The sequence below is a fragment of the Macaca mulatta genome, chromosome 9 (assembly GCF_049350105.2).
Source record: "Macaca mulatta isolate MMU2019108-1 chromosome 9, T2T-MMU8v2.0, whole genome shotgun sequence".
Lineage (NCBI taxonomy): Eukaryota > Metazoa > Chordata > Mammalia > Primates > Cercopithecidae > Macaca > Macaca mulatta.
This window is the reverse complement of record NC_133414.1, coordinates 57925637-57997725: the sequence shown is the minus strand read 5'-3', so window position 1 is coordinate 57997725 and position 72089 is coordinate 57925637. Positions and strand designations below refer to the sequence as shown.

At 43.4% G+C, this 72089-nt stretch overlaps 2 long non-coding RNA genes across 2 annotated transcripts in view; both read right to left on the bottom strand.

The window, feature by feature from the left end:
• Positions 1–5072, bottom strand: part of LOC114669942 (uncharacterized) — a 23089-nt gene extending 18017 nt beyond the window's left edge. Inside the window, exon 1 of the long non-coding RNA XR_013397808.1 lies at positions 4929–5072. This is a non-coding gene — a long non-coding RNA (uncharacterized LOC114669942). The remainder of the gene's footprint in view (positions 1–4928) is intronic.
• Positions 5073–18236: 13164 nt separating this feature from the next.
• LOC106995785 (uncharacterized) lies at positions 18237–48252 on the bottom strand. The gene is made up of 7 exons (XR_003719292.2): positions 46773–48252; positions 39602–39810; positions 36751–36968; positions 35778–35893; positions 30804–30869; positions 21296–21374; positions 18237–18445 (listed from the first exon to the last, which is right to left on the bottom strand). It is a non-coding gene; the product is annotated as an uncharacterized LOC106995785 (long non-coding RNA).
• Between the last annotated feature and the right edge of the window lie 23837 nt (positions 48253–72089).

Sequence of the window (72089 nt, the reverse complement as noted above, 5' to 3'; positions counted from 1 at the left end):
GAATAGACAATTCTCAAAAGAAGATATACAAATGGCCAACAAACATATGAAAAAAATGCTTAACATCACTAATGATCAAGGAAAATGAAAATCAAAATCACAATGCAATACCACCTACTCCTGCAAGAATGACCATAATCAAAAAATCAAGATTGGCATTGATGTGATGAAGAAAAGAGCAGTTTTACACTGCTGGTGAGGATGTAAACTATTAAAACCACTATGGAAAACAGTGTGGAGATTCCTTAAAGAACTAAAAGTAGAACTACCATTTGACCCAGCAATCTCACTACTGGGTATCTACCCAGAGGAAAGTAAATTATCATTTAAAAAAAAAAAAGATACTTGCACACGTATATTTATAGCAGCACAATTCGCAATTGCAAAAACCTGGAACCAGCCCAAATGCCCCTCAATCAACAAGTAAAGAAACTGTAATTATATACATATATATACACACACACATACATACATACATATATATATATCTCTCTCTCACATATATATGATGGAATGCTACTGAGCCATAAAAAGGAATGAAATAATGGCATTTTCAGCAACCTGGATGAAACTGAAGACTATTATTCTAAGTGAAGTAACAAGTGAATTAACTCAGGAACGGAAAAATCAAACACTGTGTGTTCACACTCATAAGTAGACACTAAGCTATGAAGATGCAGAGGCATAAGAATAACCCGGTGGACTCTGGGAACTCTGGGGAAAGGGTGGGAGGGGGTGAAGAATAAAAGACTATACACTGGGTACAATGTACACTGCTTGGTTGATGGGTGCTAGAAAATCTTAGAAATCAACACTAAATAACTGATTGATGGAATCAAACACTACATGTTTCCCAAAAATCTACTAAAATAAAAATAAATGAACAAATAATTTTTAAAAAAATTAAAAATAAAATGAAAATAAAACCAAAATATCTAGGTTAAAAAACGTGTATTTCAGTTAAACAACAAATACTTTCAGGGGAACACAACTCTACTGCAAATTTATTTGTTGTTTATTATAATTAAAGCAACAGATAAAATAATTTTTTAATGAAACAATAGAAAGTAAAAAAAAAAGATATAACAAATGTTGGTGAAGGCCAGGCATGGCGGCTGTTTTCCAAAGCAGTTACACCAATCAGGCATGGTTGGCCCACACCTGTAATCCCAGACCTTTGAAAGGCCAAAGCAGGTCACTTGAGTTCAGGAGTTTGACACCATCCTGGCCTACATGGCGAAACCTCATCTCTACCAAAAAAAAAAAAAAAAAAAAAAGCAAATATTAGCCAGGCGTGATGGCATGCTCCTGTAACTCCCAGCTACTCAGGAGGCTGAGGTGAGAGGGTCACTTGTGCCTGGGAGGTCAGGGCTGTACTGAGCCATGTTCATGCTGATGCACTTCAGCCTGGATGACAGCAAGATTCTGTCTCAAAAAAAAAAGTTGGTGAAATGTGCAAGAATTGGAACCCACATAAATTACTGGTGGGAACATAAAATTGTGTAATCATTTTGGGTGTTTCTTTTCTTGTCATTTGATTTATTAAAAAATCATGATAGTCTCTCTCTATGTTGCCCAGGCTGGTCCTGAACTCCTGGGCTAAAATGATCCTCCCACCTCAGAATCCTGAATAACTGAGATTACAGGCATGAGCCACCACACCTGACTGGTGTAACCAGTTTGGAAAAACAAATGTACAGTAATCACATAATGCAACAATTTCACTCCTGGATATAAATCTAAGAGAAATAAAAATATATATTCACACAAAAACTTGTGCATGAATCTTGATAGCAGCATTATTCATGATGACCAATAAGTAGAAACAATTCAAATGTCTCTGAACTGATGAATGGATAAACATGGACTATTACTCAGCTATAAAAGGAAACACATACTGATACAGGCTGACAAGAAACTTTGAAAATATTGCCCTAGGAGGGAAAAAAAAAAAAAAAAAAAACCCAGTCACAAAGCATCACATTTTTAAAAGATCCAGATTAGGCAAATCTATAGTGACAGAAAATAAATCAGTGATTGCCTATGAAGACACAGGGACGTGGGGGAAGTAGAAGGCAGTGGCTAAGAGCTGAGGATTTCTCTACAGCATAATGAAACGTTGTAAATGTGATTGTAGTGATGGATGCATAGCTCTGTGAGTATTCCAAAAACCACTGGATTTCTCTCTCTCTCTCTCTCTCTCTCTCTTTCTCTCTCTCTCTCTCTCTCTCTTTTGAGACAAGGTCTTCTTCTGTTACCTAGGTTGAAGTGCAGTGGCGCCATCTCAGCTCACTGTAATCTATGCATCCTAGGATCTGGCAATCCTCTGGCTTCAGGCCCCCAAATAGCTGGGACTACAGACATAAGCCCCCATACCTGGCTAATTTTTGTATGTTTCTAAAGATGGGGTTTTGCCATTTTGCCCAGACTAGTCTCCAACTCCTGAGCTCAAGCAATCAGCCTCCCAAAGTGCTAGCATTAAGGCATTAGCCACTGTGTCCTGCCTGAATTGCCTATTTTGATAGATAAATTGTATGGTATGTGAATTATACTGCAATAAAATTGTTACTAAAAAATGAAAATGGGGACTGGGCACAGGTTGCTCATGGCTGCCTATAATCCCAGCACATTGGGAAACTGAGGCAGAAAGAGCACTTGAGGCCAGGAGTTTGACACCATCCTAGGAAATATGGCAACATAACATAAACATCTCCACAACAACAACAAAAAATAGCTGGGCATGGTGGCAAACGTCTGTGGTCTCAGCTACTTGAGAAGCTTAAGTGGGAGGGTTACTTGAGCCTGGGAGGTCAAGGCTGCAGTGGGTCATAATCGTGCCACGATACTCCAGCCCAAGTGACAGGGTGAGACCCTGTCTCAAAAAACAAAACAAAAACCATGAACAGACAAAAAATAGAGCTAATAAGCTAACATAAGGAAAGTTGCTGAAATGTGACAGATAAATAAAGTAATGTGAGGTCTTTTATCTACTAAAAATAAACAAAAAATAGCTGGTTAAATTATAATACCCTGTGTTGGAAAAGGTGCAATAAAATGGGCACTTTATTATACTATTACTGGCATTTGAATTTTATATAAGCCTTCCAGGGTAAAGCTTGGCATTTTTTTTTTTTTTTTTTTTAAATAACAGACAAGTGTCTCACCATACTGCCTTCTCTAACTCCCGGCCTCAAGCAGTCCTCCCATCTTGGCCTCCCAAAGTGCTGGGATTGTAACTGTGAGATGCCCAAAAGCTTGGCAATTTACATCAAAGTAGTAAGAATGTCCATGCCCTACTGACTCACAGTCATCTCATTTCTGGAGATACCTTTGGAGAAAATTCAACCTAAACAAAAGGTCATATGCACAAGCACAGTGAAATCTGGGAGCAATTTAAGATAGAGTGGTTACATGAAATAAGGAAGAGTTATGGGGAACTAAACAATCCTTAGTATTTACAGGCTCCTGGTAAGAAGTAAGCTAAATTTTTTTTTTTTTTTTTTTTGAGACAAGGTCTCACTCTGTTGCCCAGGCTGGAGTGCAGTGGCCTGATTATGAGTCACTGCAGTCTTTGCCTTCCTGGACTCAGGTGATCCTCTCCCCTCAACCTCCCAAGTAGCTGAAACTACAGGCAGACACAACTACTCCAGGCGAGTTCTTGTTTTTTTTGTTTTTTTTTTTTTGTAGAGACAGGGTCTCACTGTGTTGCCCAGGCTGCTCTCCAACACTTGTCCTCAAGCAATCCTCCTGCCTTGGCCTCTCAAAGTTCTGGGATTATGTTGTGAGCCACTGCACCCAGCCAGCTGCTACTTTATTATTATTACTGTTACTATAATCATTTCACTCAATTTAAAATTATTTGTCATTAATATCAGTCAAGTCTATAGAACAGTATGTGTCCTACCATATAACTATATTAGTATAAACATATACGGTTGCCCCTCAGTATACAAAGAAGATTGTTTCCAGCCCCACTCCCTACCATCTCTGTGTATACACAAATCCTCTGGAACCCACATGTAGGAAAGTAAAAAAAAAAATTAGTTGGGCATAGTGGCAAGCACCTGTACTTCCAGCTGCCTGGGGGACTGAGGCGAAGGGATTGCTTGAGCCTGGAAGTTCGTGGCTGCAGTGAGCTGTGACAGCAGCACTGCACTCCAGCCTGGAAAACACAGTGAGACCTTGTCTCAGAAACAAAAATGTTTTGGCCGGGCACAGTGGCTCATGCCTGTAATCCCAGCACTTTGGGAGGCCAAGGCTGGCGGATAATCTGAGGTCAGGAGTTTGAGACCAGCTGCGCCAATATGGAGAAACCCCTGTCTCTACTAAAAATACAAAATTAGCCAAGCGTGGTGGCGCATGCCTATAATCTCAGCTACTCAGGAAGCTGAGGCAGGAGAATCGCTTGAACCTGGGAGGCAGAGGTTGCAGTGAGCCGAGACTGCGCCATTGCACTCCAGCCTGGGCAACAAGAGTGAAACTCTGTCTCAAAAAAAAAAAAGAAAAAAAAGATTAGAAACTGTAATCGTAATGAGGTGTGTTGGGCAAAATTCCATAGAAGCAAAGTACAGATTAATGAAGCAAATGGTGATAAAATAGAACAATTACCTTTCTGCGATTTATGACAATGATGGCAAAAAAATGCAAGACACAGAGAAAGAGAGTAAAGAAGAAATTAGGGAAGCATTCTACGTGTTTGAAAGGATGACACTGGCCATGTTCATGCAGTTCCTGTACAATATTGTTCAGTTGCCTTTGTTTGTAAGGAATGTATCCACTGAAAGTTCTTCTTGGTATAAAAGAATGAGTAGGCATGCATAGTCATACTAGAACTCACTCCTGTTTTTCTACCTTTATCTTCCTACTATCATCCCACAGTCTTATTTCAGAAAATTGAGCAAGTGTTAGGCATGGTGGTTCATACGTACCTGTAATCCTTGAGTTTTGGGAGGCAGAGGTGGAAGGATCGCTTGAAGTCTGAAGTTTGAGACCAGGCTAGGCACCAAAGTGAGACCTCATTCATGTCTACCAAAAAAAAAAAAAAAAAAAAAATTAACCAGGCACAGTGGTGTATAGCTGCAGGCCCAGCTACTCAGGAGGCTGATGGGGGAGGATCCTGAGCACAGGAGTTCAAGGCTGCAGTGAGCTGTGATAGCACTACTGCACTCCAGCCTGGGTGACAGAATGAGACCCCATCTCCTGAAATAACAACAACAAAAAAAAAGAAAGAAAAAAGAAAATTGAATGAGTAGCAAATTGTAGGCGGTTGACTCTGAATATTTCTAAACTACTGGTTCTCAAACTTTTGTGGTGGACCCTCCCCTTTACATTTTTTAACTTTATTGAAGGTCTCTAAGACTTTTTGTTCATATCAATTATTCTATTAAAATTAGAAATTAAAACAAAAATTTTAAAATACGTATTTTTAATTACATAATTATAATAAAACCATTACATATTGCTATAAATAATACGTTTTAAATAACTGTATTTTCAAAATTCAAAAAAGTGAGAAAAGTGGACTTGTTTTACATTGTTGCATTTCTCTTGAATGTCTGGCATAATAAAAAACAAGTGGGTTCTCATATCAGGATTTAATCTGTGGTTTCCACACCTCATGTAGGAAAATTCCACCAAACACTTGTAAAAGAACAAGGGTGAAAGAGGCAGATAATGTCTTAGTATTTTTATCAAAATCATTTTTACCTCGTGGGTCTCCTTTGATCACGTTTTGAAGACCGCTGACCTAAAACCCTTAGACACATATGAACTGAGATGGAATTGGTCATGTGAAAGAACTTCTCTAGGTTATGCCTTTTTAAAAATAGTCTTCAGCTGGGCACAGTGGCTAACACCTGTAATCCCAGCACAATTTTTGTAGAGACACGATCCTGCCTAGATCAAGCAAAGAGTGCAAAACCAGACTAGGCAACATGGAAAAATCCCTCCTATACAAATAATTTTAAAAATTAGCCAGGCATTATGAAGCACCATCTGCAGCCCCAGCTACTTAGGACACTGAAGTGGGAGGATTACTTAAGCCTGAGAGGTTGAGGCTGCAGTGAACTGTGATTGCAGCCACTGCACTCCAGCCTGGGAGACAGAGTAATACCTTGGCCCACCCCAACCCCACCAAAAAATGGTTTTCTTTAAGAACAGTCAGTTTGTTGTTGAACTGTGAAGTTTTAATTCTGCCTGGATTATGAAGAGTCAACAATATATACTTAAAGGTGTGCTACTGCCCAGTAAATGGGCTGATCATCCAGGTACTCACAGTATTCCTTGTGCTACAGGTCCTACCCCCAGGAACTTTGTCTTCTATTATCACTTGCTTTTTGAGCTTTATTTCACTCTTTTAAAAAATCTGCTTATGGCACTATACACCTCAAACAAGTTATATATTTATTTTCCAATTTAAAATTTAGAACCAAGGCCGGGCACCGTGGCCCATGCCTGTAATCTCAGCATTTTGGGAGGCCAAGCAGAAGGATCACTTGAGCCCAGGAGTGGAAGGCCAGCCTAGGCAACATGAGACAATCACGCCTCCACAAAATTAAAAACAGTATTAGCCAGGCATGGTGGTGCATGCCTGTAGTCCCAGCTATTTGTGGGACTGAGGTGGGAGGATTTCTTGAGCCTGGGAGGTTGAGACGGCAGTGAGCTATGATCGTGCAACTGCACTCCAGCCTGGGCGACAAAGCAAGATCACACCTAAAAAAAATTGCAACTAGTTTTGTAAGAAAAATGCCATATCATCTTTCAAAGTGACTCTACCTTTTTGCATTCCTATGAGCAAAGAATGAGAGTTCCTGTGGTTTCACATCATCGCTAGCATTTAGTGTTGTGTTTTGAAGTTGAGTCATTTGAATAGGAATGTAGTGGTATCTCCCTGTTGTTTTAATTTGCAGTTCCCTAGTGACACATGTTGTGGAGTATATTTTCGTATGCTATTCGCCATCTGTGTATCTTCCTTGGTGAGGTGTCTGTTCAGATTTTTTGCCCATTTTAAAATCAGTTTGTTTGTTTTCTTTTGCCTTTTTTTTGTTTGTTTTTGTTTTTAGACAGGGCTTGGTTCTGTTGCCCAGGGTGGAAAGCAGTGGTATAATCATAGCTCACAGCAGCCTCGAACTTGTGGGTTCAAGTGATCCTCCCCCCTCAGCCTCTGGATTAGCTGGGACTACAGGTGCCACCATACTGGGCTAATTTCTAAATATTTTGTAGAGATGAAATCTCACTTTGTTGCCCAGGCTAGTAGTGTCAAACTCTTGGCTCAAGCCATCCTCTTGCCTCGGCCTTTCTAAATTCTGGGATTATAGGCACCTTGCCCCATTTTGATAGTTAGTTTTCTTTGTTTGTTTGTTTGTTGTTGTTGTTGTTGTTTCTGAGACAGGGTCTCTTTCTGTCACTCAGGCTGAAGTGCAGCAGTGCAATATCAGCTCACTGCAACCTCTGCCTCCCAGGCTCAGGTGATCCTCTTACCTCAGTCTCCTGAGTACCTGGAACTATAGGCATGAGTCACAACTCTAGGCTACTTATTATAATTTAAAAAAAAATTTTAGTAGACATGGCCTTATTATATTACCCAGAATGGTCTTGAACTTCTGGTTCAAGTGATCCCCCCACCTCAGCCTCTCTTAGTGCAGGATTTAAAGGTGTGAGCTACCTTGCCTAGCCTAGAAGTTTTTAATTTTAATGAAGTCCCATCTACTAATTTTTCTTTCTTGAGTCATGCTTTTGCTGTTGTATGTAAAAAGTCAACACCAAACCCAAGATTCTTCTCCTATGTTATCTTCTAGGAGTTTTCTGGTTTTTCCAGAGGTTCAGGGAGAAGAAGGAAAAGGTGAATAGACAGAGCACAGGGATGTTTTAGGAAAATGAAACTATTCCCTGTGATACAGTAATGATGGACACATGTTATTTTACATTAGTCAAAACACATGGAATATACATCACAAAGAGTGATGCACTGTTAGTAATAATGTATCAGTATAGGTTTATCAGCTGTAACAAATGAACCACACCAATACAAGGTATAAACATAGGAGAAACAGTTGGGGGAAGTGGTCTGTGGAAACTCTGTATGTTTTTATTAATATTTCTGTGAACCTGAAACTGCTCTACAAAATAAATCTATTACTTTTTTTAAAAATTGAGCTTTATTTTAGATTCAGAGGGCATATATGGGCTTGTTGCACGGGTAAATTGCATAATGGTGGTGAGTAAGCTTCTAGTATACCCATTACCCAAATAGTGAACACTGTAGCCAAGAGGTAGTTTTTCAACCCTTGCTCCTCTCACACCTTCCCCCTGTTGGAGTCCCCAGAATCTCATTTTGATCTTCTGCAGCCTTTAGGAGCTGCAAAAGGAAAGAAAACAGATTATCTCCTAGAGCCTCCAGAAGGAGACCCAGCTTCACAAACACCTTGATTTAAGCCCAGCGAGATCCATGTTGGATTTCTGATCTCCAGCATTGTAACATAATAAATTGGGTGTGATCTGATATCCCTAAATTTCATGGTCATTTGTTACAGCCACCATCAAAAATTAACGCAGTCACATATTCATTCAATAAATACATAATGAGTCCTACTCTGTGTCAGGTACTCTGTAGGCATTGTGGATACAGCAGTGAACAAAACTGGCTCCCATGTTACCAAACATTGTAGAGTTCACTGAACTGATTAAAGGCTGGGTGCAGTGATTCATACCTGTAATTCCAGCACTATAAGACACTGAGGTGGGAGGATCACATAACATCAGACGTTTGAGACCAGCCTGGGCAGCACTGCAAGACCCTAACTCTACAAAGAAAAAAAAAAGAACTGAAGAAGAAACCAGGCAGGTTCTACCAGTACAGACAGAATGATCATTCTTGGGTAGAATAGAATAGTACCATCTTCTTTTCTTTTCTTCTCTTTTCCTTTCATTTCTTTGACCAGCAGCAAAAACTTAACTAGGATACTTCCTGCTCTATAAAATAAAACACAGGAGCACCCACAAAGATTAAATGAAGTAGGAACTGGAGAGTGACTCCTCATTTCCGAGTTGTTTAATTTCAATGACTTTTGTTCAATTTTGACTTAACTATTATCTTAAGTAAAACAAGTCAGCCACAGAAAACAAATACTGCCTGTTCTCATTTATAAGTGACTCAGTAGTATTTCATCCTATATATGTAATAAACATATATATATATATGTGTGTGTGTGTGTATCTATATAATCACAGTTTCTTTACTTGTTGATTGATAGGCATTTGGGCTGGTTCCATGTTTTTGCAATTGAGAATTGTGCTGTTATAAATATACGTGTGCAAGTATCTTTTTTTTTTTTTATAATAACTTACTTTCCTCTGGGTAGATACCCAGTAGTGAGACTGCTGGATCAAATGGTAGTTCTACTTTTAGTTCTTTAAGGAATCTCCACACTGTTTTCCATAGTGGTTTTAATAGTTTACATCCTCACCAGCAGTGTGAAACTGTTTTTCTTTTCATCACATCAATGACAATCTTGATTTTTTGATAATGGTCATTCTTGCAGGAGTAGGTGGTATTGTATTACGGTTTTGATTTTCATTTTCCTTGATCATTAGTGATGTTAAGCATTTTTTTCATATGTTTATTGGCCATTTGTAGATCTTCTTTTGAGAATTGTCTATTCATCTCCTTAATCCACTTTTTGATGGAATTGTTTGTTTGTTTGTTTTCTTGATGATTTGTTTGACTTCCTCGTAGATTCTGGATATTAGTCCTGTGTCAGATACACAGATTGTGAAGGCTTTCTCCCAGTCTGGGTTGTCTGTTTACTCTGCTGATTGTTTATTTTGCTGTGTAGAAGCTTTTTAGTGTAATTATTTCAATTTTTTGTCTACATTATGATATAATCACGATTATTTTGCTTACTCAGTTGGTGATAAATATTTGGGTGGTTTACATTTCTTGGCAATCATAAAGAAAGCTGCTATGAATATTTGGGTGCAAGTCTTTATCAGGACATATGTTTTCTTTTCTTCTGGGTAATACCTCAAATTGGTAGGGCTGGATCCTCTAGCAGGTTTAGGTTTAACTTTTTGAGAAACCAACAAACCAGTTTTCAAAGCAATCCTTCCATGTTACATTACTGCCAGCAGGGAGTGAAAGTTCTAGTTGTTGTACATCTTCATCAACATTTGGTAGAGAGGATGGTCAGTATTTCAGTGTTCTGAAATACTGTTTCTTCCTTCCTTCCTTTCCTCCTTCCTTCCTTCCTTCCTTTCTTTCTCTTTCATTCTTTCTTTTTCTTTCTTCTTTCTTTTTTCTTTCTTTTTTTGCAGTTTTAAAATTGGGGTAGAATTCGCATAACATAAACTTTACCATTTTAAAGTGTACAGGTCAATAGTGTTTAGTATATTTGCAAGCTGTGCAACTATCACCACTAATTCCAGAATGTATTTCTCACCACATACCTTGTGTCTGTTAGCAGTCACTCCTTTCAGTTTTTCTAAGCCAGACGAATTATTCGTAACACTCCAGGGTTGGGCACAATGGCTCATGGCTGTAATTCCAGCATTTTGGGAGGCCAAAGTGGGAGTCTTCCATGAAGCTAAGAGTTCAAGAGCAGCCTGGGCAACATGGAAAGATCCCATCTCTACAAAAAATAGAAAAGAAATTAGCTGAGTGTGGTGACGTGCACCTGTAGTCCCAGCCAGCTGGGAAGCTGAGGTGGGAGGATAGCTGGATCTTGGGAGAGGCTGAGGCTGCAGTGAGCCATGATCATGTCCCAGCACATTAGTCTTGGCAACAGAGTGAGAGATCCTGTCTCAAAACAAAAATCTATATATATATAATGTCATGTATACATCAGCAGAGTCTTATCTGTGTATTCTATCTTAACTAGAGAAATGGTATGCTTCTATGTTTCTCTCATTGACAAAAATAAGAACTTTTTCATTAAAGGAAGGAAGGTGTAGGTGGAAGAAAGGATGAAAAGCTGTGAGATTATTATCATTCGTATTTCTCTTCTTTACAGGACAAAACAAAGTACAGTCTTTGATGACCAACACAGTGCTTATTCTTGTATGACTCAGAGCTGCAAAACCTTGTTCAATCCCCAGTTATCCTATATGTAAAGCCTTTGGAAATATTAGTTGTATTTGAAATGTTGAAAAAGTTAAATCTAATCCTTTTTTTGTACATAGGTGGTCGCATAACGGTAACAGATGCTGACATGTCAATAATATCTTTAGGTGGAAGGTAAAATCTAATTTCGTTACTGCTGTTTAACTACCTTCCTTCAAAATGTTTTGGTTTTTAAAGTATTGAGATTTATGTAGAACATAAAGTACAATAATAAAAAAAAAGGCCTTATGTCACATATTTCAAAGTTTAATAGGCAAGAAAATCATTTGGAGATGTTACGAACATGCCCTCTTTGACTTGGTATTTCTGAATAAGAGTGTTCTTAGGTAAACCCTGGGGGATTGGCGACACTGTGAATTGGAAAGCCTTAGAGCGGGGTTTGTAAGTTAACACACACTTCTAGTATTTTGTTGTACTTTTGTCCACAAAAGATAGATTGGAATTAAAGTACCAAATCCAGCTGACACGTGTTATTCATGTAAGAAATAAACATTTCAGTTTTCAGTTGAGTCAGTTTTGCAATCACCTTGGTCAAGTGAGTGATGTTACACTTTGAGGTCCAGAGTATTCGAATGCTGTGGGAGTGGCTGTCACCAGCTCATGGCTTGATCAGGGTTTACTTCTACTTGTAACTGTGTCCCCAGCAGAGTAAAATCTGAACCCACAAAAGATCCTGGTACGTACTAGTGCTTTTAGAACTGATTGTGAATTTAAGGAAAACTTTTTCTTAGTTTAGAGCGTTATATTTTGACTCAATTATTGTTTTAATGAAAAACATGCAGTTGCTATAAATGTATTGCAACTGTGACACTGTTTTCAGAATTTTCTTGGAATCTGTCCCGAAAAAAATGATTTGTTTCATACTGAATAGGAGCTGGGAAAAGCAGCTCCAATGAGAGGTTTGGTAATGGATTTTAGCTGGTGAGGAAATGAAATGTTTGGTTTTGGAAAGAATGAAGTGGGTGCTGTCTATGAGTGCCCGCTGTGGGGTAGTGGAATTGACAGAAAGAAAGGGAAGACAGGTAGGATTGTCAAAACAGTCTCTTCAGGGAAAGCCTTCTATTTTGGTGGGTGGGGGACGTCACTGGCATAAAGGAGTACGGGAGGAAGGAGATGTAATTGTAACGGTAATGGATGGGGTACCAGAGAATCGGATAGGCTTGGTCAGATATTGGATGAGACAATTTCTTGATTAATTTGAATGTTTTCATAGCCTTGAGAAAGCTGAAGATTGAGGACGTATTAGCAGTGGGGTTTTGAGAGGGCCCTGAGAAAGGTGCTTTAAGAAGGGTTTCTAAAAGAGCAGTTGAGGCAAGCAAGAGTGGCCAAATTGGTTTGAGTAGACATAGGATCCCAAATAGGGAGCCTGACAGATTTTGCTTGGTCCTGGAGTAGTTGGTGTCCGGAAGCTATAAGTCTGAGCTAAGCTATGATCCTTTGTAGGACAGTATGGCCAGATTTAATGGATTGAGGAGGAAAGGATCCTTGGAAGTGGATCTGTGGAGTAGGTAAGGTGTAAATTCATACTGGAACTGGTCCAAGTGGTTAGAAGGGTTGGAACAGCAGTGGAACCTTGGGTTTGGGCCAACATACAAATCCAGCAATTGGAGCACAAGGATAATTTTGTTTGCCTTAATAGTTGGTGAGTGACACTGACATGAGGCACCCACCTATCGGGTTGAAGAGGTTCCTGCAAAAAGAATAAACAAAAGGAGAAGAAAGATTTGGGTTGGGGTGAAATCCTGAAATGTGCCTTGGAGCCAAAGTTCTTGTATTAGGTTGAGAAATAAGCTGGGGTGTTCATAGGGGCTGGAAGTGGGTACCAGTTGAGGCCCTGGACAAGATGGGAAGGAAAAGATAGGAAGTTAAAAAATGACAATGTCATGTGCAGGCAGTTTTCAGAGATTCTGGGACTGTGGTTAGGCAGAGTGATGTTGTGCCTGTGAGGGATGAAAGATACTTAGGTAGAAATGTGGGGGGTGTGGAGGGATGGGGATGAGATGCCTTTTAAGATTAGGAGTGCCACATCTCATGTGTTAGGCTCTTAACTTTGGCTGCTATGGGTGTGGTTAGTATCATCTGATAAGGCCCTCCATTTAGGGTAATGGGGTGGAGATTCATCCACCCATACCCAGTCTCTGAGTTGGAGGGTAAGGTTGTGAGCTGGGTGTCAGGGTTTGGTTGGGGGAGAAATGCATCAGCGTATTCTCTGAGGAGAATGCCCCTGAGATGTAGGGTGGGTCAGACTTCATCAGTGAGGGAAGTTGTAGTTTGTGGGAAACTATGTAGGGTGAAAGGCCGCCCATACATGAGTTCGAAGGGGTTTAGGTTTATTGGCTGACAGGGAAGGGCTTTCAACCTTATGAGCTCACTGGGTGGGAGCATGGGCCAGGGATCTTAACCTTCAGGGCAAGTTTAGTTAGTTGTTTTAAAAGACCATTGGCCCCCTGTACCTTGTCCAAAGATTGGAAGCAATAAGGGATGTGGAGGATCCATTTGATGCTTAAGGCCTTGGAGACCTGTCGAGTTACATTTGAGATAAAGGCAGGGCCACGATCAGACTGCATGGTTGTGGGCAGTCCAAACCTTGGGATAATTTGTCGTAGGAAGATTGAGGTAACCTCTTTTGCCCTCTTGGTGGTGGTGGAAAAGACCTCGATCTGCCTGTTGAAAGTGATCAACAGGGGTGAGGATATAGTCATGTTTCTTGAGAGGCAGCATATGAATGAAATCAATTTTCCAATTTTGTAGTGGCCTCTGAACACTGGAGGGTGCCCTTTAGCTTGATTTCTGGGCTAAGTGGGTGGTCTGAGTGCTCCCTGGAAAGAAGCTTGGTTGCAGATCATATGGGCCTGAGTGAGTTAAGGGTGGTGGCCATGGCAGGAGACTGCAGGTGAGGTTATAAAAGCTGAAGGAGAGGATGATAGCTGGTGTGAAAGAGGCTGTGAATGTGAGTGAGTATGGATTTTTTCTGGGACATGGGCAAGAGAAGCTTATTGTCTAGAAAGAACCAGCCCTCCTTGTTTGTGGCCCCAGCCACAGAAAGATTGAGGCTTTCTTCTGGTGAGTATGAGGGCTGTTGAGCTGGGAAACAGGTAGTAGGGGTTGGGGCTTAAGGGCTGTTGTTTAGCTGCAGAACCAGCTAGTGCGTTTCCTTCTGATAATAGGTTTGTCGAGAGCCTGGTAAGAGGTGCAAGATTGACAAAGGGAAGGTCAGGAGCGGAGGTAAGTGAAAGCTTGAATATAGGAAACCTTGGTCCACTTCCCATTGAAGCAGATAAAATTTTCAAGATTTCGTTGAATTTGAAAGTCAAAGATTTCATTTTAAGGCCATTGAGTACCATTGTGCAGTCGCTACTGGGGCTAAGCCATGTTATAAAAGAAAATGTAACGTTTGGGCTTAATGTGAGGGCTGATACCTAGAGTGTGGAGATTGCAAGGGAGACAGCCAAATGATGTGTCATGGGGAACATTCTTCAGGTGGATTTTGAGGCTTCACTGCAATGCTAGCTTCCTGTTGCTGGTGCAATAAATATTTATTTATTTATTTTGAGACAGTCTTGCTCTGTCACCCAGGCTGGAGTACAATGGTGCGATCTCAGCTCACTGCAAGCTCCGCCTTGTGGGTTCACGCCATTCTCCTGCCTCAGCCTCCCGAGTTCCTGAGTAGCTGGGACTACAGGCACCCGCCACCATGCCCGGCTGTTTTGTATTTTTAGTAGACGCGTGGTTTCACTGTGTTAGCCAGGATGGTCTCAATCTCCTGACCTAGTGATCTGCCCGCCTTGGCCTCCCAAAGTGCTGGGATTATAGGCGTGAGCCACACACTTAGTGTCTTTAAACAACATATATGTATTCTCTTATAGTTCTGGAGGCCAGAATTCTAAATTCCCTTCCACTGAGTCAAGGTGGGAGCAGGGCAAGTGGCTTCAGAGACTCTGTGGGAGAATCCATTTCCTGGCTCTAGAGGCAGCCTCCGATCCTCGACTTTTGATGCCCTCCTTGAATGACTCCAATTCTTGCTTCCATCACTACACCTCCCACCACTCTCCCATCACCTGCTCTGCTCTTACAAGGATCCGAGTGAGGACATCAACTTGCCACCTAAACAAGCTGGGATAATCTTTCCTGCCAAAGGTCCTTAACTTCCTTACATCTGCAAAGCTTCTTTTACCATATAAGGTAATGTTCACAGGTTCCTGGATCAGAATATGGGCATAGTGGGAGGCCACTTATAAGCCTAGTACCGCTAGGCTGCAAAATACTGCAAGTAGACTGCAAAACCATTACACCCTTCTCGCGTTTTAATGATTGGGAGAAAAGCAGTTGGGACTTTTTGCTTTGGGGTCCTTCTTAACTTTGCATTTTTAGGGTCTAGGGTCCCTCTTAAACTTGTATTTTTAAGGTCTAACCCTCATCAATCCCCTCCTCCAACCAGAGACACCCACTGCAGTGTTTCCTTGAAAGTCTGATGACATGTCTATATCTAAGTTCTGATGAGAGGCACAGGGCCAGCCAACAGCCCCCATGACAGTCCCCTCGGCCAGAGGGTGCCCACCTAGGCCACACCTGGTGACTGAAACAAGCCCATGGCTGGGAAGGAACATACAGACGGGTCTGGGGCCTGGTGAGGGCACCATGGAGGCCATGGGATGAGCGAGGTCTGCTAGGACAGTGCAGGTCTGCGGAGCTGAGGTGAGGCTGTAGAGCCTGGCCTAGTGCCACAGGAGCCAGAGGAAGAAGCTGGGGGCTATCGTCCCGGTCCACAGAGATGCTGGAGACTGTGGCACCAGGAGTGGCCCTGAGGCTGTGGAGAGAGCATCTCTACCCCATTGCATCTGGGGATGACGGTGAGGTCCTCACCTGACAAATGCAGCTTCCAAGTCCCAGATGTTGGGCTTTTTCTTTGTACTCAGAGACTAGTGGGGGCAGTGACAGGAAGCCAGGGAACATCTCTTGCTACCTCCTCCATGCTCTGTATCCAAGGACTGAGCGAGGTGGAGCTGGCTGGGAGGTCGGGCACTTCATCCACCTGCTCTTTGGTACTGGTCATCTAGAGGTGGGTGCAGAGGTGGTCCAACCATTTCCGCTGTTCACGTCACTGTAGGTGCACTGGGTTCTTCCTCAGCATTGGGATGATCTGCTTCACCTCCAGTCGCACAGCCTCCAGGCACTGGGAGTGGTCCTCCTGCAGGATGTTCAGCTTCGTCTTGGCCAGGTGTGGAGGCATACGTCCAGCTTGGTCCAGGGCATCCACCGGGTCCCTCGTCGTAGCAGTAAGGTGATGACAGAGTCGTGGTCAGTGCAGGCCACAATCTGGTCATTACCATTGCAAGAGGCAAAGTGTAGAGCTGTGTGGCCCTTGTCATTTGCACAGGGATCCGTGCCATTTTCCAGCAGCTGCCACACTTTTTCCTCGTCGTTGGCACTGGCAGCATTGGCATTGTCTCCCTCATTCTTTTCAGAGCTGCACCTCTTTGCTCATGGGCCCGAGCCAGCAGTGGGGCCTGGCAGTGAGCCTCAGCCACCAGCAGGGATCTTGCAGCACAGCTCCTGGTACAGCTCTGCATCCTACTGCCACCAGTCGTGCGGTGGTGCAATGGGGACTGGGCCCCAGGGGCCTCCTGGCCTGGGAGGCCCGTGCAGCTGCCCAGTGCAGACCCGAGGTCAGTGAAGGAGAAGAAGCCCCAGGTGCCCTTCAGCTTTTTTTGTTTGTTTGTTTGTTTGTTTTTTGTTTTGAGGCAGGATCTTGCTTTGTCACCCAGGCTGGAGTGCAGTGGCACCATCTAGGCTCACTGTAAGCTTCGCCTTCCGGGTTCACACCATTCTCCTGCCTCAGCCTCCTGAGTAGCTGGGACTACAGGCACCTGCCACCATGGTCAGCTAATATTTTGTATTTTAGTAGAGATAGAGTTTCACCGTGTTAGCCAGGATGGTCTCGATCTCCTGGCCTCTTGATCTGCCCGCCTCGGCCTCCCAAAGTACTGGGATTACAGGTGTGAGTCACCATGCCTGACCCAGCCTCCTTTTCTTTAAATTTTGGGATAACACAGAACTCAGCAAGACTTTGACAGTATGGATGATTACATCCTATTTACAATATTATTGTTTTCCTCTATCTACTTGTTTATTTACTGAGAAAAAAAAAGTGTCAGCGTAATTGTGGAAGCAACCTAATGAATAAACTACACCTTGATTATAAGAAAAAACGAAAATTGGTTCATCCTTCTTGAATACAGAGTTTTAAAAATTCTTAAGAAAATTATGGCTTATTGAGTACACCGCAATCCTTTTCTGTTACAAAAACAAAGACAAATGACTGCTTTGGGGTTATTTCCCCCAAATAGCTTCCATGTGTTTTTCCATCTGGTACATTGTAAAGCTTCTTTTAACGCCTAAGCCCTCAGGAGAATTTCACAGCCGCTTTGTAAATCCTGGAAGTTCAGGAAACTGCCAACACATGCTGACCATGCTAAGTCCCAGTCTCCTTGGAAAGGAGTCTTCATAGTAGTGGACTCTCGCTTGAGGAAGTCTCACATGGCAGAAAACCAAGCGACTGTAACACAGGGTCTAGTTGTACGGTAATGTGCCTCGCTCACTGTTCTTGGGGTTCATTTTCCTCAGCTGAGCACACACAGAATTGTGGCTTTGTTTGAACAGAGTTCTTTTGGGTCATATGTACCTATGTTGGAGCCATTTGACTCCCTTCATTGTTGGTGGTCTCCAAGCCTAAGAAGAATATTGTAGGCCAGGCATGGCGGCTCATGCCTGCAATCCCAGCACTTTGGGAGGCCAAGGAGGAAGGATCACTTGAGACCATGAGTTCGAGGCCAGCCTGGACAACATAGGGAGACCCCATCTCTACAAAAAAATTTAAAAAATTAGCTGTACATGGTGGTGCACGCCTGTAGTCCAAGCTACTTGGGAGACTGAGGCAGGAGTATCACCTGAGCCTGGGAGGTTGAGGCTGCAGTCAGCCATGATCACACCACTGCACTCCAGTCTGGGCAAGAGAACGAGCTCCTGTCTCAAAACAACAACAACAACAACAACAGCCACAATAACAAAAACATAAAAAGAATATTGTAGATAAATGGGAGAATATGTTCTTAGAACTCACCCACTCGAAACTCGAGGACATCAAATTGACAGTCTTGGTGACTTTCTAGGTAAAAAAATCTTCAAAATGATTATAAATAGATGAATTTTCCTGATTTGGATTGCTGAGAGTCCATTCACAGTTTAGGTTTGTCGAGTAATTCCTGATTCCATCATAGTCAGGAGAAGTAAAGTTTCCTTCAGGAGTGTTTGGAAGAGACCCACCACACACTAAGAAAACAGAAGGCAACAGAGAAAGTAGTAGTAAGATTCAGGCCACAACAGAAGAGATAAACAACACAGGAACAGTAACTAAAACATCAACATTACTGCTTTGTTTTTCTAGATGCAGTCAGGATTATGGGTAAAAGGAATGCAAATTATGGAAGTTTCCGCAAGTTTATAAAGGAAAAAATGTGCAAAAATCAACACAACTTCTCTACCTTCCTGTTGGCTTAGATTAGGTGGCTGGGATTTGGCTCAGTATCAATATGTCCAAATATTGAGGCCTACATCTTTATTTTAAATTAATTTTATGTATGCTGTAAAGGTTGGGTGCAATTTGTTTTTGTATGTGGATATCTCATTTTCCCGACACCATTTATTGAAGAGTTTATTCTTTTTCCTTTGTGTATCTGTATGCCTTTGTTGAAAATTCATTGACTGTATACAGATGGATACATATAGCTGAGCTCCCTATTCTGTTCCAGTGGTCTATTTGTTTGTGTTTATGCCAATATTTTGCAGTTTTGATGACTACAGCTTTGCTATATAGCTTGAAATCAGGCAGTGTAATGCTTCTAGCTTTGTCCCTCTTGCTTAAAATTGTTTTGAGTCTTTTATAATTCCACACAAACTGTAGATTTTTTAAAATTTTTGTTGAAAATGCTATTGGAATTCGGATAGAGACTGCTTTAAATAATACACCAATTTGAGTAGTATGAATGTTTTAGTATTAATTTTTCTGATCCATGAACACTAAATATTTTTAAATGTGTCTTTTCTATAATTGCCTCCATTAATATTTTACAGTTTGTGTTGCACAAATCTTTTACATTCTTTATTATATTTATTCCTAAGTATTAGGTTGGTGCAAATGTAATTGTGGTTTTTGCCATTACCAACCTAATACTTCATTCTTTTTGATGTTATGGTAAATGTAACTGTCTTCTTGATTTTTCCCAGGTATTTGTTGTTGGAGTATAAAAATGCAACTGATTTTCTTTACATTGATACAGTATCCTGCAAACTTCCTTAGTTTACCAGTTCTAAATTTTTTTCATGTAATGATGAGCACACTGGCCTGTGTTTACACATTAATTGATAGTATCTATTAAGGTATCACAGTGCCTAGAAGTGTGCTCTGTTGTATTTCTGCTGTGACAAATTCCATAGCATCTTTTAGTCTTAATCTTTTCTTAAATGCTTTGGTTTGGTATTTGATAATAATGTGTGTCTTTGGTTACTTTTTAATTGTGAAACACATTGATCTCCATGACTAGTCAAACTTTCTAATAAAGTTCTTTCATAGTTTTATGTATATTTAGTTAATATAAATCAAAATGGTAAATTTTTATGATAGTTTTAAAGTTACTAAGGTTGAAAATATGTCAGTTTTTCACTGGTCATGAGTCTGTGGTTTCCTTATTTCAAACAATTATATATGTCTATATATATATGTGTGTGTTTAATGGCTTACAATCTTGCCCAACATATTTGTATATAGTAAGCAAATACTAATCAAAATTATTAATCAAACTATCATCTTCATACTATTCTTCAAATGGCATATTATTTGTTCTAATTAAAAACTGTGTTTATGTCTTATATAATTATCAATAAAAATTAGAAAGTCTACTTTGCCCTCTTGAGAAAATCCAAAGTCAAATGGTATTTTTACTAATTTCCTTTAGAATCACTACCTTATTTTCCTCCACAATAAATGTAAACATTAAGGATAAAATTGTATTTCAATGATCCATTCTACAATAGACTCTGGGTCATTCACTGATTGGGCTGAAGCCTCACTCTGTATTATTTCTGATTTTTTCACGTTAACAGCCTAGAAAATCTATTACTCATAGAATATTACGAATTAGAAAATAATTTTTTTTTTTTTTTTTTTTTTTTTTTGAGACAGTCTCGCTCTGTCGCACAGGCTGGAGTGCAGTGGCGCGATCTGGGCTCACTGCAAGCTCCACATTCCAGGTTCAGGCCATTCTCCAGCCTCAGCCTCCCAGCCTCACCTGTAGCTGGGACTACAGGTGCCTGCCACTGCACCTGGCTAATGTTTTGTATTTTTAGTAGAGGCGGGGTTTCACCGTGTTAGCCAAGATGGTCTTGATCTCCTGACCTTGTGATCCACCCGCCTCAGCCTCCCAAAGTGCTGGGATTACAGGTGTGAGCCACTGCACCCAGTCGAGAAATCAGTATCTTGGATGTACAAATTATAAAAGTAAACTGAAAAGTATAATATAAAATATACATTTATGTATTATGAATCGTCACTCAAGTAAAGCAGAAATATTAATTTAAAATACTTTCACAAAGAAAAGTCCAGGGCAAAATAACCTATGTAAAACATTCTACCAATATTCAATAAATAATTCATGCTAATTCTTCAGCAGAAAATACTTCCAAAAAATGAAGAAGAGGAAACACTTTCCAATTAATTCTAGAGCCCAGTATTACTGTAATACTAAGGCCAGACACAAGTATAATAGAAGGACTGTGGGCAAATATGCCATATTCATATAGACACATACATCCTCAGAAAACATAGGCAAGCTAAATCCAGGCACATAAAATGTGAATATACACCAAGACCAAATGTGATTGTTTTGCAAATGCAGTTGTGACTTAATATCTAAAATTCAATCAAGATAATGCCCAATACTAGTAAAGAACAAAAAATGATCCTGTAAATAGGCACAGAGAAAGTTACAAAAATCAAGCATCCATTCCTGACAAAACCCCCAGCAAACTACTGATAGAATAAGATTTTGAGACCCACTAAGAGGTATCTATGAAAAACCTATAACTAACCTCATACTTAACGGTGACAGACTTGTGCTTCTTTACCTGAAAGTTTGAGAAGGCAAGAATTTCCACTTTAACCACTCTACTCAGCAGGGTACTGGAGGTATTAGCCAGGGAAATTCTACAACAGAAAAAAAATTGTCCAGATTTAAAATAAAAATAGAACTGTCATTATTGCAAATGAAATAATTTTCTGTAAAAAAGGGATTCACTAAAATATGAGTAGAATTAATACACAAATTTATCCATGTTACAAGACAGAAAACTGGCATGCCAAAGTAGATTATGGTTTATATAAAAGCAACCAACAATTAAAAATAAAATAAACAATTCCATTTATAATGGTATCAATAAAAAACATTAAGAGAAAAAATTTAAGAGAGGTACAGGAATTTTACACAATTTGTAATGCTGAAAGAAATCAAAGATAAACTGAAAAATAACTGGAAGTCATCTTATGTTCAAGGATGGTCTGTTTCTAAGACAAAGGACACATGTTTGAGGGGATGGATACCCTACCCTCCAGGATGTGAGTGATTATTATGCACTGTATGCCTGTATCAAAACATCCCATGTAACCCATACTTATGTATACCTACAATAATTTTAAAAATACTTAATATTCTTTGGATAACAATATCCTATAAATTTACAGATTCAATGTAATCCCCTCAAATTTCCAAGTGTATTTTTTTAGAAATTAGAAAGTCTCTCACTCCTTTAAATCAATATATATGTACAGAAAATCAAATTGCATAAAACAATTTTTTAAAAAGAAAAACATAATCAAATGACTTGTACTTCCTAATATCAATTCTTACTAGAAAGGATAGAGTAGGATTCCGCAGTTTCTTCACATTTTCCAGATGTTCTGACCAAGAATACACAGACACTTGACTGCTCTGTTATTCCGTGGCCTGGACACCTGCATGCTTTCCCCTGCAGACCTGAACCCAAGCCAGGGCCCTGACCATTCACAGACATCAGTAAAGGTGTTGTGTTTAGGTTGTAATTCGAAACACTTAAAAGAAAGTATCCCTGGTCCTGGAACAGATTCCTTAAGCTCTACTATAAACTGCATAACCAGACCCCTCACTGCAGACATATCTAGAAAAAGCATCCTTGGTCTCCTTTTCTCCCAATAAGATGAGCTGCAGCGCCCACTGTGGGTACATCCCTTAAGAAATGCTTTGGGATCATGATATCAGGGTTTAGAGTTTACTTCTTTGTAATCCTAACCCCCTTTATCTCAGAACAGTCTGGGGAAGTCCCTTGTGAAAATTCCCCTGTGGTCACCTTTGGGGCAACTCCAGGTAAGTGCTGAGCTGGAGGAAGAAGTAGGGGAGTCAGCAGAATTTTAAGGAATGAGCTGGGGAAAAGAGGATCCCACTGGGAGATCCTGAGATGCTTGCAAGGGTCTGTGTGGGCTTTGTTGCCTTTCCCTCCCTGATGCATGCGAGCAGCCCCAGAGATGCTGAGACGCTCCAAAATCTCCAGCAGGATACAGGAGGCTGATGGAGGGTCTGAAATTGCAAAGGGTCAGTAAGGAAGTCTGGTGCTTGGACATACAGGGACAGAACTGGTTGGCATCAGCCATGGCGGCCTTCATATTAACAGGCAGGGGAATTGCTTAAAACAGGGAGGTGGAGGTTGCAGTGAGCCGAGATGGCACCACTGCACACCAGCCTGGGCAACTGAGCTAGACTCCATCTCAAAAAAAAAAAACAAAAAAGAAAGTGGGGGTTGAACACAGGTGGCTCAGGCCTGTATACAATTCCAGCACTTTGGGAAGCTGAGGCAGAGAGATCACTTGAGGCCAGGAGTTTGACACCATCCTCGGCAGCATAGCAAGATCCCATCTCAACAATAAAAAAACAAAGAAATTAGCTGGGCATAGGGGCAAACGTCTGTAGCCCCAGCTATTTGGGAGGCTGAGGTTGGGGGATTGTTTGAGCCCAGGGGTTTCCAGCTGCAGTGAGGCATGATCAAGCCACTGCACTGCAGCCTGAGTGAGAGAGCAAGAGCTTGTCTCTAGGAAAAAAAACAGAAGACATGCAAGTTTTCACCACCTTCTGAGAGTAATCGACTTTCAGGAGGAGTAAAGAAAGAAAAAAAAAAGACCACTAAATGGTTGAGGGTGTGTTCCTGGTTAGGCTCAGTTGCTAGCTGAGTAGTATCTGAAAAATTCATTAGTAAAACTACAGCCCTAGGGATGAGTCATGAAGTTAAATGATGAATGTTAAATTCATTAGAAACGCCCATGGTCTTTCTTTACATGAATTCCAGTGAAAAATTCCTAAGTCCCTAAATAGTAAAGGGTCTGAAATGATAGCAGCTCTTTACTAAAGACTAAAAAAGAAAATGGCATCTTCAAGAATCATGAGAGAGTTCCATGCTGAAGAAGCTCTAATTTTGCATTTGCTCAAGTATTGATTTGATTTGGCTAATATGACACTAATCTTAGGTAAAGCATGCAAACAACTCCATCTCCTCATTAATAAAAACTGAGTAGGTAGTCTAGTATCAATTCTGATTTTTTAAGAAGCGAGTTAGAAAAGAATTATGGAACCAATAAGATGTTTGAATAGTTAGTTACAAGCTATTCAAAGGAGAATTCAAAAAACCACACAGTATGAGGACATAAAGTATGAAATAAATTTCACTAATATATTTAAAAATAAACTGATTAGACAGGCAACAACTGGGCACAGGTCTCCTCATCTCCAGCAACACAAACCCAGTCACGCAGCTATGGGGTTGAAAAGGCTGCATGGTCAAAAAGGAACTGGTCCGACTTGAGATTTATTACTTTGCATTTTGAGACAGAGTTTCACTCTGTCACTCTGGCTGGAATGCAGTCGTGCACTCATAGCTAACTGCAGCCTTGATCTCCTAGTCTCAGGGGATCCTCCTGCCTCAGCCTCACCATAGCTAGGACTACAAGTGAGCATCACAACTCCCAGCTATTTTTGTTGTTGTTGTTGGAGAGAGAGACCTTGCTATGTTGCCCAAGCTGGTTTCAAAACTCCCACCCTCAAGAGATCTGCCCACCTTGACAACTGGAGTAACTGACTCTACAGACACATACCACCATGCCTGGATAATTACATGTTATTAATTTTTATTTGTGTAGAGAAATCTTGCTATGTTGCCAAGGGTGGTCTCAAACTCCCGGACTTAAAACAATTCTCCCATCTCTGCCTCCCAAAGTGCTGACACTACAGGCATAAGCCACTGCATCGGCCTGACTTGAGGTTTCTTTAATCTAGCATCCCATACTTCATATAATTGTGAAAGCCAGTACTGTTTTTTATTATTCTTATTATTATTACTTAGTATTTCAACAAGAATCAACCATCTCTCAGGACCGGGCGCGGTGGCTCACACCTATAATCCCAGCACTTTCAGAGGCTGAGGCGGGCGGATCACAAGGTCAGGAATTCAAGACCAGCCTGATCAATATGGTGAAATCCCATCTCTACTAAAAATGCAAAAATTAGCCAGGTGGGCTAGCAGGCGCCTGTACTCCCAGCTACTTGGGAGGCTGAGGCGGGAGAATCGCTTGAACCTGGGAGGCATAGGTTGCAGTAAGCTGAGATCACGCCACTGTACTCCAGCCTGGGCAACAGAAAGAGACTCTGTCTCAAAAAAAAAAAAAAAAAAAATTCAACCATCTCTCACCATTGCCATGACCCTGGTCAGAAACACGTTATCTCCTGCCTGGATGTTGCCACATTCAGGACTCCTGTTTCTACCCAAATCTCCCCACAATCTTTCTCAACTCAGCAGCCAAGGGATGTTTTTAAATCAGAAGAAAGATCACGTTGCCTCTCTGCTCAGAACCTCCCGCAGTTCCCATCCCAGTCAGAGTAAAAGTCAAAGCCCCAGCAATAGCCTCCCAGGGCTTACACAATCTTTACTGATCTCAGCCCAACAACTCCCTGGCCTCCTCCCCTACTTCTCTTCCCCTCCCACTCCCCCCACTCGGCCCCACTGGTCTCTTTCCTGAGCTTCAGACACATCACGGAGTTCCCTTCTAGCAACTTTATCCTGTTGTTTCTGCCTACAACGTTCTTACCTCAGCACCTTGGCCAGCTGCTTCCCCCACTTCAAGTCTTTGCTCAATTTTCACTTAGGGCGACCCTGGCCACTCTATTTAATATTGCCATCTGTACCCATTCCTGCCATGCTCACTCCTTTTTTTTTTTCCCACAAAATCTCGCTGTGTCACTCAGGCTGGTGTGCCATGGCATGATCACAACTGAGACCTCGAACTCATAGGTGAAGCAATCGTCCTGCCTCAGCCTCTCTAATAGCTAAGACTACAGGTGCATGCCACCACACCTGCTAATTTTTTAAAAAAATATATACGGCATCACTATGCTACCCAGGCTTGTCTTGAACTCCTGTGCCAAAGCAATCCTCCTGCCTCAGCCTCCTAAATACCTGGAATTACAGGTGTGGGCCACCACCCCTGGGTTCATGTTCATTTCTTCTTGCAGCTGTTACAAACTGCCCTACATTGAGTGCCTTAATACACCACAAATCTACCACCTAACAGTTCTGGGAGCCAGAAGTCCAAAATAGGTCAATTAAGGCTAAAGCCAAGGTGTCAGCAGGACTGCATTCCTTCTGGAGGCTCCAGAGAGGATGTGTTCCCTTGCCTTTCCCAGCTTCTAAAAGCCACCCCCATTCAATTGGCTCATGGCCCCTAACTGCATCTTCAAAGCCAGAAGCGAAGCATATTCAAATCTCCTTCTCTGACCTCTGCTTCCATCATCACATCTCCTCCAATTCTGACTCTCTTACCTCCCTCTTTCTCTTATAAAAACCCTTGTGACTGCTAGACACAGTAGTCGTGGCTCACACCCATAATTCCAACAGTTTAGGAGGACAAAGTGGGGAAAGGCTTGAGGCCAGGAGTTCAAGACCAACCTGGGAAACATAGCAAGATCCCCAACTAAACAACAAAAACAAAAAGAAATAAGAAAAGAAAAAATTAGCTGGGCATGGTGGTATGCATCTGTATTTTCAGCTACTTGAGAGGCTGAGGTGAAAGGGTCGCTTTAGCCCAGGAGATCGAGACCAGACTTGGCAACGTAACAAGATCCCATCTCTACAAAAAAATACAAAAATTAGCTGAGCAAGGATGGTGTGCACCTGTAGTCCCAAATACTTCAAAGGCTGAGGCAGAAGAATTGTTTGATTTGAGCCCAGGTGGTTGAGGCTGCAGATAGATATGACTGCATCATTACACTCCAGTATGGGTGAAAGAGAGACACTCTGTCCAAAAAGAAAAAGAAAAGAAATACACATTTGGTTTCTGCCCTTATCCCGGCAAAGAGCTTCTAAAGTTCTCATAAACATCTCGGTGATAAAGGTGATAGGAGCATCTTCTGTTTCAATATTTGGTCTTAGTCCCAGGTTTCTAACACAAGAACCTCTAAGACCTTTGGGATCTCCACCATAGTAAGAATGCATTTGATGATGTTACTGAGATGACTGGGTGACTGAAAGCTCCTAGACAGCTTCAGGAGGAGGGCTGGTTGCCAGAAGAGCAAACCATGTGATTAGAGGCTTGGAACTGTCAGCCTCACCTACTGAGCTCCAGAAAGAAACAGTGGCTGAAGACTGACTTAATCACCAACAGTCAACTGATTTCATCAATCATGCCTGCATAATGAAGCCTTCATAAACACCCTAAACAGGGTTTGGAGAATGTCTGGGTTGCTGAACACAAAGGGGATACTAAGAGGTAACATGCCCAATAGAGGGCATGGAAGCTCTGTGCCCCTTCCCACATACCCTGCCCTGTGCATCTATTTCCCTTTTTTTTTTTTTTGAGACAGGGTCTGGCTCTGTCTCCCAGGTTAGAGTGGCACAATCGTGGATCACTGCAACCAGTATGCCTCCCTAGTTCAAGCCATCCTTTCACCTCAACCTCCTGAGTAACTACAAGTGTAGGCACATGTCACCGCACCAGGCTAATTTTAGAAAAAAAAAATTTGTAGAGATGGGGTTTCACAGTGTTGCCCAGCCTGGTCTTAAATTCTTGAGCTTAAGCGATGCTCCTGCTTCGGTCTCCCAAAGTGCTGAGAATACAGGCAGAAGCCCAGCATGTGTACATCTCTTTCATTGGCTGTTTCTGAAATATATCCTTTACAATGAACCAGTAATAGAAAGTAAATTGGTGAGATCCAGTGGCTCACGCCCATAATCCTAGCACTTTGGGAGGTTGAGATGGGAGGATCATGTGAGCCCAGAAATTTGGGACCAGCCTGGGCAACATAACAAGACGCCATCTCTACAAAACATAAAAGAACATAGCCAGATATGGTGGTGCAGGCCTGTACTCTCATTGGGAGGCTGGGGCAGGAGGATCACGAGTCCAGGAGTTCAAGGCTACAATGAGCTTTGATCACACGGCTGAATTGCAGCCTGGCAACACAGTGAGACTCTGTATCTCAGAAAAACAAAGAAAATAACCTGTTTTTCTGAGTTCTGCAAGCTGTTCTAGCAAAAGAAAATAACCTGTTTTTCTGAGTTCTGCAAGCTGTTCTAGCACATGATTCAACCCAAGAAGGGGGTCATGAGACCCTGGTTTCTAACTGATTAGTCAAAAGTACATCTAACAACCTACGACTTGCAATTGGCATGTGAAGTGAAGGTAGTCTTGTGGGACTGAGCCTCTATCCTGAGGGGTCGGCACTAACTCCAGGTAGTGTCAGAATGCAATTGGGGGATACCCAGTTGGTATCCAGATTGTCCGAAAACTGGTGTAGAATCTCCACATGCACATTTGGTTGGAAGTGTTTGACCACAGCTACCATTCAAGAGAAAGAACTACTCATTATTAAAAAAAAAAAACCATAAAATTATGTTCTACAAAAAACAAATCAACCTTATCTACAGCCCAGTCCTACTCAAATATAGAATGTTAGAACAAAAAGTCTCATCATGGACTCGAGAGCTGACATCAGGAATGTCACAGCCATCCTGCTCTCTGAGAACTCATCTTCAACAGGCAGGGGGGACACTGCAACTTGGGACATGATCCCTGCACAAGTAGTAAAAAAATGAGTAGTAGAAATCCAGGGTCCTAAACCCATATCCAGAGCGGTAAGAGTTTTTCACTGGCTGGCTAATTTACAGTGGTCTTGCATCAGAGGAAAAATAAGGCTCAGAAACTAGGTATTCAAGTTACCCAAAACTCTCATCAGATACAGAATCCATCTGCTAACTTTCTATCTAGTATTAATTCCATAAAGTTAGAAAAATATCACTCCAAAAATAAATCCATATGGCACCTAGCATCAATGCATTTCTCCCAAGTAAAAGAGGAGGCAAGGTGCTTTACAACTCAGTAATGGGCTACCACAACACAGGACAGTGGTACAAAGCTCCCTTTCTCCCCCGCATAACCCAACACAGAAAAGAGTGGGTGCAGTGGAATGAGGCTGGGTGAAGAGAAGTTCCTCTTCTTACTGAGAAAATAGATCACAGGGCATCAAGTAACATGTAAAAGTCTTTATAACAAGGCATTTTTTAAAAAAACATTTTCTAATATTTTGGTATCAGGAAAACCCTCAGATGAATTTCAAACACTATAAAAATGCAATACATAAACAGAAAATATTAACTGTTAACAATAATAGAGATAAATTGGAACCTTTATGGATTGCTTTTTGGAATGTAAAATGTTACAGCCCACTGTGGAAAACGGTTTGGTAGTTAACATATTAAGCATAGAATTACATGATCCAACAACACCCTTTAAGCTCTATACCCAAAAGAACTAAGAGCAGGGACTCAAACAGGTATTTGTACACCCGTTTAATAGCAGCATTATTCACAGTGGCCAAAAGGTAGAACCAGCCCTATGCCCATCGGTAGGTGAATAGATAAAGAAAATGTAATATACACATACGCAGAATATTATTTAGGCATTAAAAAAAAAAAAAACAACTCACCGGGTTCAGCAGCTTACACCTGTAATCCTAGCACTTTGGGAGGTCAAGGCGGGCTGGTCGCTTAAGCACAGAATTTTGAGACCAGCCTGGGCAACACGGCAAGACCTCACTTCTAAAATAAAATTTTTTTTTAAAAAAAGGAAATTCTGATAGTGTTACGAGCCTTGACAGCATTATGCTAAGTGAAATAAGCCAGACACAAAAGGACAAATATTGTACAAGTCCACTTATATAAGGTATTTAGAATAAACAAATTCATAAACAGAAAATAGAATAGTAATTGCCAGGGGCCAGGAGGAGGGTTCAATGGGGAGCTATTGCTTATGGGGTACAGAGCTGCAGTTTAGAATGGTGACAAAGCTCTGGAGATGGAGAGTGGTGATGGCTAACAATGCGGATGTGCTTAAAACACCAGGGACCTGTGTGCCCTTAAAAATGGTTAAGTGTTATTTTGTATTATGTATATTTTATCAAAAAATAAAAATAAAACACCAAAACAGTACACCACATAAGGACGTACTAAGATGGCAAAATCTAAAGCAACTTTTTAAAACCCAGATAGTTTTTCTGTAAACAGCATACGAATTAAATGCTTATTAAAAATTTGCCCCTTTAATTTAGTTGAATTAATTCTACTTTCAGAGATTAAATAATTAAATAAACTTAATTGGAAGCATAACTGAAAAACTAAACACTGAATGCAGGAAGAGGAACTGTAAAAACACATCTATGTACATAAACTAATTTACTGACAACACTCGAGTATCCCTTAACTAAAGCCCCAGTATTACAGAGAAGATGGACAAGCACTTGAAAAGCTGTCAGCAGGAAACTGTTATACCTAAAAATGTCAATAAATCTGCATTAAAGAGAATGTTCTATTTTTCTATTATTAAAGGTTGTCACCTAGGGTTACCATCTGTTACCATGTGCACTGACTACTAGGCCAGATTTAGACATCAACAAGTAATGAAGCATACATACCTAGGAAGTTACAATTTATAATAAAAACTATGATCAGAAAAATAGTATTTGCATCATGAAGACCTTCAGTTACCACTTAGTTTTCATCCTCATAGGCTTTATTGATCAATATAGTAAAGAGGTATATTAACTCTTATAACTTAAAACAACTTGTTGCCTAGGAAAGCATACCAAAAAGAATCATCTTTTATTTCCAAGACAGGTGTTTTAAGAATAATATAATCTGTAAAACAGAATAGACATACAACAGGCCAGGCATGGTGGCTCACGCCTGTAATCCCAGCACTTTGTGAGGCCAAGGCAGGCGAAATCACAAGGTCAGGAGATCGAGACCATCCTGGCCAACATGGTGAAACCCTGTCTCTACTAAAAATACAAAAATTAGCTGGGTGTGGTGGTGCGTGCCTGTAATCCCAGCTACTCAGGAGGCTGAGGCAGAAGAATCCCTTGAACCAGGGAGTCGGAGGTTGCAGTGAGCTGAGATCATGCCACTGCACTCCAGCCTGGTGATGGAGCAAGACTCCATTTCGAGGAAAAAAATAAAAAATGAAAATACAACAAATACAGTAACACATAAAATCTCTTTTTCTTTTAACCTTCTGCTGGTCCTTCAGTTGCTGCTGGTACTGTTCCGTCATTGCCTTCTGAAGAATGATGGCTTCCTAAAAAGAAAATAAACATATAATAAACCAATAAAAACTCACAGTGAAAGACAAAAGAGAATCTAGATAACAATGCAATCATTTTTAAGATATAATAAACATGAAAAATGATTTTTTAACTCAATGGAAAAATACTTTCTAATTTAGAAAAAATTATAACACTTCTATTTGGAAGCTAAAAAATATTATTTTAGAATACAAATACAGAGTAGACCAAAGTAGGTTTGTGGATTTAACATTAGTTACTGTATGATAAAATTACTGGATATTGCAACCTGAAGAAGCACAATTATGCTTCAAGTACCATGCTCATCTGTCTCACTCACACATACACACACACACACACCCCCCGAAGTGTGAATGCTTGCTTTGCTCAGACACTTAATTAACTTTCTATAAATAAGTTCAGGGTTTGCTGTAGAATGCTTCCTGCTTTCCATTTTCACTATGGTGAAAGCTATGGAAACTCGATCCCCATAATTTAATCAAAGTTGTACTTAAAGTAACTCATAAGTAAAAATTTAAGATCCTATCTTCAGTATCAAGAAAACATTTTAATCCGGGTAATATAATCTGCTTGCTTCTAAAAACTGGGACATAAAGCAACAGATCAGTTAGGCAGTCACATGGTAAACAGGTTTATCCTACTGGAGCAGAAGTTTATTCACAAATAGGAAAGAAAGAATCTAAGATTATCAGAGCTCCAGTAGGATTAAGACCACAAGTTGCCCCTAGTATACATCCACTGTCCTTAAAGATCTGAGCTACTAACATGGAAAAGATTGAAAAACACTGCCTTCAAGTATAAATAAAAATGTATTACATTTTGGAAGAATACATTGCTTAGGGGGAAGGGAAGCAGATGCTCATCTATTTTGTCCTGTCTATTGATAAATAAATTCAGAAGCTGTACTAAAACTAAAATAAAAGTTATACATACATTTTCTCTTAATTTTTAAAGAGTAATGATTAGTCTGAAAAACTCATTTGGTGGTTACTGTTCTTGAATTAAAAGTGCCATACTGAGGTGAAATCTTTTTGGTTTTCAATACCTAGCTTTATTATGTCACAATTATCTTGGGATTCTTTTCAACTTACTGCATATTGTGAAAACTCACCTGAATTCAAAACTCTAGGTAAATCTACAAACATCTGTGAATCCATCTTTAATTAACTTGTAAAACACACTTTCTCTGCACACATTTCCTTTCTCTTTTTTTAACTTTAATATTTGGATTTAGGAAGCATTAAGTTCTTTGACTGTAAAATCAAAGAAAAAAGAGATATGAGGTCATAGGAATGATAGATAATAAAGAAGAGGCCAGTAATTAAAAAGTAAAATTTCAGTAAAGAATGACAGTTAAGATCGTTGTTCATGTTACTACCTGAACACCAAGGGTTTGGTCCAGGTCCTGCTGCTCACCAGACAGTAACTAGTCATTGAGGTGACAAGTATTACCAAGCAAGAAAGCTTTAACCTGGTGCTGCAGCCCAGGAGATAGGGGCTCAGTCTCAAATTTATCTCCCTGACTGACTAAAACTAGGGTCAGGAAAGAAATGTAATAATGGGTAAGAGAACAGAAATTAGAGAGGGGCAGGAGGCATCTGGTGCTGAGATCTGATATTTTTCAGTTGATACTTACTGAAGGTCTTTTTTTGAGGAGAGAACTCAGATAAAACAGATACAAGTTTCAAGGTTTAACAGCAGGGTCAACTCTTATGTTGATCCAAACAAAACCCTATCCATGGGACAACTGGGCCGGTGTCAATGTAAGCAATAATTCTATAGGTCCTTTTTGTTTAAAATCTGAACAATTAAATTTATACTATATGCTAAACATAAGGAAAATACATCTTATGTACTCAAGGCCAGAAGAGATAGAAGTAAAACCTACTACTAATAGCCTATGAGTGTCAAGTTTGGGAACACTATAAAAAATTACAAAAAAGTAATAAATGCATAAAAGTTACAAATTAACAAGTGCTATTTCAGAATTCTTCTAAATACTAAGTACATGAACTTACTAATATTTGCATTACTAACCACACAATAAGAACCCGACTTCTGACTATTCTGAGATAAGGTATAAATGTGCACCTTTACCTTAAATGGGAAAGTGTGTCCTGTACCCACTTTGAGATTCATGAAAGGGAAAACTGATTTGAAAAATGTTTGCTTGTCAAGTTCATTTATATGTTAAGAAAAGGTCAATACAATTTTTCCTTTTCAATGTAGAAAAGTAATACATAATACTATAGTTATAAATACTAAAACACAGTCTGTGGAATACAAGAAAACATTAAATACAAACACTATGTAGGAAAATGGAGGTAAAAAGATGATACCTTGCAAAGACTTCAGTAGAAGATTTTTATCAACGTCATCGCTTTCAAAAGGGCATGTTTTAGGATACAAAGATAATACTTCAACAGTAACCCTCCCTCCCCAGGCTAGAGGCAGTGACTTATGCCTGCAATTCCAGCACTTTGGGAGGCCAAGACAGGCAGATCACTTGAGGTCTGGAGTTCGAGACAGACCTGGCCAACAGAGTGATACCCCATCTCTACCAAAAAATACAAAAATTAGCTAGATGTAGTGGCATGCACTTATGTAGTCTCAGCTACTCGGAAGGCTGAGGCAAAAGAATCCCTTCAACCTGAAAGGCGGAGGTTGCAGTAAGCCCAGATTGCACCACTGCACTCCAGCTTGGGCGACAGAGTGAGAATCTGCTTAAAAAAAAAAAAAAAAGTCATGTTTACATAGAGTTAGGCTGCACAGCTCACTCTCTTAACCATCCTGTAATTCTGCCCACTCTATGCTATGCCCAGTCACTGACGCACTTGTTTGGTAGCTCCCTTAGAGCTTAGAACCTAGGTTTTATGTCCTGCTCTACAGCTATATAATTTAAGAATTTTCCTCTGGAGTTTGTTGGATTCTAACCCTATATATAACAAATCTTATTAATAGTACTGAATCTTAAAGGAGGCTGTGATGTCTTTAGTCCCTAGAAATATTAAACAACCTATAAACAAATGACCATGAGAGTAAACAATCCAAATTTCTACATGCTTTAAAACACTGAGGCGGCCGGGCGCGGTGGCTCAAGCCTGTAATCCCAGCACTTTGGGAGGCCGAGACGGGCGGATCACGAGGTCGGGAGATCGAGACCATCCTGGTTAACACGGTGAAACCCCGTCTCTACTAAAAAATACAAAAAACTAGCCGGGCGAGGTGGCGGGCGCCTGTAGTCCCAGCTACTCGGGAGGCTGAGGCAGGAGAATGGCTGAACCCGGGAGGCGGAGCTTGCAGTGAGCTGAGATCCGGCCACTGCACTCCAGCCTGGGTGACAGCGCGAGTCTCCGTCTCAAAAAAAAATAAATAAATAAATAAATAAAAAAATAAAAAAAAACACTGAGGCAATGTACTGAGAAACACACCTAAGAAACTGCAACCAATCTACTCTGGACAAAAATTTAGACACTGTCTCTTCAAAATAAGCTATCTGGTGGTACTTATGCATATTCTTACATATATCAACAGTATTTTACATGCCATAACCTTAAAAATAATTTTAAAAGTGTCAAAATTATAAGCCTTAATCCATCTCTGTGGGCATGAAAAATGATACAATATACATTTGTTTCTTTAAAGTATTCAATAAAATGCATAAACTTCTAGAGCAATCACTGAAAAAAAGGGTTCATACTAAAGGTTGTAATACTAGGAAAGAGGGCTCAGTACTGCAGGTTCTTAAAGGCAAAAGTTAATAAAGCCTTGCTTTTGGTTGTGAATCCTGGCCTTAAAACATTATTCACATGATCTCCCCTTCCTTTTCCTATTGTAAAGATGTGGTGACAAACCAGGTCTGCTCATGCAGATAATAATCTTGAAAACAGTGGCAGAGAAATAACATGAAGGGAATATAGTTTACTTAATGACCTCCTAAATTGGAACTTATTACCCCATGCCTCTTGCATATCTCCAGACTAATATAAAAGAGGTATGAAATGGCTGTTTCCTACCAGTATTTTATTTGATGCTTCATTTTTTTTATTACTTGTATAACTACCTACAATGCGTTAACAGGAACAGGAAAGCATAGCTATTCAAGCAACTAAATAATTATATAAATCTCTAAGACATAGTAATGGACCAATTATTTTTAAAGTACAACACACTGACAAGTAGTTTATTTTTAACTCAGTTTTGGTTTGTTGTTAATGCCATTGCTTGGGAAAAAGCAAAGAAAAGCAGGAGGAGGTGAAGGAGAAACAAGAAGAGAAACAAGAAATAGAAGCAGCAGCATAAGCAAGTAAAGAGGAACGAGATGATGATGATGATGAGAATAAAACAGACTGGAAGAAAGGAAAAAGAACAGGTGAGGGAACCAGAAGGCCTATTATACCTTTTTTCCCCTCCTTGATTCATGAAAACTGAAAAAGTTCAAGACTTTTTAACAACAACAACAACAACAAAAAAACAAGTAAAAAGATACACAATCACCCCCTAAATTTTGTTAAGACTGAGATAATGCTCCATTCACACCTGGCTCAGGTGCCAGCAGAAGGAAGGGACCCTCCAGATTCTACAGAAGAAGGGGGAGGACTCCTCCTTGCCCTGACGGCACCTCCACTGCTACCACCGAGGCCCACGGCACAGCACCCACAGCTTCCTACCCATGCCAGGCCAGGTGGCCCCGCAGCGCTCCTACTCCCACTTCCCAGGACCCCAGACTTGCGGCTGCTGCCACCACTAGGGCCAATGCCAATACAACCACCGCTGCTGTCGCCCTCGATGCACCGGCACTCCCTACAAGACTCTTACCACCTGGCCACAGCCACAGCCCTGCCCCCCAACCTGGCCACAGACGGCGGCCCTCCCACCTACTCCTCCAAAGCACCACCCACCGCAGCGAGGCCAGCCGCCACGTCCCAGGCTCCAGGCTCAGCCTTCACTTTCCAGCGTGTGGCAGGTTGTTCCTCCTTCTGGCACGGAGCAGCTGAGCCAACAAAGTCAGAAAAGCCTAGAACATGATGCAGGGAGTGGTAACGTTAGAGCCTAACCTCGTCATAGTGGCCACTGGGTGGCAGTGACAGGTTTCAGTTAACTGGAGAGAGACTCCACAGTGGCCTGCTCCCCATCCACAGGAGCCGTTGGGCCCACCAACGGCTGCGGCTCCTCTGCGAGCAAGAACAGCAAAACTCAGACCCAGCCACCACCACCCCGCCTGCCCTGTCCCCCCCTCCCCGCGCCCCCCGCCCAATCCGAGTGCCAGTTTCCGTTCCTAACGCCTCCACCCACAGGGCCCTGTCCCCCCATGACGCCTGCTACTCCGTGCCCAGGGATCCCAGGTTGTCTCAACACAGAGCAAGAGGACGCAGACCCGGGAACCATGACGGGTGTCGGGGCCCTGCCATGCTCATGATTCCCATGGAAACGCTGTGCCCCCACCGGGCTAAATCACGAGCAGTAGGAGGTCTCCCTCTAGATTCTGGAGCCTGGCTCCTTCCTTGGAGGCCACCGCTGTGGCGGCCACCTTTGCCGCCACCAGCAGTGCAGCCCCTGATCGCGGCCCTAACCCGCCGCTGGCAGTGTAGCCCTCGATAGTGTCCCAAACACCCCCACACTCCCAGGAAGTGTAACCACCGACAGCGCCCCCAACCCGTCCTCACCTCGAGCACCCAATAGCGACTCCAACCCGCCCCCATACCGGAAGAAATGACGCCTAGAACAGCGCCCCAACACGCCCTCCGTCCCCAAGCACCACAGCCCTGGATAGCACCACAGCCCTGGATAGCACCCCAACCCCCTCCCAGCTGCAGGCAGTGATGCCCGGAATAGCGCCCCCACGCAGTGGGCAGTGCAGTTGAGGATACGCACCTACCGTGGCCGCCTTTCTACCACTCCGGCAGCTGTGCCGTCTCTGTTGCAGCCATCAGCCTCAGCGAGGCGAGCCGCTGTGCCACAGGCTCCGGCCTCCAGCTTGCGTCCGCGGAAACCACCTTCTCCTCCCGCTATAGCACTGTACCGAGCCAGCTGCTAGTCCGCCATCTTACCGCTCCAGCTGCACTTCAGTCTCTGTTGTCGCCCCCAATGTTCTGATTGGATGAAAGAAAACCTCTAGGCTTATTCTGATTGGGCTTTCCTATCATGTTCTGATTGGTTAGCCTAAGGCTTGCTCTCATCCAATCAGAACATGTAGTCCAGGAACCTTGGTATATAAAGCCTGCTAAGCAGAAGTCAGCCCGTTCCAGGCTCTTTTGCTTCTATGTGTTCTGCTGGTGTGTGCCCAGCTTAGAAGTGGGGAAGGGGCTGGGCATGGTGACTCATGCCTGTAATCCCAGCACTTTGGGAGGCCGAGGCCGGTGGATCACGAGGTCAAGTTTGAGACCAGCCTGGCCAAGATGGTGAAACCCCTGTCTCTGCTAAACATACAAAAATTAGCCGGGAGTGGTGCTCCTGTAGTCCCAGCTACTTGGGAGGCTGAAGCAGGAGAATCGCTTAAACCCAGGAGGCGGAGGTTGTAGTGAGCCAAGATCGCGCCACTGCAGTCTAGCCCAGGTAACAGAGCAAGAATCCATCTTGGAGGAAAAAAAAAAAAGGAAGGGGGAAAGAAAGAGCCACCTGCTGCATGCTGGAGGCTGTAGCCTACAGCTGCACAGCTGGGCTCACTGCAGTGAGTGGCAGTGATGCAGCATGGCAGGAGCAGTAGGATCTGGATGATTTCCAGCTTCATCCATGTCTCTGCAAAGGACATGAACTCATTCTTTTTTATGGCTGCATAGTAGTCCATGGTGTGTATGTGCCACATTTTCTTTATACACCAAGCAATAAGATTTATCATCTGGGAGGCCAGGTGCAGTGGCTCACGCCTGTAATCCCAGCACTTTGGGAAGCCAAGGCAGGCAGATCATGAGGTCAGGAGCTCGAGACCAGCCTTACCAACACGCTGAAACCCCATCTCTACTAAAAATACAAAAAAAAAAAAATTAGCCAGGAGTGGTGGCGCGTGCCTGTATTCTCAGCTACTCAGGAGGCTGAGGCAGGAGAATCACTTCAACCTGGTAGGTGGAGATTGCAGTAAGCAGAGAATGAGCCACTGCACTCCAGCCTGGGAGACAGAGGGAGACTACCATCTCATAAATAAATAAATAAATAAATTAAATTTATCATCTTGGGTATCAGGCGAGAGGACTAGCTAGGTTGGGTACATGGAATTAGAATTCATGAATGAAGAAATTCAAAATTAAAGTTAAGAATATTATTGGTCTATATAGCATTTACAGAAAGGCCAAAGAGACAATATTCCAGACTATAGAGGTTAGAGAAAATCAAGTTATCTATCTTAAGAGCACATTTTTTTTTTTTTTTTGAGACAGAGTCTTGCTCTGTCACCCAGACTGGAGTGCAGTGGCGTGATCTAGGCTCACTGCAAGCTCCACCTCCCGGGTTCATGCCATTCTCCTGCCTCCGCCTCCTGAGTAGCTGGGACCACATGGGCCCGCCACCTTGCTCGGCTAATTTTTTGTATTTTTAGTAGAGAAGGGTTTCACTGTGTTAGCCAGGATGGTCTCGATCTCCTGACCTTGTGATCCACCCGCCTCAGCCTCCCAAAGTGCTGGGATTACAGGCGTGAGCCACCGCGCCAAGCCCAGCCTCCTTTTCTTTAAATTTTGGCATAACACAGAACTCAGCAAAACTTTGACAGTATGAATGATTACATACTATTTACAATATTATTGTCTTCTCTATCTACTTGTTTATTTACTGAGAAAAAAATGTCAGCGTAATCACAGAAGCAACCTAATGAATAAACTACACCTTGATTATAAGAAAGAATGAAAATTGATTCATCCTTCTTGAATACAGAGTTTTAAAAATTCTTAAGTGAACTATGGCTTATTGAGTACATCACAATACTTTTCTGTTACAAAAACAAAGACAAATGACTGCTTTGGGGTTATTTCCCCAAATAGCTTCCATGGGTTTCTCCATCTGGTACATTGCAAAACTTCTTTTAATGCCTAAGCCCTCAGGAGAATTTCACAGCCGCTTTGTAAATCCTGGAAGTTCAGGAAACTGCCAACACATGCTGACCATGCTAAGTCCCAGTCTCCTTGGAAAGGAGTCTTGATAGTAGTGGACTCTCCCTTGAGGAAGTCTCACATGGCAGAAAACCAAGCGACTGTAACACAGGGTCTAGTTGTGCAGTGATCTGCCTCGCTCACTGTCCCTGGGGTTCATTTTCCTCAGCTGGGCACACACAGAATTATGGCTTGCTTTGAACAGAGTTCTTTTATATCATATGTACCTATGTTAGAGCCATTTGACTCCCTTCATTGTTGGTGGTCTCCAAGCATAAGAAGAATATTATAGGTCAGGCATGGTGGCTCATGTCTGCAACCCCAGCAATTTGGGAGGCCAAGGAGGAAGGATCACCTGAGGCCACGAGTTCGAGACCAGCCTGGACAACATAGAGAGACCCCATCTCTACAAAAATTTTTAAAAATTAGTTGTACATGGTGGTGCATGCATGTAGTCCAAGCTACTTGGGAGACCGAGGCAGGAGGATCACCTGAGCCTGGGAGGTTGAGGCTTCAGTGAGCTATGATCACACCACTGCACTCCAGTCTGGGCAAGACAGTGAGCTCCTATCTCAAAACAACAACAGCCACAACAACAAAAACGTAAAAAGAATACATAAATGGGAGAATGTGTTCTTAGAACTCACCCACTCGAAACTCGAGGACATCAAATTGACAGTCTTGGTGACTTTCTAGGTAAAAAAATCTTCAAAATGATTATAAATAGATGAATTTTCCTGATTTGGATTGCTGAGAGTTCATTCACAGTTTAGGTTTGTCGAGTAATTCCTGACTCCATCATAGCCAGGAGAAGTAAAGTTTCCTTCAGGAGTGTTTGGAAGAGACCCACCACACACTAAGAAAACAGAAGGCAACAGAGAAAGTAGTAGTAAGATTCAGGCCACAACAGAAGAGATAAACAATACAGGAATAGTAACTAAAACATCAACATTACTGCTTTGATTTGTTTTTCTAGATGCAGTCAGGGTTATGATTATGGGTAAAAGGCATGCAAATTATGGAAGTTTCTGCAAGTTTATAAAGGAAAAATGTGCAAAAATCAGTTCTCTATCTTCCTGTTGGTGTAGATTAGGTGGCTGGGGTTTGGCTCTGTATCAATAAGTTAAAATATTGAGGCCTACTATTCATTAATATTTAATTTAGAGGAATACCCAAATATAATGGTGGCAGGTCCTAATGGCTTGATTAGCAATTCTCCACTTGATCTAATAATTTAATTTAAATCAAACAGATAATAGGACATTGACCTACCAATGAATTTGCCCCCTTTTAATAAAGTAATAGATGCTTCTTGTACCAATGAAATAATTTAGTGGGTTTTTTTAATATTCACTTCCACTTCTAAATTTTAAAACCCTTAGGTAATAGCACCAATCCAGGAAATAGGAGGATATTTATAATTAGAGACCATATCTTGCTTAATTTTGAAATATTCTATATCAAATCAAACCTCCCATTTATTTTCACTGGAAATACGTGTGTGAATAGATGACTAGAAACAATAAAGCCTGTTCTGTCCCCAGCAAAATTAATTATTCTCCGAGACTAAGCTACCTTCTAGGAGGTAGATGCTCTCTTTCCGCACCAAATAATTGACCAAGGACTATGGGACAGGTCACCAATCCTCATGGTAACACGACTGAAACTGTGCTAGAAGTTCATCTAATGGCATTAAAGTTTTAAATTCACCACAGCAGTTTCTTTCTGAAATCAGAAGGCTTTTTTCTGTCTGCAGTAAGTTTTTGATCTGCTTATATGTGTTTGTCTTATGTCAAATATTTCAAGTGAACTTTGATCACTAAAGCGAAAATGGATGGCTCTGCTGCCATTGGCAGTAGCTGGGGGGCATCTGCAATGCACCTGATCAAAATGAGGTACATTTACAACATCCCACATTATCTGCATCTTCACTGGAGGTATAAGAAGCAGTGAAGCCTCCATATGGTCTGGATCCATCCATGTGAAAAAAATGACTTTCATTGTGTTTCCTGAAGATTTAATCTCACTGCTTACATTCACACTACTACACAGTTTCTCTAGCTGGGGTGAGTTACTTCTAATGCCATTGAATACCTTTGGGAAAGAGTTTAACCTTTAGACACACAATCCATCTTACTGCATATTTCCTAGGAGGTGATATTCCCAGCCCAGACCCACTTCCTTCTATGGGAACCCTGCCCTAAAATGAATGATCTAACAATGCAGGTTCCTATCCCAGTGCCACAAGCCACTATGTTACCCTGAACACATTTTGTGACCTCAGGATGATTTCACTAGAGTGAAAGTATTGCAGTAATGCCTTCCTGCCATGGGGTGATAGATTAAAAGCTGCTGTACACTTTGGAACTAGAAGCTGAGCTCCCAATGTAAAGGAAGATAAGCCATCATGCTTACAATGTGGTGTGCAGAGCTCACTGATGGGCAGTTTTTCTTAACAATGCATCAGGACTTTTGTTATTTGGAAAGGAAGCTTAAATGTTAGTTTCTGATAATTCGATGTATATAATGAAGCAGATATTTTTATATATTTTAATTTTTGTTTATTTTTTGAGATGCGGTTTTGCTCTTGTTGCCCAGGCTGGAGTGCAATGGCATGATCTCGGCTCAGCTCACTGCAACCTCTGCCTCCCAGGTTCAAGCGATTCTCCTGCCTCACCCTCCCAAGTAGCTGGGATTACAGGCATGCACCACTGTGCCCAGCTAATTTTGTATTTTTAGTAGAGACAGGGTTTCACCATGTTGGTCAGGCTGGTCTCGAACTCCTGACCTCAGGTGATCCACCTGCTTCGGCCTCCCAAAGTGCTTGGATTACAGGTGTGAGCCACCATGCCTGGCAAGCAGATATTTTTTAATACCTTGAAAAGTAATTTGAAAAATCAATCTCCATATGCAATTAAACATAATAGTTCTTTCCTCGTTAGTTATGGATTCAAAGCTTCAATTTTCTTATTTGAATTTTTAAGAATGAATTATTATTGACTCCAAAATATTAAATAATAACTGTAGTCATTCACATAGTTACAATAATTGGCAAACTATTGTTCCAATGCTGTACAAAATAAAAAAAATTTACATGAAATAACTAAACAATAATTCATTAAGTGATTAATATTCCAGTGTTTAAAAGGATTTGAATGACTCGAGATTAGAAATAATGACTCAGACTATGGCACTAAAAGTTATGCAGTAGGAGAATGCACTCCACAACAAAAGATGTCAGCTTTTAAATTTTACTATAATTAATTAAATTTAGCTCTCTGGGGCTTCTGGTCTAAAGTGTCTTCTGGCTCACTGGACCAGAAGAAGAGTTTGCTATCATTTACTGAGCAGACAAAAATACCAGTGTTTGCTCATCATCTACTCAGCCTGTCTTATCCAATCAGCACAATACCCTCCCGGGCAGATAATAGTATCCCTGTTTTCCAGATTAAGATACCAGAATTCAGAAAGATGATGTAATTTGCTGAAGTTCAAATAACTAGCAATAATAGAACTGGGATTCAAACCATCCTTCTGATTCCAAACCATGAAGTAGTGTATAAAGAAACAGATGAGGACAAATATTTCTATAATGCTGAATACAGGAATGGGCATCACATTGCTAAAATCAAAAGGGATTAGAACCAACTATAAGGTTAATGGGACATGTTGGAAACCATGATCAATAGCGTTATCCTGCCTCTGAGTCTGCCTTTGGCATAGAATCACAATGACTGAACATGTTATCGTCATCCATTTATCAGAGTTCTGCTGTTAGAAGCAACCAGAATGCAATTCTCATCATTCTCCTCTAATCCCTTTTGTACTCAGAAACTACAACTCTCAGAATACAAATGAAGTAGGCATGTGAGATTTAGGACAGGCTATAAAATTTGCTATAAGCAGGGACAAAATCATATATAGGTAGTATTGTAGGATGCACCAAGTGGCATAGCTTTTCATTTTCTCTGTCTGTAAGAGTCAGATAGGCAGGTGGGTTTGGAGAAATTTTAGTCTCAGACCAGCTGGATAAGGCATTAGCCAGGAAGCAGTGCAATAAAAGTTAAAACTGCCTCCTCTGCACCGGCAGATCTTCTTTCTTCTTCACTCTTTTCTCTTTTTTTTTCTTCTCCTTCTTCTTTTCTCTTTCTCCCTCTCCTTCTCAATCTCCTCCTCCTTCTCTTTCTCCTTCTTCTTCTCCTTTTCTTCCTTTTCTCCTTCTCCTTCTTCTTTTTTTCTCCTTCCCCTTCTCCCTCTGTCTCCTTCTCCCTCTCCTTCTCCCTCTTGTTCTTCTCCCCCTTCTCCTCCTCCTTCTCGTCCTCCTTCTCCTTCTTCTCCCCCTTTCATCTTTCTTCTCCCCCTTTTTGGCAAGTTCTCAATCAAATAGAGTGGGGGCAAAGGCCAACCCACATGCCCTTGTTTGGAGCAGAGTAAAGAGGAACCAAAATAAACATTGAACAGATAAAATATATTATAGAAAAAGGAATGTGGACATTATACTAAAGATTCAGAAAAAAAATTAATTCTGAAAGTGATTCCTTGCTGGAGTTTTAACCTCCCCAAGAGAAAAGACCTGTGGATATGACATTTGTAGGTTTCCCTGCTTAAAGAGTCAGGGCACCCTCATGCATACAGACATGCCAGTCATCCTTTCGGTAATTCATTCTTAAATATGAATGAACAGCCAAGGATCAGCAGACATTTAGGGAATTGACTATTGTAAAAGGTAGAGACCAATATGAGTAAACAGGAGATAGGAACATGAAGAAAACTGACCCCACATAAGCAACACAAAACTTCAAAGTTACTATTAATATATTCATGTACATATTAATATAGTGAACATATAAAATATTTAAATATATATTTTTCAAAGAACGACGGTAAAATAAAGATAATTTCAGGTATATCATTTCTGAAAAAATGTATTGCCCTTGCCCTTGTCCTTGGGGAGCTACAAGAGGGTATGCCTCACCAAAAGAGGAAATTAATCAAGAAAGGGACTTGCATAGCATCACAAAGCCAGCTTTCTAGCCCAGGAGCAGAATGAAGGAACTTGCAAATCTGAAGACAAAGGGAAATTCTGAAATGACAGCCAGCATCAGGTTTGCAGCTGATGGACAAAGACTGAAGGAAGGATATTACTGAGGAAAAGAAATGGAACTGATATGTTTTACTACAGAAGGTGAAGATGCACACCCAGGGTGGAAAGGGTGTGGAAGAATTAGTGATCAATGCGTAAAACCCAAGAAAATATAAAGAGGACACAATTATTATTACTCCTTGGGAAAACAAAAGCAAGTGTTGCCATAGTACACTACTTGGCTCAGTCATGAATGGTATTTACATGATCATGGTAATGTCAACTGAATGACAATTTAAGCAAAAGCTGTGACATATGTATTTTGGGAGACATTTGGGAGATTATATAAACTGTACGTACTTCATGTGCGTTTGTGGTGGCAGAGGGCTAATGCTCATCTTCCAGAGTAGGATGTGGATAGATAATGTCCAAAAAAAGCAAAGAGTAGTAGAATAGGAATATTATTTAGAAATAATGACATAAAATCCACCAGCAGTAGCTGCAAGAGTTATAAGTTGATAATTAAGGGATAAGGAGATAACAAGTAAGATTTGCTCTGGAATTTGTGGTTGTGGCTACAACTGTTATCTTTATTTGAGTTCTAAAACTATGAATGTTCATATTCTCTTTCCTAAAGGACATGTGAATACTCCGCCTGTAAAATTCCTAATAACCATTATATTCGTATGATTTAAACTACGAAAATAATTTCAAAGGTAAAAAACAAATGTTATTTATTTTTTGAACTCTCCAAATATTACTCAATAAGCATCCATTATATTTATAACCAGAAAAACAGACTAAAATTAGAATTCAAGTGGATTTATATCACATGATTACAAGTATATAAAATATGCTTTGCCAAGAAGAGATGAGAAAACGCATCAAAATATGGTATAGTGGGAGTGGTTAGTATTTTTTTCTACTTCATCTTTGTTTATATATATTCAATCAATAATAGGAAACAAAGTTTCTTTATAATAAACAACCTTAGTCCAAAATTTCCTGGCTCTCAAACAAAAGAAAACACACTTGGTTTCTTATTTTCAAGATCTGAAAGACAACAGTTCAGTCCTTCAGATATTAGAACTTGGAAATAAAATCTGAAGGTTGAATGAGATCATTTTAGGGCAATACAAAGTGGTCATAAGATACAAATATATTTCATATTTTTGAAATTCACTACCCAACAGGAGACAATTAAACTGAAAGCAGAAGTGGCTTCTTATTAAAGGGATAATGATAGTACCTCTACTATCCATTCATTCAACAAGTATTTATCTCTATTATGTACAGGCATTGGGGATTCAGTGAATCCCCAGCAGTGAATGAAACTATAGCTTGACCTCAAGGAGCTTACATTCTAGTGGGGGAAGCAGACAATAAACTGATGAACAAATCAAAATGATATATGGCAGCAGGTGTGAAATGCTGTAAAACAACATGGCAGAGAAGGGTCAGGCCAGGGTGGGGTCTGTAATATAAGGTACTTACACCACATGGATTAAAAAGCATTCAAGCAGAGACCTGAACGAAGTGAGGGTGTGGAGCAGGCCACCATCTGAGCAGGGGCATTCCAGATGAAGGCAACAGCTGGACAGGGAGAATCTCAGCACATTCAAGGAACGGAACGGAGGCCAGGTGGCTGGACCCCAGCAAGCAGAGAAGAGGGGAGTTTGAAATAAGGCAGACAGGTAGAAGAGGGAGGGGCAGCAGGTAATATCAGCCAGGTGGGCCACAGGTGCAATTTGGGATTTTCCTCTGAGTGAGATGAGAAGCCATTAGAGGATTTTCAAAGGGAGCAATATGATGTAATTGAGGTTTAAAACCATCACACGCTGCTGTGTTGAGAATGTTGGGAGATGAGAATGGAGGCAGGGGGACCAGGTGGAACTTGCTAAAATAATCCAAGTGAACAGTGGGGGTAGTAGTAGTAGGGATAATAAGTAGTTTGATTGTGGATATTTTTAAAGATACACCCAATGGGACTTGCTTAGAGATGCCATATAGGGTGTGAGAGGAAGTATTCCAAAATAGACATCAAGATTTTTGACCTTAGCAACCAGAAGTTTGGAATTATTTCCTGAGATAGTATATACTGCAGAAGGGGCAAGTTGGGGGGAGAAATGTGCTAATATTAATCCAGTCTACCTATCTACAGACACATATGTATGTATAGCACTTCACAGTTAACAATCTATTTGTTATTCACACTCAGGGATCTCATTTGCTTTCTTTCACTGCAGGAAGCTGAGAGTGCTGAAGGCACATCTGAAACCACTGGAGGTTGGCGACATAGAGGTCAGGTAGCAGTGCTCTCCCACCAGGAGTCCCTCTGCACCCCCGGAGAGAGCAACCATTATGCAGGACGACCCATCTGCTCAGAACTTTCGGTGGTGGCTTGTGCTGTGACTCTGGTCCCATTCACCTATGTGCTGCCGTAGGCTTAGCTTCCCACAGCCTCCCCAGTTTTGCCATTTGTCATTATCATTCACTCTTAAAATTTATTCTATGACCCCGATGCATGGAGTGATAGCCGTTAGCCTCTTAAAACAACTTTTACAATTAGTTTGACAGTTTACTGTGTTTTGGTCTCCCAACAATACTTAGAATTTGTCTGAGTTATAGTTGCATAGACGGCAATTTTCCTGACCTAGTTTTCTGACTATGATTTGTGGGTCAGTAAACTCCTTAAATGATGGAATATAACATCTCAGGCCGCAGGGAACACTTACTATCACATGCTCGTTGTTGCAGGATGGATGCGTGGCCGGCCTCAGGTTGTTAAACGTTAGGGTGATCCGCCTTCCCTCTGGGATGGTGATTCTCCACTCGTAGATCCGGCCATGAGGATTTGGGTTCTGTTAGTTGGGAGAAGTAGATGTTCCAGCAGAGCCCTGAAGACCCCCACCACACTCTGATGTGAGGGGAAAAAAGCTAAGAAAACTTCCAATCAAATCGAAGTGTCTCTTTCCATCAGGGAAGCTCTCAAAATTCAGGTATTTAAAAATTATCCTTCTAGACAAAATTATTCTCTGTATTTATGTGGGTGACGATTTTAGTGAATATATACACTTATTTCCTATCTCTATTAATATTTAACCCTGGCTTCCATGGATGATAGTCCACAGACAGCAATTTAATTATCATCATGGCCCAAGAAATATGAGAGACCAATGAATACAATGAACTTAAGAATCAGGAAAAATGGGTCAGGTACAGTAGCTCATGCCTGTAATCCCAGCATTTTGGGAGCCCAAAGTGGGCAGATCACGAGGTCAGGAGTTCGAGACCAGCCTTACCAACATGGTTAAACCCCATCTCTACTAAAAATACAAAAATTAGCCGGGCGTGGTAGTGGACACCTGTAATCCCAGCTACTCAGGAGGCTGAGGCAGGAGAATCGCTTGAACCCGGGAAGAAGAGGTTGCAGTGAGCCAACATCGCACCATTGCACTCCAGCCTGGGTGACAGAACGAGACTCCATCTCAAGAAAAAAGAATCAGAGAAATAAGCTAGGAGTGGTGGCTCACGCCTGTAATCCCAACACTTTGGGAGGCCAAGGCAAGACCCCATCTTTACAAAAAAAATCAGGAAAATCAGAAGGTTAATGTAAGTATCCAGTTTTTCCAAACAAGATCTTTATTTCATCTGAGTTTGTTGGATTTGCAGTAATGCAAATTCTGAGTAACTACAGGACTTTCTTAAGGCAGGCACTGCAGTATAACTCTCATCCTCTTATTATATCTCTCGTGATACTAGTTATTTTCCCTTATAGCATTGATCACAGCTGTAATTTTTCATTTATCACTGTGATTTTTGATTAAGGTCCAAGAAGATAGGGGTCATGTTTTGTTTTGTTTTTCAAACTGTTGTAACACCAGTGCCTAGCACAGTGTCTGTCCAATGCAGGTGCTCAATGTTGTTTTGAATGAATCAATGAAATCACCTTCCATGCTGGATTCAAATCACAGTCTGAATCCTGAGACAGAGAGTCATCTGTGACAAACCTGACCACGGCAGTATTGCTACAAGTGTCTATGCTGTCAGGAATGGTGTTTGCACAGCATCTGCCCAAGATGCCTCCTGTGAGAGACAAATAATTAAATATATACGTCCAGGTGATTGATTTCTTTTAGTGTCTATTCGAAGTGTCCTGCGTGTACAAAGAAAATAATAAAAAACAAGACCTTGCCCATGAAGAAACGTTAATCTCTGTCAAGAAAACAGGAAAACATGAGTGAAAATTAACATATTCAAATATATGAAGAAGTGAAAAAAAATGCAACCAGTTAGGGGAAGGATATCTCGGGACAATGAGGAAGGCTTGCTTATTTGGTTGAAAAAGTGCTCTGAGACAACAGAGTGACAAATATCTGCCTTATGCTGCTGCCAGGAGACATGCATGACCTTCTCTCTGCCTCAAACTATGGAACACCCCTCAAATAATAGCATGTGGCAATGGGATGTCTCAGCAGCAACAGGTTGCCTTCACACTACCATTGCTCTCCCCAAGTGACCTCCAGGATAGGCTATATGACACCTGGGCTCTGGGCATCCATTGTTAATGGTAGAATTGAGGGAGAGAATCGCTGGTACTGCCCAAAGCTCATTAATCTGCACTTCTTTGCAGAGTATAGACATGCTTGTGCCTTTCTTGGAAGTGAAGAAACTTCAGAGGCTGAATAAGTACATGTGAAAATAAACACCCCAAAGAGAGCAGATACATTTCACTAACCGGAAGTATGATAGTCCCAGATCTCCATGAAGTCTTTTTCACAGCTAGAGGAATTCTGAAGTTTAAAATCTTCAAAAGAGATGGTGAGATAGTATCTGGAGAGCCCCTGGAGATGCCACTCACAGAATAAGTTGTCTCTATATGGAAGCATTAGATGGCCAATGCTTTCAACAATACAATTTTGCCCTGCTACTCTTCCCCCACATTGAGCTAAAGAAAGAAAGAAAGAAAGAAAGAAAGAAAGAAAGAAAGAAAGAAAGAAAGAAAGAAAGAAAGAAAGAAAGAAAGAAGGAAGGAAGGAAGGAAGGAAGGAAGGAAGGAAGGAAGGAAGGAAGGAAGGAAGGAAGGAAGGAAGGAAGGAAGGAAGGAAAGATTTGAAAGATTCTATGTCAAATTTTGTTTTTTTCATTTCACCAGCACATGTGAAAACTTTTAGGTGCCAAGTGACTATGAATTGAAGTTTTTAAAATTCTGAAAATGGTTAGTGCTTTCCTCATTATTTGAATTCTAGGGTTGATGTAAACAGAAGTGATACCACAAGTCCAATCCAATAATGGGAAACAAGATGACCACTAAATGGCATATTCTGTAATGTCACATTAATTCTTTTGGTACACTGCGTTAGAGCTATTAGTTGCAAGCAAGTTTTATCTCAAGAACAAACTGGTAGACTCATCTGACCTGCCTAGAACCCTGTGTTGATTCTAAAGACTGAACCCAAGCTCAGCTGGAAGGAGTACTGTGCGGACGCCTGCCATTTCTAGTTTTACTATCAACTAAACTGTTCACTACAGTAACTGATATCTCAGGGCCTTGAAAATTACTGTTCAATTATGTCTTATTAGCTGGATGTGATAGCTAATTGAATTACATGCAGCTTGACTCGGGATATAACATGATCTATGGTATAGTTAAATATTGTTACAATTAGGCTTTCTGAACTTTTGCTATATTAAATATTTGCCTGGTTTGTGTCTAGACCTATTAGATACTAAGTTATATGCTATCATGACCATACTATAGTGAATCTTCAACAAGCAAAATTACTGCTCAATTTTTAAATAAGAAAATCAAGGCCGGGCGCGGTGGCTCAAGCCTGTAATCCCAGCACTTTGGGAGGCCGAGGCGGGCGGATCATGAGGTCAGGAGATCGAGACCATCCTGGCTAACACGGTGAAACCCCGTCTCTACTAAAAATACAAAAAGAAATTAGCCGGGCGTGGTGGCGGGCACCTGTAGTCCCAGCTACTCCGGAGGCTGAGGCAGGAGAATGGCGGGAACCCGGGAGGCGGAGCTTGCAGTGAGCCGAGATCGCGCCACTGCACTCCAGTCTGGGCGACAGAGCGAGACTCCGTCTCAAAAAAAAAAAAAAAAAAAAAAAAGAAAATCAAAATCCTGAAGAGACATATTTGCTTTTTATCCAGTGACTGATTTGGCACTAGAGACTCAGAGAAAAAAAAAAGCTTAATTATTTTATATATGATGAGCAATTTAAAGACATTGTTCTAAGTATAGTTATCTGGTTCTTAAACAGTTTTATTACTTAAAGTAATAAACATACTGTAGTTCTTCCTTTTCCTTAGTGGATACATTCCAAGTCCTCACAGTGAGTGCCTAAAACCTCGGATAGTACCAAACCCTATAAAGACATATAGACAATTTTTTTCTATATATATGTATCTATGATAAAGTTTACTTTATGTATTAAACATAGTAAGAGATTAACAACAATAACTAATAATAAAATAGAACAATCATAACAGTATACTGTAAGAAAAGTTATGAAAATGTGGTCTCTCAAAATATCTTGGTGTACTGTACTCACCTATTTTTGGGGGCCTCTGTTTACCAAGGGCATTGAAACCATGCAACATGAAACCATGGATAAGAGAGAACTACTGAATTTCATAGTACACAGAAGAAACAGGAGTTTGATTCAGCTACACGTATTTCTTCACAAATAAGTTAGAAAAAATATAAAATATTCAAGTTTACTAAGATTACATTTTAAAATAAAAATTAAAAGAGAAATTAAAGTTGATGACTGTGGTTTTAAACATTTACACTCCTTACTTATTTCTAGCAAGGGACAGTATCCATGTACATAACCCACTCTGCTGATGGCAGAGTGACTGGTACACTGTGTTTTCAGGCCTGAGTTATTAAGCATTTCCCTTTTCCCCTAGATTTCCTTGCAGTATGTGCTACTGAAAGAAATGAATTGCCCTGAGACATGACAGTTAAAACATACTAACTTTGGGTAGGAAAAAAAATGAAAATGTAAGTGACATACTTGGGTGTCACTTCAATATCAAATTGATCTTCAAATTGCAGCTGTATGCATGTTTACAGTGGAGCCACTGAGATCCAAATGCAATCAGTGTGCGGGGGGGGGGTAATTATCAGAGTGGCTGGGAGAGGTCACATACCCAGCAGACTCAGCTTCATGGATGTAGACCTTGGCCCCACAGGCTGTCAGCAAACACAGTTAAAATCAATCTATGCTCTGGTGAAGGAGATGCATTCAAAGGACACAAATCATCTTTTAAAGTCAACTTCTCTGTAATTTGTCTCAATTTCCTTTCATCTGTTATGATCCTCATTTTCTTTTCCAGCAAACGAATTCTCAATTTGCTATCGAGGGAGCTACCAGGTGTGACACTTTTTAATTTGCCAGACCATCTAACTATTCTCATTGGGAATTTCATTCTTTCTTAAAGCCAACCAAATGATTATGGCGCATGGTGCATGGGGCAGAACATCACAGAAGCATGAATAAATATCCACCACTTCAATAAGCATGTAAGTATGCTAGCAGTTACAGCTTCCCACTGAGTGTTCAGTGCAGCAGAATGATGCAGAGCTATGATCGTGGTGTATTCAAAAGACTAAGCAGATGTATCTTTGCACAACTCTGGAGGCATTCATTCATTACATCTCTTCAGGATTTAGATGCATTTGAGAAACAAGATCAATGGCATGAGACAATTTATTAGCCATGTTTTGCCAGACGATAAAGGAGCTTTTTAATACTTCTTTTCTAGAAAAACAAAGTATTATCAAAAAATACTTTTCTATTTTCAATAAATATTCTTTGGCATTTTCAACAAACAAACCAGACAGGAGTAAATGTACTTACAATGCCAATGAAATTAACCTGTCCAATCACTTAGCCATACAGATACTTGATCTGCTCAACTCTAGCAACATTTATGTCCACTGTCACTCATCCACTTATAGTCACATCCTGAATTCTGTCAACCTCTAACTCCCCCATCTCTGAAACTCTAAATTGCAAATCCCTTTCATGAGTTCCAACTCCCTTGCTTCATGTCTTTCCTTCAGACTTCCCTTGCAAAATACCAACTCCATAGTTGTGTTTGATTCAAGCCATTCATTAATGGAAATTGATGCCCCTGCAAATATATGTTCTCCCATCTCAACATCTCCAAGCAATTCACCCATTTCTTTTCATATAAACTACAACAGCCATTTGGAACTTTATTCCCTAAACCCTTGACTTTCCCCATTTCCTCTTGGTTCTCAGCACACTACATTAGGTTCCATTTTACAAAGAAAGTGAAACAATTACATGATAATCCCTTCCATTTGTTACCCTTCATTTGTTACTATCCTTAATAAATTCATCCACATCTTTATGCTCTATTTTACCCTCTGTATATTATCTTCCTGTATCTCTGGATCAAGTTCCCATCCTATTTTCTCCTCTGGGATCTTGCCCTATTTAATCTCTCTCTCCCTCTCTGTCTGTCTCTCTCTTTCTCTCTTTTAACCCTTCTTTCTTCAATCCTATGAAAGCACTCATGTTCTCCCAAGTCACCTCACAGTTATATGCCCAAATAACTTTTTAAATTCTTATTTTATATCCACAGCTTTTAACATGATCACATTGTCCTTCTTTACATTTTTGTCCCTTGACTTCTGTGACACCAAGCTCTTCTCCTTTTACTCCTCACATCATTCTTCCTCTTGGAATGAATACTGTATTAGGCGCCTCTCTCCAGGGCTTCCCTGACATTGCTGAAGGGCCTCAGGAATCCTCCTGTAGGCCTTTCATCTCACTCTAAATAATTCCCCAATTGCTGTTATACATCCTGATGACTTCAACTATAAGTAGTCTCTTAACAATTCCCATATTCACAGATTCAGTCTAGACCTCTGTTCTGCCCTACAGATTCCTGTTCCGACCACTTAGTGGGCATCTCCAGTGGAGGTAATTCAGAGGTTTCAAACTGAACATGTCTCAAATGAGGACTCTCATTTGTTCATCATCCAGAGTTCCATACCTGAGTCTGCTGATGACAGCGTCAGCCCCTCTTCCTACGGACGCTCTGTATTCACTTTACTGCCTTATTTTTCTCCTTCATACCTTTCACCATATGACATATTACATATTTTACTTATTTATTGTCTGAGTCTTAACACTAGAATTAGGCTCCATGAAGACATGGATTTTGTTTGTTTACCGCTATATCCCTGGGACCTAATACAGTATCTGTCCCATGGAAAGTTCTTAATAAATGTCTGTGGGATGAAAGGATCCACTCAGCCAAAAACCCAACAACTGCTTCTAAGGCTTCTCCCATCCCTTCCCTCCTGCCTCACATCCAGCTGACCTCCAAATTCACTCCATCCCATACTGATAATATCTTTGATATGCCCTCTCTTCTACTTTCTTACTGGCATTGCCTTAGTTCAGGGAGTAATATTCTTCCTAAATTACTCTTTCATCTGGTCTCTCTCTCTTTAGTCTTCCCTGCCGCCAATGTTTTCAGTGTTGCAGCCACATTAGTGTTTTTAATCTGATCACACTGTTCAGGCTTTGGAGTAAAATCTTCCAATGCCTCCCACTACCTTTTGATGAACACGTAACTAACTTATGGTGGCATCCATGGCCCTGAGCACAGTGATTCCTGCCTGCTTCATCACTATTATGTTTACCTCTTTTGACTCTATTCTAAAGCGGTGGTGAATTCTTTCAAATTATTGAATATGACTTGTAACATTGAGACTTTCTATGCACTCACATCTTTTTATCACTGATTGGCAAATCTCTTCATCTACTTCCTCTGGAGCCCTCTCTGATGTCCTGGGCTGAAGTAGGTGTTTCTGTTCTATACATTCCTCTTTCTAGCACTGATTATACCATATACCATGTTCTTTTTTTTTTTTTTTTTTTTTGAGACAAGGTCTTGCTCTGTCACCCAGGCTGGAGTGCAATGGTATGATCATGGCTCACTGCCGCCTCAATTGCCTGGGCTCAAGTGATCCTCCCAACCTACCCAACTTAGCTTACTGAGTAGCTGGGACCACAGAAGTGTGCCACCATGCCCAGCTACTTTAAAATTTTTTTGGTAGAGACGAGGTCTTTCTGTGCTGCACAGGTTGGTCTCAAACTCCTAAGCTTAAGTGATCCTCCTGCCTTGGCTTCCCAAAGTGCTGGGATTATAGGCATGAACCACTGTGCCCAGCCCTACATTGTTCTAATTGCACTCTTGCTTGTCTGTCTCCTGCACAACGCTGTGAACTCCTTGCCAGAACTTAGTAGTTTTCATGATGTGAAACACTTTGTAAATGTTTGATTAATTAATTAATAGATGAGATTAATCAGGTGAGAATAAAAGGCATCTACCACAGGATCCTAGAAATCTCAATCAACCACAGCAAAAGAGTGTCTCTGGAGAAAAATGGTACAAAACTAGGTGATTCAATATTGAAAGATGTTCACAAAAGGACCTATGTTAAAGGCTGAGAAATAGGAGTGGCATGGGAGTAGATATGGTGGGAAGATAGCCAGATAGATGTGGGAAGTAGAAGGCTGGCTATAGTTATGGAATATGGTTGAGTTGGTAAGTAGAGAGAAATAAGAGTGATGCTATTGCTTCAGGTTGCCAACAATAGGTTGTGAAATCAAAAGACTTTTGTTTAAGTCTGATGTCAACTACAGTCATAATAAGCTTTAAGAAAGACAGGGAGAAAGCAATGGCCATAACCATACTTGCATGGACAGCGAGTCCATAAAGAAATAGAAGAAGTGCAATGTCAAATATACCCTTAGTGTATCTCTCAGTGTATCTGAATTACCATTAAATGTTGACTTTAAAAATTTAAATCAAGACTGAGTCTATTGGCTGGGCACAGTGGCTCACTCCAGTAATCCCAACACTTTGGGAGGCAGAGGCAGGTGGCTCACCTGAGCTCAGGAGTTCAAGACTAGCCCGGGCAACATGGTGAAACCCCATCTCTACCAAAAATACAAAAATTAGCTGGGTGTGATGATACATACCTGTAATCCCAGCTTCTAGGGAGGCTGAGTAAGGAGAATCACTTGAGCCTGGGAGGCAGAGGTTGCAGTGAGCTAAGATCCCACCACTGCACTCTAGCCTGGGCGACAGAGCAAGACCTGTCTCAAGAAAGAAAAAAAGACTGAGTCTATCATAAATAAAAATAGAAAAGTAGAGTTCTATAGGACGGTCTGATGTCTACTCACTAGACTCAAGACACTGCTACTCTCAAAATGCTTTGGTACCAGGTGAAAACCTTCCCATTTGTGACTCAGCTGCAGAGCTCAGCATGGAGAGAGAGAGGGATGAGAAGGTCCCAGCCTAGAAACCCATAGTGCAGGTGCCTAGAGAGTTGCATTAAAGCTCCCTCCTTGTGCCAGAGCTCTGTGCACTGCGAAGTGACCAAAGCCCCTTCCCTGGTGTTTTGGACCTTACTCCAGCTATTTGATTATTTCTGTGTGTCAGTTCGTAAACACTCTTACTCACTTATTTTACCAAAATGAAGAAATGATATTGACTTTAAATCTCATACAATGTGCAATAAAACATATGATTTCATTGAGAGAGAGATATATATATATTTTAGGAACCTGGGATACAAGTAGTAGCATCATTTTGAAATCTGTATTATCTAACTTCTGGTGGGACAAAAGCAAAAATTTATCATATTTTATTTACTTATTTATTTATTCAATTAAACATTACTAAAAAGTAAAGTCACCAAAATCAAATCATTACAGTAGAATTAAATGCAATTATAATCAAGTGTAATTAAGTACAATCAATTAAGTAAAGATCTTAGATGACATATAATTCAATCAGTAATAACAGAATCAAAAGATTATGTATTCCTTTAAAAACAACATATACATTATTACAAAATAAGGCAAATGTAATTCTTATAATGTTTCTATAACTAGATTTAACTTACAATTAGACATCTTATAATGGAAAGGTCTAAGGAATTTCAGGGATCATGAAGAATAGTTTATCTTATACTCATGGAAAATTTCACTTTGGTCACTAATTAGATATGTGGCCTTGAAAAAGTCCAAGCCTCATTTTACTTATCTTTAAAATGGAAATAATGATACTTTACTTGAAAAGTAGTCACAATGAGATATTGAATGTATCAAACATAATAAGTACTTAAGAGTAGGCATTCTTATTAATTCTATTACTGTTAGTTCAGAAAAGAAAACTTTATATGTTTTTTCTCAAATCTATTTAATCAAAGATGACCAAGCAATTGCAGGAAAAGTAGATATAATTCTCAGTGAAAATACTTACCTAAACTCTTTGCCTCATATTTGATCTTAAATCCTTGCCCCTCATTACTATGAGGGGTGGTAGAGCAGACTGGGTGCTGCGAGGACCCTGCCTCGCTTGGGGCTGCGGGAAGGGCTCGACCCAGGTTGGGCGGCCACGTAAGTGACTGCTGGTCCTATGGCCTCATCAGGACCTTTCGGGCTGTCGCTGTGCACCGAGGAGGTCTCGATGGGTCGGTGCTTGTTCGGGTCAAATGAGGTCCTGGCGAGGGTCATCAGCATGCTGTGGCCCTTCCAGGTGTCCCAGACTACCCTCCTCCTCGGTCGGTCACCTCAGGCAGTTGCCTACTCTCGGCGCCCAGGTGTTCTGACTCACAGCGCGGCTCCAAATGGAAACCAGAACCTGGGCAGCCACGAAGTCCTGCAGGCAGCCACGGACAGGGTGCTGGCGATGGCAGCCGGGTGGCACGGCCGAACTGGGCGGTGGCAGTGGAGGATTGGCTCGCCCTACCGGGGTCTGGGACCCCCAGAGCATGGCAGCCAAGAGGATGCGGGGGGCGGGCGCTGCAGCCTCCAAGGGCACCCAGGCTGCCTCAGTCCCTTGACTTTCCGGAGCCACAGTGCTCCCTTGGGCATCCCCACTCCAGCTCCCCGCTGCAGCCCCTTGGAGCCTTGGAACAGTAATTCTTTCAACACATATTTTTGTGTGTGTGATTATGAGGTACTTTTTTGTTTGTTTTGAGACAGGGCCTCTCTCTGTCACTGCAGCCTCTGCCTCCTGGGTTCAAGCAATCCTTCCACCTCAGCCTCCCGAGTAGCTGGTACCACAGGCATGCATCACCACTCTCAGCTAGTTTTTTGTATTTTTGTAGAGATGAAGTTTTGCTATGTTGCCCAGGCTGGTGTCAAACTCCTAGACTCAAGTGGTCCTCCCACCTTGGCCTCCCAAAATGCTGGGATTACAGGCCTGACCCACTGCACCTGGCAATAATGGGTATTAAACATACAGCAAGAACAAAATTGGAACAAATTTCTGCCTTAATGAAGTTTAAATCCAATGAGAAAAGAGAGACAATACACAAACAATGGTACTTTGCATGAAGAGCGAGGAGGCTGGGAAGAGAGATGAGGCAGGAAGGTGGTTGGGTGGTGAGGGGTGGAGAGGGTACCCCTTTTCCTACTGGGTAATTGCTACAAGAAATGTGAGAAGACTTTGGCAAGGCAACATTGAAGCAGAATCCTGAAGGGCGAAGGGAGAACACCATCTGGGGTTTAAGGCCAGGATTCCAAGAAGGGCATCCACAATGCAAAGACCTGTTAAGAGCTGACTTTATGGAAGATATAAAAAACAAACTGTGGAAACAGTCGATTCACAAATGGAGAAGAATGCCCACTCACTGACTAGCTTAGTACTCCCAAAAATGAGCAGGAAGAGATTGAGTCACCTTTAGAGAATGCAAGGCTAGAGAGAGTCATTGATTATACACAGCGTTATAAATGCTTATGTAAATGTGAAGAGAGACAATTTTGATGCTTATGGGAGAATTAACTGCCCTGGTTCAAGCACTGAAAGAAAAGAGACTTAAAGTCTCCAAAGAACAAGAGGTGAATTTTGCAGAGATGCTAAAAGTGCTGAGTCCCTGGAATAGGCCATGAGATTCACCCCCTCACAAGCAGCTGTTCCAAACCTGCCCTGGAGGCCAAGAGCTGAGCTCTACAGTCCCCTCCTCCAGAAATGTGCCTGGGTCTTAAAGCAGTGCTGTTCCCTCCCCTCCACTCAGGCCTTCTGAGCTGCCAGCCTCTGTTCACCCACATGGACTTTCTCTGAAGGTCACTGGACCAAGTTGGAAGCCCCTTCCTCCACCTTCACATGCTGCAAATATGTGAAGAGTCACATTTTTGCAAACAAAAAAGAGTCAGCTTTTTCACGGTGGATTTTTCCAAATCTAAAGAACGCTTAGCTTCCTGGAACACACCAAGAATTTGAGGTTTACTACTCTTCACAGAAAGTTTGGATTTTCTTTTATTACCAGTGACAGAGATGCTGTACTTCACAATCTCATCTTTTATTAATATTGAAAGATTATTAAACTACATTTCTCAAGACAATGCATCATATTATTTATCTATTAATGTCATCAGCAATTTCTATTTTATTGTCTATATACTTATTGTATTAAACTTTATTTATTTATTTTGAGAGGGAGTATTGCTTTGTTGCCAGGCTGGAGTGCAGTGGTAAGATATTGGCTCACTGCAACCACCACCTCCCGGGTTCAAGCCATTCTCCTGCCTCAGCCTCCTGAGTACCTGGGACTACAGCCACACACCACCACGCCCAGTTAATTTTTGTATTTTTAGTAGATACTAGGTTTCACCATGTTGGTCAGGATGGTCTTGATCTCTTGACTTTGTGATCTGCCCACCTCAGCCTCCCAAAGGGCTGGGGTTACGGGCATGAGCCACCACGCCCGGCCTATTTATTATTATTATTTTTAAATTACAATTTTATTTGAGTTACCAGGAGAAAGATTCCCTTGTGGGTCAAATCAAATGTTCAGAATCATAACAGGACATAAAAGATTGATCCTGAGCACAAGCTCATGAGGTGGGGACCAAAACAGACAGAAATAAGACAATACTCCATATAAAAAATGAATGGGTGGCTACAAACACACACACATGCACACACACACACACACAGGGGCACGTGCATGTGTGCAAGGATGAAATATTTGGACAGTGGCAAATTTCACATGGTCATTTCTCTCTCTCTCTCTCTTTCTTTCTCTCTCTCTCTCTCTCTTTCTTTTTTTCTTTCTCTCTTTATTTTTGAGACAAGAGTCTCACTCTATCACTCAGCCTGGAGTGCAGTCACTGCAACCTCTGCCTCCTGGGTTCAAACAATTATCCTGCCTCAGCCTCTGGAGTAGTTGACTACAGGTGCATGCCACCACAACCACTAAATTGTTTGTTTATTTATTTATTTATTTATTTATTTATTTATTTATTTATTTATTTATTTATGTTTTAGTAGAGAAGGGCTTTCATTGTTTTGGCCAGGAAGGTTTTGATCACCTGACCTGGTTATCCATCCAACTCAGCCTCCCAAAGTGCTGAGATTATAGGCGTGAGCCACCATGCCCTGCCCTGTTTCTTTTTAAATACAGGTTTGTGGCGGTGGGATTTTGTTTTCTTCCAGTTATAAGAAAAGGCCCCAAAGTGCATATGTCAGGGGGAAAAGGCAGAAATGAAGCAACAAAGTGGTTTTCCCTGGAGGGACATGAAGGGGAGAAAACAGGAAGCAGTGTTGGGAGAATTCACTTTTCTCACCCCCGGGCTTCTTGCATTTAATTGTTGGTCCACAAAAATTACTTTTGTATTCTAGTTCTGACATCTTCCTTCTTGGGAGTAGACTTGCTGAAAGACCTCTGAACTGTAGAGAAGACCAGGGCCTCAGCTCAGCACTCACGGCTCTGTGCTCTTCTAGGGATGGACAGTTCTGGTAAGAACAGATGCCCAGCAGCCCTGGGCCCCCCAGCACCAGTGATGGTCCATACTCTCTGGGGGTGTGTCAGAAAATGGCACCAATTTTGAGGCCAGAAAGAGTAGGGGGAGGGCCTGCGGCAAGATTCCATGGCTGTCTTGCCTTGACTGGGAAGGAAAACTAAGCTGAGTCATAACAGGCCACTTCCTGCTGTTCCCCGCCCTCCACTCACGACTTTCCCAAACACATGTCCTCTAAGGGGATGATTCCATGACTTTTGGTCCTCAAATCCTCATTGGGCTTTGAGTGCAAGAGGAAACAGAATACACCAGCACTGCCCCCAAGAGATTCTCTGCCTTTCTAGCCCCCAAATTGTCCAATATAAGATATTCCACCCACCCCCACCTAGGCTGGGGCTCAAAAGGAAAAGGGATTGGTCAGGTAAGGACTCCTCACCCACAGTCATTTCCTCACCTCTGATTTGGGGCAAATATCCCTGAATCAATTAATAAGCAGTTGACAAAAACACCCATGATGAACTGATGGTTGAACAGGTCCTGTCCCACCTGTGGAGTACAAGTGTGCAAAGGGACAAGAGGTCAACAGTGGGGCTTGGTTGTGAGAGACAGAACTAGCTGGATGTTCTAGGCCGACTAAGAATCCCTAACTCTAGCTGGGAAAGTGACTGCTTCCACCTTTAAACAGCGGGCTTGCAACCTGGCTCATACCCAACCAATCAGATAGTAAGGAGAGCTCACTAAAATGCTAATTAGGCAAATACAGGAGGTAAAGAAATAGTCAATCATCTGTTACCTGAGAGCACAGCAGAAGGGACAATGATAGGTGTTAGGCAGGAATCTAGACCCAACATGGCAGTATCACCTGGCATGGCAGGCCCTTTGTTAGGTCTTCCCGCAGGCCCTTTGTTAGGACTTCCCACCCTTCACTTCCTGCTAAGACTCTCAGAGTGCAAAAAAAGCCCGCACCCGCCACAAAAACCCCACTCTGCGCAAGCTCCTGGACACGTCATTCCTCAGAAATCAAAACCTAACTCAGGAAAACTGAAACCTACAAACCCCGCCTACCTCACCTTATAAAAGGCCCCCGATACCCACCCCAAGCACGACTTCCTCGGCCCTCCTCTTAGGGGAGGAGGTTCACCAGTTGGTGAACCTCACCTGCGAGCCCAATAAAGGCTACCTCAGTTCTCATCTGCCTCGTGTCTTCTTGCTCAGCTCCCCATTACATTACATTGGTGCCGAAAACCCAGGAGGAGCCCCCTTCCCGGACCCCTGCTGGTTCAGGCAGGCTCTCCTCTCCCCGAGCCAGGACCTCCTCTCTGAGCCGGGAGCTGTTTCACCAAATCCAAGACTCAATTCGATCACTGCTGGGTAACTTTTCCCCCGTCCTGCAGGCTCCAGGAGTCCCTGCCCAAAAACGGGGCCGTGTCAGGGCTTCCCCCGTCCATCACTTGTGACCTCAGCACAGGGGACTAGGAGACGTCCAACCTCCCCGAAAGCTGCCATACCCCACACTCCGCGTGACAGTGGGAGGACACTCCCGTTGCCTCTGGACTACCTGCCTCAGGATCATGGGGGCTGCCCAGTCCAAACCAGACTGAAAATCCCCTCTGGGGTGCCTCTTGGCTAATTTCCAGACTTTAGGTCTCAGCCAAGACCTAAAACGAAAGTGGCTTATTTTCTTCTGCACAGTGGCATGGCTGCAGTATAAATTAAATAATCAGTCTCAGTGGCCTGCAGAGGGCACTGTAAACTTTAACATACTCACAGACCTGACCAACTTCTGCAAGAGACGAGGCAAATGGTCTGAGGTACCGTACGTTCAGGCCTTTTGGGACTTGCACTCCCGCCCAGACCTCTGTGCCCAATGTTCGTTGGCCCAGGGCTTGCTCGTGAAATCCACTCCCTCAAGCAAGGAGAAGGACAATTTCTCCTCTTTCTCTGAGCCCCCTGATACTCTTTCCCTGCCAACCCCCTTGATCCCCCTCTCAACCTCCCCCTTACCCTGACCTGTCGTCGTCTCTGTCCTCGTTGGCACTACCCCTTCCCTCCACTCCTCCTGTGTAACCACCAAACCTGACAGACCCTGTCTCTCCTACCTCCTCCTCCTCGCCTGTCTCAGCCCATACCCAGTCCAGGACCAACCTCCTGTGATCCTTGTGGGAAGTGGCAGGCACCAAAGGAGTGGTCCGGGTCCATGTGCCGTTTTCGCTGGCAGACCTGTCTCAGATTGAAGAGTGTGCAGGCTCTTTCTCAGCCACCCCACTCTGTATATCAGAGTTCAGATACCTATGCCAGGCGTACGACCTCACCTGGCATGATCTCCATGTTGTTATGACCTCAACCCTGTCCCCTGAGGAATGGGAGCATATCCTAGCGGCAGCCAGGCAGCATGCTGACCAGGTTCATTTAACTGACCCCACCATGCCAGTCGGCACCAAGGCAGTGCCCTCGGCTGAGCCTGGCGGGACTACCAGGTGGGGCAGGCAGGCCACCTCTGCCGAGACATGATGGTCCAGTGCCTTCTTGTTGGCATGCAGGCAGCCTCCAATAAGTCAGTCAACTTTGATAAGTTAAAGGAGGTAGTCCAAGACTCAGATGAGAATCTGGCCGTTTTTCTTAACCGACTGACTGAGGCACTCATTCAGTACACCTGCCTTGACCCTGCCTCCCCCACAGGAGGAACCATTTTGGCTACGTACTTTATTTCTCAGTTGGCTCCAGATAAGCGGAAAAAATTTAAAAAAAAATGGAGGATGGCCCTCAAACTCCCATCCAGGATTTAGTCAAACTGGCCTTCAAGGTCTACAACTCCAGGGAGGAAGCAGCTGAGGCCCAGTGACAGACCAGGCTAAAACAGAAGGTACAACTCCAAACCTAGGCCTTGGTAGCTGCCCTGAGGCTGGCTGGCTCGAGGAGCTCTCAGAGAGGAGGTACTCCCCGAGCGCCACCTGGTGCCTGCTTCAAGTGTGGCAATGAAGGCCACTGGGCCAAGCAGTGCCCCAACCCTAAGGAGCCAACTCGCCCCTGTCTGAGCTGTCAGCAGATGGGCCACTGGAAGTCAGACTGCCCCAACCTGAGGACAGTCGCTGCGTCTCCATGTGATGACCCTCCTCCAGGTGCTGGAGGTGTCTTCCAGCTCCTCAACACCGATGAAGATTGAAGAGGCCCAGACTCGGGAACCTGTCTTACTCTCACCGAGCCCATGGTTATGCTCCAGGTAGTGGGTAAGTCCATGTCCTTCCTTATGGATACAGGGGCTACTTACTCTGTTTTGCCTTCCTTCAGTGGCCCCAGCCATCCCTCCGCTGTCACGGTCATGGGAATGGATGGCACTCCCTCCACCTAGCACCAGACTTCTCCTCTGTCTTGCCACCTGGATGGCTCCCTTTTCTCGCACTCATTTCTCATCATTCCTTCGTGCCCAGTCCCTTTGTTAGGACGAGATCTGCTATCCAAGCTAGGGGACTCAGTTCACTTCCAGCCCAACCCCTCCCCGCACCTCGCACTCCTCTTTCCCCTCCTCTCACCTGATAAACCCCACCAGGCTGACACCCCACTCCCGTTTCTGGTTCCCATTAACCCTAAGGTGTGGGACACCTCCACCCCAATCATTGCCCAGCACCATACTCCAGTCTGCATCCGGCTGAAGGACCCCCCAAGTTTCCCTCTAGACCCCAGTTCCCCATCTCTTTTGAGCACCAACAGGGACTAAAACCCATCTTCATGCACCTGCTCCAGCAGCACATTCTAGTCCCTGCCAACTCACCAGGCAATACTCCTATCCTGCCTGTATGGAAAAGCTCCAGGGCTTACCACCTCATGCAGGATCTACGCCTCATCAATGAGGCAGTAGTCCCCACCTTTTTAGTTGTTCCAACGGAGGTTATCGGGTTACCCCGGCCAAGGCTCAGCTTTGCACCCCTTCTGTCACCTACCTAGGCACACTCCTCACACCCACTACAAAAAGCCTCACGGCGGATAGAATAAGCCTCATCGAAACTCTCCAGCCTCCTCAGGATGCAGAAGAGATCTTGTCCTTCCTAGAACTAGTAGGGTATTTCAGGCATTGGATTCCCAACTTCAGGGTCCTAGCCAAGCCCCTCTACCAGGCTGCCAAGGAAGCTCCCACCGGACCACTGTCCGACCCCTCATTGGTTGCCAACTCTTTCAAGAAGCTTCAGGACTGTCTCCTTTCTGCCCCTGCTCTCTCTCTCCCCAACCCCCTTCAGCCTTTTCATCTATTCACCGAGGAGCATCAAAAGGTAGCTACTGGCCTCCTAGCCCAGCCGGTTGGATCCACATACCAGGCTGTGGCCTATCTCTCCAAGCAGTTAGACCCCACGGTCAAGCGCTGGCAACCTTGTCTGTAAGCCCTGGCGGCTGCCACAGAACTTACCAAGGAGGCCCTCAAGCTCACCCTAGGACATTCTCTTACTGTCTACTCTTCTCATCAACTGTCAGATCTCATCACACACAAGTGTCTCAGCCACCTCACCCTGTCCCAGCTTCAACAGTTCCACCTGCTATTCATTGAAAATCCTCACATCACCCTCACCACCTCACCCCCTCTAAACCCTGCTACCCTTTTGCCCACTCCAGGGTGTGATTCTGCCCCCACACATTCCTGCCCGGAGGTTCTCACCACCTTGCCACCTGCCCACCTCGGTCTTTCTGAAAAGCCATTAGAACACCCAGACTGTATCCTGATTGTGGACGGGAGTTCTGTCTTAACCCCCGATGGCCACTGGCAAGTGGCATACGCTATCTTAACAGCAACCCAAATGGTCGAAACCAGGCCCTTGCCTTTAGGCACCACCTCCCAGAAGGCTGAACTCACTGCCCTTACTCGTGCCTTACTTCTCTCCAAAGGGCAGAGGGTTAATATCTACACAGACTCCAAATATGCCTACCTTATTGCACTCATTCACTCCCTTCTCTGGCAAGAGTGTGGGTTCCTTATCACCAAAGGGATGCCAGTAGTCAATGGACCACTTACAAAAAGGCTGGTTGATGCTCTCCAGGCCCCCAAGGAGGTAGCCATCATCCACCGTAAAAGCCACCAGCATTCTAAGGACCCTGTGTCACAGGGTAACAACCTAGCTGATTCCACCGCATGGGCCACTGCCCTCACTTCCTCCCTTACCCCAGCGCCTTTGCTCTTTCTTTCCCCAACATATTCCCCTGACTACTCTCCCCAGGAGCTTCAAACCCTACTGGCCCATCCCAGTGCTACCCAGAGTGAGGATGGGTGGGTGTTCATTGACAGCCAAGTAGCGCTCCCTCAGACTCAGGCAGTGCGTATATTGACCGATATACACCACTCTCTCTACATAGGGCCTAAGGCTATGTATAACTTCCTGGAACCCATCCTTCACCTCCCCTCACTGCAGGCCCAAATTAGGAAGGTACATCAGCAATATGCCACCTGTTCGGCCGCTAACCCCCAAGGTGGACTCAGGCACCCAGGGCCCACTCACCAGCTAAGGGGTCACCAGCCAGGGGAAGATTGGCAACTGATTTTACCCACATGCCCTGCCATAAAAAATTCTGTTACCTGCTGACCCTGGTTGACAACTTCTCAGGATGGATCGAGGCTTTCCCCCCCCCACTCGAGAGACTGCAAAAGTCGCGGCAACCATTCTCCTGGAGCACATCATCCCCAGGTTCGGTCTCCCCTGAACCACCCAATCAGACAATGGTCCGGCTTTCATTTCTAAACTCACCCAACAGGTGGCGGCCGCACTCCAGATTACCTGGAAGCTCCACATTCCCTACCATCCACAGTCGTCTGGAAAGATAGAACGTGCAAACGGTCTCCTTAAACTGCATCTAACCAAGCTCACTCTAGAAACTCGCCTCTCGTGGGTGACTCTCCTTCCCTTGGCTCTTACTTGTCTTAGGGCAGCTCTGTGGGCCCCCACAGGGCTCAGTCCTTTTGAGCTGCTGTACAGATGGCCGTTTCTCTTCCAGGAGCTGCCAGCCCTCTCCCCTCCCTTAGGCTCCTACCTCCCTTACTTAACCCTCCTTCGCGAGCTTCTGAGAAGACACATGGACTGGTGTCTCCCTGCACCCACTTCCCCAAACCTCAAGAATCCCACCATCGTAGCACCTGGAGACTTGGTCCTGGTCAAGCAGCTGCAACCCCGAGCCTTATCTCCACAGTGGGAAGGACCATACACCGTAATCCTCACCACTCCCACTGCTGCCAAGCTCCTTGGTCTTCCCTCCTGGTATCACCTGTCCCAGCTGAAAAAGACACCCACCCAACATGATTCCAATTGGACCACTCAGGTTTCTACCCCTACCAAGTTAAGACCCACGCGCGCAGGTAACGACCCTCTGCCTAACCTTCCTCAGGCATCTAGTCCTCCCGAGTCTAGGTGAGACTCCTGCCCAAACTTACCCCACCAATCCATTCCGGTGGAGGTTCTACCTTTCTGAGACCTTGACCCAAGAAAATAGTGGGGCCCAAGAAAGTAGTGGGGGCTCCCTTACCATAGCCACAGTAGACTGCCAGCCCCTGGGGTGCCAAAGCCAAGTAACTTTTAACTTCTCCTCCTTCCAAAGCATTCCCCAAAAATGCCCCCCTTCGTACCCAGTCATTTGTTTCATATATGATCAGACAAACGATGCCTGTCGATCCACTTGGGTTGAGACCAATGAAGGCTGTCCTTATCACTACTGCAACATACACCGGACCCATCCGGACAACAGAGGAACCCTCTGGCAGCAGCCCACTTCCTCTCTGCGACTGGTTAGGAGTGACACATATGACAAGTTGACATTTTGGGACAAGTGGACATTTTTCCTCACCATCCCTGACCCTTTATCGAGGGGCTCATGACTCCTATCCTGTGGACCGACTCAAAATCTTTAGGTCCTACATCAGGGTCGTGAGCAGCCTTGTCAGCCTGGCCTCTGACATCGAACAACAGGAAAATGCCATCTCAGCTCTAGCCAACCCAGGCAGCAAGCTCCAGGACAGCAGCAACCCTTTTTCCTGGCTAACCCTAGTTGGGGAAGGGGCTCAAGTAGTGCAAATGGCTGGTATACACAACATCTCTCGTTTCCTGTGTGCAGCCTTAAATAGGCCCCCACTGGTTGTGGTACCCTTACCCAGCCCTTTTAACTCCTCTAACCTAACCCTCTCCTTTCCCCTTCCTGGCTGAACCCTGGGGGAAGTCCCCTTGTTCGAAGACCCGCTTAGACAACAACTCCCCTTTTGCTACTCCACCCCCAATACTTCCTGGTGCAACCGGATCTGTGCCTCCAAATCTAACTGCCCCCCCAGGGGGGTATTTTTGGTGCAATTCCATCCTGTCAAAGACTCTCAAGGCTTCCAACACTACCCTATGTGTCCCCATCTCCCTAGTCCCCAGCCTCACCCTGTACAGTGAGGCTGAGCTATCATCCCTTCTGCCCCTTTCCCGCCCCCACCAGACAAGGGCAGTATTCCTTCCGTTGAGAATCAGGGTCTCTTTAGCCTCATCCCTCGTAGCCTCCAGCCTAGGAACCAGAGCCCTAACTCATTCTGTCCGGACCTCTCAAGACCTTTCAGCCCAATTACAGGTAGCAATAGAAGCTTCTGTGGAGTCCTTGGCCTCCCTCCAATGACAGATCACCTCAGTTGCCCAGGTGGCAGCCCAAAACCGTCGGGCACTCAACCTCCTTATGGCCAGTAAGGGCAGAACCTGCATGTTCCTTAATGAAGAATGTTGCTACTACATCAATGAGTCAGGACTAGTAGAAACCAATCTCCTTACTCTAGAAAAAGATTCGGGAAGGACTCCACAAGAAAAACCTCGGATCAGGGCCCTCACTTGGGTGGTGACTGACGTCTATGGCCGGTTGGGTCCTACCCTTTCTAAGCCCCTTACTAATCATTGGCTTCTTGCTACTCATAGCTCCCTGTGTCCTCCGCTTCATCCAGGACCGCATAAAAGAAGTCTCCCAGGTCACTTTCAATCAGATGCTACTCCACTCCTATACCCGAGTTCCGACCTCCGAAGAACCCCATGATGGCCTATATCAGTAGGAAGCAGCCAGATGAATATGTCGCCCCTTTTTCTTATTAGAAAGAGGTTGGGAATGTTAGGCAGGAATCTAGACCAAACATGGTGGTATCACCCAGCATGGCAGGCCTTTTGTTAAGTCTTCCCGCAGGCCCTTTGTTAGGATTTCCCACCCTTCACTTCTTGCTAAGACTCTCAGTGCATGAAAAAAGCCTGTGCCCACCAAAAAATCCCCACTCTGTGCAAGCTCCTGGACACGTCATTCCTCAGAAATCGAAACCTAAATCAGGAAAACTGAAACCTACAAACCCCGCCTACCTCACCCTATAAAAGGCCCTGGATACCCACCCTGAGCACAACTTCCTCAGCCCTCCTCCTAGGGGACTGGTGAACCTCACCCGCGAGCCCAATAAAGGCTACCTCAGTTCTCATCTGCCTTGTGTCTTCTTACTCGGCTCCCTATTACATTACAATAGGGATATAAACCCAGGCATTCCAGCCGACAATGGCTACCCTCTTTGGGTCCCCTCCCTTTGTTTGGGAGCTCTGTTTCCACTCTATTTCACTCTATTAAATCTTGCAACTGCACTCTTCTGGTCCCTATTTGTTATGGCTTGAGCTGAGCTTTCGCTCCAGTCCACCACTGCTGTTTGCGCCTTTGCAGACCCACTGCTGACTTGCATCCCTCTGGATCCATCCGCTGTGCTCCTGATCCAGCCAGGTGCCCATTGCTACTCCCCATGGGGCTAAAAGCTTGCCATTGTTCCTGCACAGCTAAGTGCCTGGGTTTGTCCTAATGGAGCTGAACATTAGTCACTGGGTTCTATGGTTCTCATCCGTGACCCATGGCTTCTAATAGAGCTATAACACTCATGCATGGCCCAAGATTCCATTCCTTGGAACCCATGAGGCCATGAACCCCAGGTCAGAGAACACCAGGCTTGCCACCATCTTGGAAGTGGCCTATCACTATTTTGGAAGTGGCCCACCACCATCTTGGGAGTTCTGGGAGCAAGGACCCTTCCCTCCCCGAAACAGTTGGATTCAGGGTGAAGATGGTTGGGGAGACACCCAGAGGGGTGGCAAGAAAACTCAGAGATAAATAAAGTTGGCCAGGGTTGTCATAGCTACCAACCAGCAGAGAGATACAGTGCCACCTTTCCCCAACACATTGCAGAAGCTGTGCTTCCACGTTTTGCAGCCCTGGGACCCTCTTTCTTGTTTCAAGGGTGCTTTATATGAGGGGGAAGAGCCCCCAGAGTAAGACACCCACAGTGTGGGGGACACAGGGTCTTTCTGGCACCCCATTCTGCAGCCCCAGACAGAGATGGGGGAAGAAAATATGTCTGGAGGGACAGAGCCTTCCCCCAGCCCTTATCCCAGCAAGCTGTAGACCCAAAGACTCCCGGACCTACCCACACCAACTCTTTACCTTCTACCCTGCACACTGCAAAGGCAGATAGCTGGGCTTCCTCCACTTAGAGATGGGGGAAGGAAGAACTTCTTCCTCAGGAGGAGGAATAGCTCCTTGTGAAGGGGAAGGAGACAAGGCCCTTCTCTCCCCCAGGGGCCCTCCACTCTTGCTGTGGGTTTTGGGGAAACTATGGGGGGAAGACCACTCTGCACACTCTCACATAACCTCACTGCACACAGGCCCAAAGATTGTCCCTGCCCCATCTCTTAGATACCTGCAGACACACATGCTCCTGCTCTGCACACCCCCTGTTGGAGATACAGTGGTCTCTGCCAGCTTTGTGGAGCTCAAAGTCCACTTGGCATTGGGTTGGGCAGGGGAGGCCATGGACGGCCCGAGTTATTTTCCCAGGAGGAGCAGAGAGGGGCGGTCCACCTGACACAGATCCTGGGAGTTGGGGGAGCTGCAGATCCACAGGCTGAGAGGCATCTTTGCCCTCCCCTCGGACCACGACTTCCTCCTAGGCTGGACTTGTCCCTAGAGACTGGAGGTGGGCGTTGGGAAAAGGGGCTGCAGGGGAGAACTCCATGTTCCCCTCCTTCCTGCGGCTGTCCCACAATTAAGAAAGGTGCTTCTTGGTGCTCCTTTTGTCCACTGCAGGTCTGCTGGGCAGGAGGCAGAATCGCAGTGTGCCAGGAACGCGTGGGGAGAGGAGGTAGGCGTTGGCTCTGCAGCAGGAACATCACGCTCCTGTTGTTGCCCTAGAGGAGGGAGAACCCTGGGGGCAGGGCGGGGGCAGGCAGCAGCCTCCTCTCTGAGAAAGAGATACGGAACCTCTGGCACCGGCCCTACAATGGCGGAGCCAGGTCCCCAACCCAGGGACAAGGAGTGGTTCCCACTGTGGGGACTGTGTGGAACCCCTGCCTGAGGGTCCTGGAGTCTCAGGCTCCCCCAGCCCCATGATGTTCGGGTGTGTGAGGAGCTGGGCAGGAGGCTGTGAAGGGAGGACGGAGTCGGCGAGCCAGAGGCAGGTCTCCCACTCCAGCCCGACGCCCAGGCGCTTCCATCAGGAGAGGAAACCCAGACGTAGTCAAGGGGAAACCTGCCGGGAAAGGAGCGCGGAGGCGGCAGGGAAAGGTTCCGTTGACAGAAGCAGCGGGAGCAGGGCAGGGGCCCAGCCGCGACAGGGTTTAAAGGACAGAGACGCTGCGGGGCGGACGCGACGCTGAGGACCGCGCTGAGGACAGGGGGGCCTTCACTCTTGTCCTGCAGGTGGCTGCAGGGTGGCCGCGTCGGGTTCTGACAGACCTGGTCCTGGAGGCGGCGCTGCGGTAGTGCGGGCAGATCCGTGCCGCCTGGAGGCCACCCCAGTCCCGGGCCCCTTGCAGCTGGCGAGCCACTGAGACCTGGGCGCCGGGGCCGATGGCGAGGCGGCCGCTGTTCCGGGAACCTCGGCGCTCTAGCTCCGGGGCCGCAAGGTTCTTCCTGGCTCCTCCGGCGTTCTTCTCGGTTCCTTCGGCGTCCTGGCTGTGGGCGGGCTCCAGGCTTAGTCCTTCTAGCGAGTCCGGGTGTGGCCTCCGCCCGAGCCGCTGCTGGGTTCTCAGACGCCGGCGGCGCCACTGAGTGCGGAGGCGCTGGGACGCTGGAGGCTCCCGGCGTCACTCAGGGCGCGGACTCGGACCCAGAGCGGCCTTGGGAGCAGCTTGCCCGCCCACGCCTCCCCAGGCCCAGCGTCACCAGGCGTGGCCAGACCTGGCTGGCAGCCCCCAGATGCCGCCCGCGAGGGACCTTCCTGTCAGCTGTGCCTGTCCACCCTTGCCCGACTTTGTTTACTCCACACTTTCAGCTTTAAACTTATAAGCTTTTTTTTTTCTTTTTCTTTCTTTCTTTCTTTTTTTTTTTTTTTTTAAATCTTCCCCCAGTCTGTGGGTTGTTTTTTATATTATTCGTTTGTTTTGAGACTGGGTCTGTCTCTGTTACCCAGGCTAGAGTGACCCAGGCTAGGGTGCAGTGGGCGATCTGGGCTTCCTGAAGCCTCAGCTTCCCAGGCTCAAGCGATCCTCCCACCTCAGCCTCCTGAGTAGCTGGGAGCACAGGTGCACACCACCACACCCAGCTAATTTTTTTTTATTTTATTTTTTGTAGGGACGGGGTCTCCCAATGTTACCCAGGCTTGTCTGAAACTCTTAGCTTAAGCGATCCTCTCGCCTTGGCCTTTCAAAGTGCGGAGGTTCCTGGTGTGAGTCTCCGCGCCCAGTCTCATTTCCTTTTTTTTTTCTTTTTTCTTTTTCCTTTTTGAGATGGAGTCTCGCCTTGTCGCCCAGGCTGGAGTGCATTGGGCGATCTCAACTCACTGCAACCTCCGCCTTCCAGGTTCAAGTGATTCTCAGGCCTCAGCCTCCGAAGTAGCTGGGACTACAGGAGCGTGCCACCACGCCCGGCTAATTTTTGTATTTTTAGTAGAGACAGGGTTTCACCATGTTGGCCAGGGTGGTCTTGAACTCCTGACCTCAGGTGATCCACCCTCCTCAGCCTCCCAAAGTGTTGGAATTACAGGCGTGAGCCACTGCACCTGCCAGGCCCCAACCTCATTTCTGAAATAAAAAATTCTCTTCTCACTGAAATTAAATCCTCCCTGCAACGCCCTGCCACCCCCCTCCCGCCCCCAACACACACACACTGAAATCTCTCTCTGGCTCTGAGTTGTGTTTTATTTTGAGCTTATAATTAGTCATATGACTAAATATTATATCCAATCTCTTGTCCATCTTTAGTGACCCGTTTTAATCCTGTGATTTGTTCCAT